This window comes from Salvia hispanica, chromosome 3, assembly GCF_023119035.1.
Source record: "Salvia hispanica cultivar TCC Black 2014 chromosome 3, UniMelb_Shisp_WGS_1.0, whole genome shotgun sequence".
Taxonomy (NCBI): domain Eukaryota; kingdom Viridiplantae; phylum Streptophyta; class Magnoliopsida; order Lamiales; family Lamiaceae; genus Salvia; species Salvia hispanica.
The window spans coordinates 43,176,584-43,237,531 of NC_062967.1; the positions used below are offsets into that span (position 1 = coordinate 43,176,584).

General features: G+C 35.5%; 4 protein-coding genes, 1 long non-coding RNA gene, 2 other non-coding genes and 1 pseudogene across 14 annotated transcripts; 2 read left to right on the top strand and 6 right to left on the bottom strand.

Annotated features, from left to right (window-relative positions):
• Nucleotides 1–223: 223 nt before the first annotated feature.
• On the bottom strand, nt 224–1,065 carry LOC125211046 (annotated as a pseudogene).
• A 6,926-nt stretch (nt 1,066–7,991) lies between these two features.
• Nucleotides 7,992–12,006, top strand: LOC125211337 (cation/H(+) antiporter 18-like). Of its 2 annotated transcripts, XM_048111071.1 has the most exons (3): nt 7,992–8,104; nt 8,841–9,075; nt 9,656–12,006. In XM_048111071.1, the coding sequence occupies exons 2-3, from the start codon at nt 8,881–8,883 to the stop codon at nt 11,852–11,854; spliced, it is 2,394 nt and encodes a 797-aa protein (XP_047967028.1). In that variant the 5' UTR covers nt 7,992–8,104; nt 8,841–8,880; the 3' UTR covers nt 11,855–12,006. The 2 variants fall into 2 exon arrangements, with proteins under 2 accessions (XP_047967028.1, XP_047967027.1); XM_048111070.1 differs by lacking the exon at nt 7,992–8,104 and having other exon boundaries at nt 8,766–9,075.
• Nucleotides 12,007–14,182: 2,176 nt separating this feature from the next.
• Nucleotides 14,183–14,255, bottom strand: TRNAV-UAC. The gene has a single exon. It is a non-coding gene; the product is annotated as a tRNA-Val (tRNA).
• Nucleotides 14,256–16,042: 1,787 nt separating this feature from the next.
• LOC125212843 (cation/H(+) antiporter 18-like) lies at nt 16,043–23,005 on the bottom strand. 2 transcript variants are annotated; one of them, XM_048113118.1, is made up of 3 exons: nt 22,891–23,005; nt 18,638–18,848; nt 16,043–18,418 (listed from the first exon to the last, which is right to left on the bottom strand). In XM_048113118.1, the coding sequence occupies exons 2-3, from the start codon at nt 18,827–18,829 to the stop codon at nt 16,196–16,198; spliced, it is 2,415 nt and encodes an 804-aa protein (XP_047969075.1). In that variant the 5' UTR covers nt 18,830–18,848; nt 22,891–23,005; the 3' UTR covers nt 16,043–16,195. The 2 variants fall into 2 exon arrangements, with proteins under 2 accessions (XP_047969075.1, XP_047969074.1); XM_048113117.1 differs by lacking the exon at nt 22,891–23,005 and having other exon boundaries at nt 18,638–18,855.
• A 12,547-nt stretch (nt 23,006–35,552) lies between these two features.
• Nucleotides 35,553–36,451, bottom strand: LOC125209063. Its single transcript, XR_007174294.1, has 2 exons — nt 36,346–36,451; nt 35,553–35,821 (listed from the first exon to the last, which is right to left on the bottom strand). It is a non-coding gene; the product is annotated as an uncharacterized LOC125209063 (long non-coding RNA).
• An 11,555-nt stretch (nt 36,452–48,006) lies between these two features.
• Nucleotides 48,007–52,993, top strand: LOC125213131 (C2 and GRAM domain-containing protein At5g50170). Of its 5 annotated transcripts, none has more exons than XM_048113501.1 (9): nt 48,014–48,443; nt 49,267–50,454; nt 50,545–50,727; nt 50,795–51,078; nt 51,151–51,267; nt 51,378–51,640; nt 51,723–51,912; nt 52,383–52,619; nt 52,693–52,993. In XM_048113501.1, the coding sequence occupies exons 1-9, from the start codon at nt 48,074–48,076 to the stop codon at nt 52,888–52,890; spliced, it is 3,030 nt and encodes a 1,009-aa protein (XP_047969458.1). In that variant the 5' UTR covers nt 48,014–48,073; the 3' UTR covers nt 52,891–52,993. The 5 variants fall into 5 exon arrangements, 3 of the variants coding, with proteins under 3 accessions (XP_047969459.1, XP_047969458.1, XP_047969457.1); XM_048113500.1 differs by having other exon boundaries at nt 48,015–48,443; nt 52,347–52,619; XR_007174861.1 differs by lacking the exon at nt 52,693–52,993 and having other exon boundaries at nt 48,007–48,443; nt 51,718–51,912; nt 52,347–52,484.
• A 415-nt stretch (nt 52,994–53,408) lies between these two features.
• Nucleotides 53,409–57,332, bottom strand: LOC125213133 (protein S-acyltransferase 11). 2 transcript variants are annotated; one of them, XM_048113503.1, is made up of 5 exons: nt 57,144–57,332; nt 56,322–56,541; nt 55,344–55,642; nt 54,413–54,910; nt 53,409–53,904 (listed from the first exon to the last, which is right to left on the bottom strand). In XM_048113503.1, exons 1-4 carry the CDS (start codon nt 57,198–57,200, stop codon nt 54,422–54,424), a joined length of 1,065 nt encoding a protein of 354 aa, XP_047969460.1. In that variant the 5' UTR covers nt 57,201–57,332; the 3' UTR covers nt 53,409–53,904; nt 54,413–54,421. The 2 variants fall into 2 exon arrangements, with proteins under 2 accessions (XP_047969460.1, XP_047969461.1); XM_048113504.1 differs by lacking the exon at nt 57,144–57,332 and having other exon boundaries at nt 56,322–56,547.
• A 1,398-nt stretch (nt 57,333–58,730) lies between these two features.
• On the bottom strand, nt 58,731–58,802 carry TRNAM-CAU. Its single transcript has one exon. It is a non-coding gene; the product is annotated as a tRNA-Met (tRNA).
• Between the last annotated feature and the right edge of the window lie 2,146 nt (nt 58,803–60,948).

Consider the following 60,948-nt stretch of genomic DNA (forward strand, 5'->3'; position numbering starts at 1 on the left):
ACATTTTACAGCATCTCATGGAACAATATATAATTAAGTAGCACACAATACTGTGACAACAACCATCATAGAAAATTAAAACAACAATAATCAAACAAGAAAATAAGTACACAGAGAAAATCCTTATTAATGGTTACAAAATTGACACTAGAAACCATAATTAGTTATCCTTGTAGGCCATATAAAGCTCGACTTATTAGGAGAAAAACATCTCAATAATCTACTAGCATTCATTCAAATTGATTTCAACTCGAAGCCTAAAGTAAACATCTCCTTCAATTGAATCCGTTGATAAAGTAGCGACGCCTCGAGCCATGAAAAAATTGCCGGTGCCTCCAATGACCGAAATGTCCCTAGTCTTGTTCATCAACGGGTCCGCCCCCGCGAAGTTCAACGTGCCCACGTAGTCAGTGGAGTTGAAGAGGAACGAGAAGCTGAGCCACGCGCCGTATGTGCTCTTTTGGTCGTACAAATACATGCCCTGGGCGCAGCACTGGGGGAGAGTGCAAGTTGTTGTCTAGGGTTATGGGGTCGTCGAACGCCACCAAATCGCCAAAGTTGTAGGGCGTCGCCACAGTGGTCTTGTTACCTCACTGTGGGGACCCGATGATCTGGACACTACAAAAAAGTCGCCAATTAGTGACGGAAAAATCTATCACTAATCAGTGAAATTTCTTCGCTAAACAGAGTAGTGACAGATCAATTTTGGGCAGATCCATCATTAATAAACTCGTCATCTCACTAAATTTACTATGATGGAAACTGTAGGCGACTACTTGGCATTAGTGACGGAGTAATCTGTCATTAATTAGTGACTGACACTTTTCAATCACTAATTTTGTCACAGGTTGTTGAGCTATTGGATTCCGTCACTAATTCCGTCAGTATCTTGCATTTTTTTGTGGTGGGAGGTGGCATTCTCGTAATTGTGCCCATTGTAGAGGGTGTCGTGGAAATAAAAGACGAGTTGTTGGCACAGGGGCCAGGGTGGGGTTTCCGGCTACCGCGAGCGGCGGTGACGAGGAGGCAAAAGAAAATGGTCATTAATTTTGATGTAGTGGCCATTATGGGCAAGGGCTCCTTAGAGATATGTTAACAAAATTAAAGACTATAGTCCTACTTGATGTTAGTAGTAGTAGAAGAGTATTAGTGTGAAGTAGATTATTAAGTGTGATAATGGGCGTTGGGAAAGGGAGTTGGGGGATGCAGGTGAACTTGTTTAAATTTTAATGATTAGATGAAGCCAATTTCGATAGAATCGGTCGTCGCTTCGCAATTCGAGAAAATAGTGTTAATTTTGTATTATAAATTTTTTTTTCTTAATAATATAGTCCAAACTCATTAATAGATCCAATATTCGATTATTGTTATTTCATTCTTAAAGTCCCACCATTGATTTATTTTTTTCATAGTTTTATCATAAAAATAATTTTTTTTACAATAGCGTAATAAATTATTATTTATTTCCATTTAAAAATGACATTTGATATTCTGATTTAGAATTTATCTAACCAAATAAAAAATATTAATCTAACAACAGTAACATCAAATTTAAGAGTTAATTATAGCTTTCTATGTTTAGCGATCCTAGTTTGGTTCTCGAATTCTTTACAATATTTGTGATTAGATGAAATTTTATTCAATAAACTAAAAATTCATAACCTTTTTTCTCTTTCTATTTCAGTATTTTTCTGAAAAAGTTTGTTAATATGTAGTACTCAATGTCACAAAAATGATGCACTTTCAACAAGAGCGCAAGATTCCACGTTTAAAGCAGGGGGAAAGAAGAAAAAACTAAATCGCATATTTTGCCAGGAATAATTCTTCACATATGGACTAGTGTAGGGTCAAAAGGAAAGAAAAACACAAAAACAATTGACTACATCAACTTGTTCAAAAACCCCACACGCATGTTAGTATGTTACGAGTGAATTCGTTCTTCCAATCAAGAATCAAAGTTAGCCATCTTTTAGGAATAAGTTCAAACTATACAAATCTCATAAAACCAAACTAATCTTTGTGTTTGAAAAAAATACTACTCTCTTTGTTCCATAGTAATAGAGGCATTCCATTTTGCACACTCGTTTTGAAAAAATAATTATAAATAGTTAAAATGGAGAAAAAGTAAAGTAAGAGAAAGAATGATGTAGAGAAGAGTCTTATCTATAATATTTTGTCTCTTACTTTACTTTTTCTCCACTTTAACTATTTATAATTATTTTTTCAAAACGAGTGCGCAAAATGAAATGCCTCTATTACTATGGAACGGAGGAAGTACAACATATAATCAGTGATGGACGCAGGATTCCAATATTGAGGGGTCCAAATTATTGTTAACAATTGTTGTAGTATAATTTTTTGTGTCAACGAATACCGAAAACAGTCCCGACCTAAACAATTGAAGAATATTGTTTTTAAAATTATACTACAACATAACTTTAAAATTAAATTTACAAATATTATATGACATATATGTATATTTATAAGGCTAACGAATTACTACTATTTTTAATCTTAAATTATAAATATCATTACTAGTCTGACAAAATAAAATATGAGAATCGAAAAAATAAAATAATATGAAAAATATCATATTTATGGGCATAACTTTATGATCTTATCATAACAATATTAACAAAAATGAAAAAATAAATAAAATTACACAAAATCACTAGTTAAAAAAACCATAGATTACTTTATTAACTTGCTAATGAATTAACTATAAAAATTAGAGAAATGAATTAACTGTCAAAATTAGAGAAATAAATTAAATATTATAAAATTGAATAATCTAACTATGATAAAATCTAGTAGGAGAAATTACAAATTATATACTCCCTATAAATAAATTACTACTACAAAACCAAGGTAATTAAACCTTGCATACACAATGTCTTGTCATGTTTTAAATTAATACCAAAAAATTTTAAGTTGACATGAATCATACAAAAAAGTTTCATTAGTATTTAATTTAATACAATCTATTAAAATTATTTAACGCCGTCCATTATATGTTAACTATATGGATAGGTGGGATAAATATATAAAAAAAAATAGCCACACTTATGTAGTTAGTGATATATTTTAATTTTCAAAATTCCATCATTCATGAGAACAACATCGAAACCCCTTGTGTAAAAATAAACAGTAAAAAGCTGTCATACATAAAATGCATAAGCAGTTAAAGCAACATGGCATATTTACAAATTAAACCAATAAGTCATAGCATTCAAAAATTTGATTAAAAGAAAGAACTAAAAATTTATTCCACTAAGTCATAGAATTCAAAATTTTGATTAAAAGAAGAACTAAAAATTTCCATCCATGAACTTTTAATCAACAAAATACTCCTTCCGTCACATAAAAATATAAAAATATGAACAATTAATATGACACGAAAATTAAGATAAAATTGATAAAGTAAAAGAGAGGATGAGAAGGATAGTTAAGTAGTGTTAGTAGATAATGAGACTCGTATTATTAGTAGTGTTTAATGATGGTATAATAATTAAGTTGTAAATAAGTTAATGTATAATTTTTGAAAAATGGAACATATATTTTATGGAACATATCAAATAAAAATTGTATATATTTTTATATTTTACTCTTGTTTAACCTAGACTAAAAGTAAGTTTACCTATACTACGCTACAAAGTTTAAATATTGAGTTGGAGTACTCAAACTAAACTACGACTTTAAAAATGATGTGGAATAATCAAACTTCCGAATCAAAATATATCAACTGAAAACGCATTCAGAATGTGTATTAGTTTTGTTTTTTTTTCCTCAGAATGTGATTTAGTTTAAAACAATAACTGTGTTTAAAATATTTTAATAGAATGTATTAAATTAAAATACTAATAAGACTTTTTGTATGATTCATGTCAACTTATAAAGCTTTTTGTGTCAATTTGTAACATTAATGAAATATTTTGAATGTAAGGGGTAAATTACCCACACAAAATCAATGAGAAATATACGGTAATCCATGAAGTATTGTAGTTAGGCAAAAATCAACAATATAAACCCAGCATCAGAAATCGCCCTCTATATCTCATGATTTGTCTTATAAATATAAAATATATGGTAAAAAGACAAATGGTTGGGGGTTTCAAGGGACCTCATGCCTCTTAGTACGTCCGCCCCTGCATAAAATGGTATTCCGGATTTTAAATTTATGTGCTTTAATTTATTGTAGATTAGAAATTTAGAACCTTAACTTTGAGGGAAATTTCAGCTTTAACTTTAACTATTATTTACTTTTTCTCTAACTTAAATTTTGAAGAATGTATAGTAGTATTACTTATATACTGCACCCATTTATTAAAAATAGAAACACTTTAATTCGTAGTCTGTTTCTTATAAATTCTTTTAATTCGTGTTTAAGTTGTGTCGGTCATGTCTACGTGTAGTAATAATTTTGATTGAGTGGTTTAGAATCTTATGATAGTGAAATTAGTTGATGTAGGGCGAATGTGAAAAAGTACGTTGACTATAATATTGTTCAATATTTAAGTGGAAATTCTAATTTTAAGAAAATGAAACAGACTCCAAATTATATTTTGTCAAAAATATTATCGAAATTCAAATTATTTTCAGATAATCAAAAAATATTTTTTCGTATTTTAAAATTAGGGTGAAAGATAATATCTCCTCAACGTACAATAAAATACAGGATAAAGTAATGTGAACTTATAAACTCACAATTAATACATTTAATTAAATTAATAATATACACAATTTAAACCTGGCTTCAAAACCCATAACGTCCAACATTATTAATTTCATTTTTTATTCATTTTCTTCTGAGTTTCTTGTGTTTGTTAACGTATAAACTTAATGAACATAATTTGGATAAATTTTTACCCTTTCATTTCCATTAAATATTCTATATTTCTTATTAAAACGGACCCCAATAAATGTCCCTTTCATTTTTACTATTTTTAATAAGGACTGGATTCAATATTCCACTAACTCATTCTGTTCACCCACTTTCTTTCATAAAGTCGTGACAAATTCTTAAAATCCGCACGATCAAGGGTCATGGCCTCATGGCGACCGGAGGAAGTATTATTTAAATAATTTTATATTTTAATTAAATAATTGCAAACTTTATGAAATAACAAAGAATATGAAAATTAAGAAATGAAAATTTTAAAGAAAGATTCAAGGATCGACCTCAGTTGTGGGAAGCAAAATTTTAATGGAAAACAAAGTTCGTTCAGGTTTCGGTTCGGTTTTTCGCCCAAATCGAACCGAACCCGAAAAATTGAATTTAGGCTAAAATTGAAACCGAACCGAACCGAACCGAAAAATTGAAAAAACAAAAACCTAACTTAAAAAACCGAACCAAACCGAAAAACCGAAATTTTAAAAAAAAAACCAAAAAACTGAAAAAAAAAATACTATATATATATATATATATATAAAATTTATTTTGTTTTATGTATACTAATAGAATATAAATATATATAATATAAAATTAATAGAATATATATAATACATATTAATTGAAAATATAATAAAAGAATATATATTATGTATATGATATAATATACTAAATTAATAGAATAAATATATATAATATTATATTTAAAATATAATTCAGTTTTTCGTTTTTCAGTTTTTTTTCCGCCCGAACCGAACCGAACTGAAAAATCGAAAAAATCAAACTGAATTTCAAAATTTCGGTTTGGTTTGGTTCGGTTCGGATATTCGATTTTCGGGTTTTTTTTCTCACCCCTATTCTTACCCATATTATGGGTGCTGTCGGAATAGTGACAATATGGAGTTTATTTTTATTGCTATAGGTCATGCCACAAATAAAATTCTAATGAAAATACATTTGATAACCGCGTAGATTACCTGAGGTAAAATTTATTCTCTCGTCGTTCTTCTCTTCTCAATTCTACTACTTCCTCCATTCAAAAAAAATTCTCTCGAACGTGGAGGACGACACGAATTTTAACTAAAAATTGGTAAAATAAGATAAAAGTATTAAAAATAGGTAAAGTTAGAGAGATATGCAGAAAAAGTAATTAAGTAAAGTATGAGAGATCGAGGTGAAAAAGTGAATAAAGTATGAGAGAGAAATTATTTATTTTTAAAAATGAAATTATTTTTAAAAATGAGATTATTTTTTGTGGACGGGGGAGTATAATTTTGTGAGATATAGAGTTTATTTCCCTTTGTCGGTATAAAACAAAATAGTATGTGGTAGGAGGACAATATTTTGATTTTTGATCCACCCTTCATTTATCTTTCCTTTTACGGAGTATATATTATTTCCCTGCATATCGATCTTTGAGAACTTAATTACTTCTAATCATAATTCATAAGAGCGTAATTTCTTTATTTAGTTTTAACAATTTATATCCGAATCTAAATCAAAGTTGCAATAGTGTTAATATGGTCAGAGATGATACACGATAAAGAGAGGATTCTCCTCCATATATGTCACTATATAACTTAACTACTCCCTCCATCTTAAGATATTAGACCACTTTCTTTTGGGCACAGGAATTTAGAAAATATTGTTTAATGGTGTAAGTGAAGTTGATAATAAAATAAATTTTTACTATAAATAAAAATGACTCAAGTGTGTTGGGACAACCCAAAATGGTATATGGGTGTAATATCTTAGGACGGAGGGAGTTATTGGCTTGTAAAGTTGTAAATTATATGAGTAGAAAATTCTAATAGCTTATTATTCGTTCAATTGTCAAATATAAAGATCTGATAACATATCAACACATGTTGATGGAAGGTAGGTTTTGAAGACAACCATTCAGAGACACAATAAGACTTTTCTTGCAATAATATGCACAGCTTGAACGTTTACTTTGAATTTCCAAAAATATTCGTTTGGAGTGAGAAGTCACGAATGTATAAATAGAAAATACATTAGATAAATATTCTAATACTATTTGTGAAAATACATTAGATAAATATTCTAATTCAAATGTCTCTTAATCTTTGTTTTAATTATATTATTCTTTTTTATTTCATTTGTATTTCTATTTCCATTTTTTTTTAATTTTTGCAATTTTTTTTAATTGTTGAGTATTAATTTAAAATATACATATTTTTTTGTTTAATTAAATTCAAATTTTAATGAACTTGATATTTTATTCAAATTTTAAATTTAATTTAATTAGATTTATAGTAAATAAATTGTATAGAAAGAAAAATAAATCAAAACTAAATGTGATGCCATAAATATAGATAAATAGTTTATGCAAAGATCATGGGTTATAGATATTGTTTCTTAAAAAAAATGCAATTAAAAAGTAATGTGATGCCATAAATATGATGAGAATGAATCGTTATTATGACCGAATATGTCTTATCCAACAAAGAACAATGATGAGATAAAATAGCTTGATACTACAAATATAGATAAGGGGACGTGATCAAATGAAAATTTTAAATATAATACAAACTCAAAACTATGATCTGAATTATTGAAAAATGTCAATAGATCACAAAAAAACATCAATATGAAAATGTTAACAGAATTTCAACGATAGTCAATGATTGATGTTGTGTTGATATTGTGTTGATATTGTGTAGACATTAAAATCTTGAAATATTACACTGTGTTGATATTGTATTGAAACTGTATTGAAATTGTGTTGAGCAGTTTTAAGTTTGTACAATATATAAGTTTGCATTTTATCCCTACCGATAATTATTCTGACCGAATGGACTTATCTAACAGAGAACAAAGAGAAATTTAATATATGGGCCCATGGTCCTATTGATAAAACTGGTTAAATGGTCTCTAGTTCACCTTTATCTATAAATTAGAAAAACAAGTTCCTTTTAGAATTGTTTGATAATCTTTAATTTTCTATTTATTTATCAGTATAGGAAAAGAACTCAATTCCTTTTAGATTTGTGAGTGACTGACGTATCAAGACTAATAAATACTTGACTGTTCAGTTTGTTGCAAGTATGGAACTCTCCCAAAATTCTCCATCTCTATCACCATATCCTTTTCTTAAAGCTTAATCTCTCTCTTCGACGATAGCCTGTTTGAAGATATCTCAAGGTGACACACAATCTTCTTCCAAAAACACTCGGGCGATCCAACAAAATTAAGGTTAGTTTTATGTATTTACAGATAAGTTAACCTTCTCTTCAACTAAGTCTGAACATATACACATTGCAAAAAAAATTGAATGCGAGTATGTGTAAAAATAATAACGTTTCGTGACATTAATGGTCAATAAATCGTTTTCTTTCGCAGGCACACTTTTTTAGAAAAATAGATAATGGTTTCGATCTGCAAGTAAACACCAAATTAGCAGATTTTAGATTTGCTAATATTTAAAATAATTCAGATTTAATTTATCTATTGGAATCCGGATCACTATCAGATTGATTCATATTAAATTTCGTATCTATGTTTTGTCGTAATTATATTCAATAGGTTCAAATATTTACATAGGATTTATTTTCTGATCATGAAGATTTACGATATAGTCAAAGAGATCCGAAATAATTAATCTACATTAATTCATTGACTTTAAAGACTAAATCCATTTTTTCTTCCATATTGAATAATTTTACTTATTTGCAACTCATTTAGCAGCAACTTGACGAAATATCCTTGCAATACACCTCTATTTGGACGTGTGTCATAAATTCATGTGTTGAAAAGAAAACTCTCTGAAACTTCTCATTTCAAACTGTGTGAACTGAAGTCAACTAAAAACAAGTTGAATTTTGGCATTTTGCAACTCTCAATTAGTTGCAGCCAATGTTCCTCAATTTTTTCTTTCTGTTTTAAGTATAAGTATATCTGAAGTGTGATGATTTCTTGAATTGTGATGCAGCAAAATTAAAGTGCTAAGAAAAAATTGTTTGTAAAAAAAAATGGCATCGAATGGAACAATAAAGTGTGCAGCGCCAATGAAGGCAACTTCTAATGGAGTCTTCCAAGGAGACGATCCTCTCGATTACGCGCTCCCTCTTCTTATAGTGCAGATATGCCTCGTCGTTGTGCTCACCCGAGTGCTCGCCTATTTCCTAAGGCCGTTGAGGCAACCGCGCGTCGTTGCTGAGATTATTGTGAGTGTTCTTGCTCTTTTCTTTTGTTGCAATCACAACCACCACCACATGATGATGATATTCCTAGTATATTCCCATTATGTGTGTGTGGGTTATAGCACTTTTTTTTGTTAACTTTTAAGGAAAACCTTCTTTAGTCCCTTTTCTCATATCTTTACTTCACAACCCTTGCTTTTTTATGTAGTGTGTAGTGCTTGGGATTTTTTTATTCCCACCATTGGTTTGGTTCCTTCTAAATAGAAGTAGTTAAAATTGAACTTTTTAGATGCCCCTTTTAGCCAAAACTGAAGTAGCTGAGATTCCAAGAATAATTTTATTCACATGCTCTGTAGTGCCTTTTCTCATGATGTCTATGTGAAACTCAGAGTTGAAGCTAGAATCACGGTGGACTCGAACCTGATACCTTTGGTCTCGGACATTAACCATATTATCACTAGAACAATTATGGATTGGAGCCTGATTTTTATGTGTTGAAGCATTTGTTACGTACTCTAATTGAAACTTGGAAAATATCAATTGCAAAAAAAACCAATTAAGTAACACTGGTATAACTAATTGAAATTAAATATGATTTTGGCAGGGAGGAATAATCTTAGGTCCATCAGTTTTAGGCCGGAATGAGAAGTATCTCCACACCATTTTCCCAGAAAGGAGCCTCACAGTGTTGGACACCGTCGCCAATCTCGGCCTCCTCTTCTTCCTCTTCCTCGTTGGCCTCGAAATTGACCCAGCATCTCTCCGTAGGACCGGGAAAGCAGCCCTCAGCATCGCCCTAGCCGGAATCACTCTCCCATTCGCTCTTGGCATCGGCACATCATTCGTGTTCAGAGCCACCATCTCCACGGGCGTAAGCCAGGCCCCGTTTCTCATATTCATGGGTGTCGCCCTCTCCATCACCGCCTTCCCGGTCTTGGCGCGCATATTGGCCGAGCTGAAGCTGCTAACCACCGATGTAGGCCGGATGGCCATGTCCGCTGCTGCTGTCAACGACGTTGCTGCTTGGGTTTTACTCGCTCTGGCCATCGCCTTGTCAGGCACGGGCCATTCCCCCCTAGTGGCCGTGTGGGTGTTCCTGTGCGGGTCTGGGTTTATAATCCTGTGCATATTCGTTGCGCCCCCGGTTTTTAAATGGATGTCACAACGCTGCCCCGAGGGGCAGCAAGTGGACGAGGTATACATTTGTGCTACATTAGTTGCTGTTTTGGCGGCCGGATTTGTGACCGATGCTATTGGGATCCACGCGCTTTTTGGGGCGTTCGTCCTCGGTGTTCTCGTCCCTAAGCATGGAGCCTTCACCGGTGCACTGGTCGAAAAGGTCGAGGATCTCGTCTCGGGTCTGTTTCTTCCCCTGTATTTCGTGTCGAGTGGTTTGAAGACGAATGTGGCAACCATTCAAGGGGCTAATTCATGGGGGCTCCTCATCTTAGTCATATTCACAGCTTGCTTGGGAAAAGTCATTGGCACTGTTGTGGTCTCTCTCTTATGTAAGATCCCTTTCAAGCAGGCTGTAACTCTTGGATTTTTGATGAACACCAAAGGTTTAGTGGAGCTAATTGTCTTAAACATTGGGAAAGACAGGGGAGTTTTGAATGATCAAACATTTGCAATTATGGTGTTAATGGCATTGTTCACAACTTTCGTCACGACGCCAATTGTCGTGACGATATACAAGCCGGCTCGGATGGCGACATCCGAGTACAAGCGGCGGGTGATACAGAAAAAGGAGACGGAGCAGAACTCTCAGCACCGTCTCCTGATCTGTTTCCACAGCACAAGGAACATAGCATCCTTGATCAACCTCATGGAGGTGTCGCGTGGCACGGGGAACAAACACGGCCTCCGTGTCTACGCGATGCACATGATGGAGCTTTCGGAGAGATCCTCCGCCATAGTGATGGTGCACAAGGGGAGGAGCAACGGGATGCCGTTTTGGAACCGGAACCGTAAATCCGACCCGAACCAAGTCGAAATCGCCTTTGAGGCGTTTGAGCAGCTGAGCCACGTCTCGGTCCATCCTGCGACCGCCATGTCGGCCATGTCGAGCATGCACGTCGACATATGCAACGGGGCCGCCAGGAAGAAGGCGGCGATGATCGTGCTCCCGTTCCACAAGCACCAGAGGCTGGACGGGCGGCTCGAGACGACCCGGTCCGATTTCAGGCAGGTGAACCGGAGGGTTCTCGAGCACGCCCCGTGCTCGGTCGCGATATTCGTTGACCGAGGACTGGGCGGGAAGGCCTACGTGGCCGCGAGCAACGTTGACTACACGGTCGCGACCTTTTTCTTCGGTGGACCCGATGATCGGGAGGCTCTGTCGTACGGGGCCCTCATGGCGGAGCACCCCGGGATAAGGTTCAACGTTGTACGCTTCGTCGTGGACCCCGGCCTGGCCGGAGATGCTATCCGGGTGGACTTGGGTGAGCGGGACGGCTCGGTGGAGGCTAAATCAGAGGATGAGGAGTTATTGAAGGAGAAAGTGAGGAAGAATGGATCGATTAGATTGGAAGAGGTGGTGGTGAGGAATGCGGCGGAGGCGGTGGAGGCAATGCGAGGGCATGATCGGTGCAATCTGTTTGTGGTGGGGAGAATGCCGGAGGGGCAACTGGCGGCGGCTCTTAAGAGCCACAACGACTGCCCTGAGCTTGGACCGGTTGGGAATTTGCTGATTTCGTCGGAATTCTCGACGGTTCCGTCGGTGCTGGTGGTGCAGCAGTATCGGGTGCAGCTGACTGGTGACTCGCTTCATTCGCTTAGGATAGCAGATGAGTCGTCGGATTAATTGATTTGCAATAATTATGCAAAGTTTGTTACCATATAAGATGGTATGTATGTTATTTGTTGACATTAGAATTTCTAGTTGAAGATTAGTAAATATATTTTTCAAATTAGATATCCAAGTGATGGAAAATACAGAAGCTGAAATTTTTAGCATTCGTTTATTCATGATGTATAATGCAGCGGTTGATCACAAAGAAACAGATAGAGCTTGGAAATTGGATTGTTTTTAGGGTACTTGATTCATCGGGTCCATATACCTGTATGAAATAATCTGGCATCTAAAATATTTTTCGGATTGAGTATCGGGTGGAGAATCAAGCCAAATTTTGGGTGATGGGTATTTAATTTTTTTTGGATCGGGTACTCACAAGTACCCTATTTAGAGTTGTCAACAGGGCTGGACTGCCCGGCTCAAGCCCGGCCCACCAGTGAAATGAAGTGGGCCTAGGCTGGGCTCATCAGTTGAGATGGGCACCAATTGGGTCATTTTGTAAACCCAGGCCCTAGACCATCCGAAGCCCAGCCCAGACTCAGGACCGGCCCAGACCCAGCCCGTACTAGGCTCGGATCCATCAGAGGCCCACCTTCTATAATTAGTTTTTTTAATGTGATTAGGTGATTAATCACTAATAATATTATAGTTCTCTATTTATGAATGTCATCTTGTGCACGAGAAATTTAAATTTTCTCTATATCATTCCAATATTTTGGATGTCTCCGAATGAACTCAAACCGTAATAGTTTAATATCAACATAAGTTTCCAACTAAATCATGAATGAAACATTCAATCTTGATTACATCTAAAAAAATTTTTATGATTTTTTTTATCCAAGATATAAAAAAGATGATTCCGAAATTTAAATTTAAGAATATTACGTATTCAAACCTTAATATATGATGATAATTATAGAATTCTTTAAATTTGTTAGTTAGTTCATATACTTATAGCTTTAAAAATACAAAATCAACCTATATGTCATCATCTACTAATAAAACTAACAATTGGTTATTCCTTTAGTTATACACTTACTGTTAAATAGAACAAAGAACATGAAAAAATTGTTGATACAAAGTCAATAAATGAACTTAAACACATTATTAAATTTAGATTTAGTTAATGAGATATAAAAATACAAGTTATATGTTTTATTTTGCATAAAATACATTTAGAATATCTTTAAAATACTTAAACAAAAAATTTAAACAAAGCTCAGCCCAGCCCGGGTCCACATGGCAAGTGAGTCTGGGCCGAGCCGGGCCTAGCAAAATTAGAAAAGGCCCGACCCAGCCCAGCCCGCCTCAGACATGGGTCTGGCCTGGGCTGGGCCGGCCCGGCCCACTTGTCATCTGACACCCCTAAAATCATTCACAATTACCATGAAATAATTTGAATTTTAATTAATCATTCATAAGGTTGTCAAATTAAGTTATACATTACGGCCAATTGTGTGTTTTCAGGTCGTATCTATGAGACTATGACACAAAACAACATAAAAATTATACTCTCTCATCATAACTCTAATGTCTAACCCCTATATTTTATCACTGAGTTTATGAGACCATGACTAATTAAGATATCCTATTCCAATAACTAAACAAACGCTAATAGAGTAATATCTAAATTAGTCATCCCATTAAGTCAATAATAACAATTACTACTAGACAAATCAAAAGTACCGTTGTAGCAGCACGCCTGGCAATTGGCATGGTATGTTGGGTAAATATAACACAAAAATTGGAAGTTGTCTCTGATAGCCTATCATTATATATCCCAATGATCAACTACTCCTTATTTAAAATGAAACACATTTGCAACCATGGACCACATTAATACTATTGGATAATTTATAACTGAAAAAGTTACACGCCATTTTATAATTATATTATATTCACTTCTTGCACAAGTCATACATCATTTTGAGGAAATGGGGGGTCAAAAAATGACACCAGCCTTAATCCAAGAGGTACAAAACATATATTCTACAGATATATATTAATCTCCAAAGTCATTGCTTGCATTAATTATAGTATTATGTTGGATTGCTAGATTCTCCACATTCAAAGGTGGCTATTGTCAACTAATTCATAGTAGATCTTAATTATTTATTGCTTTGCACCTTCTCTGCATTATTCGTTTTTTTTATATTAATCGAAACCGCTAGCTAGTTGTATTGGAAACATGAAATAAAAGGTCAGGAAGTGATTTTTTTATTTCTAACATGATATTATTGTTAAGTTGATATATGGGTATATCAATGACACAGTGTTAAGTTATTAAAAATTATTTTTGGTGTTGATTTTGTTTTGCATTGACAAAAACAAAACAAATGTTGCTACCCAGGATCGAACTGGGGACCTTTAGTGTGTAAGACTAACGTGATAACCACTACACCATAGCAACTAATGTGACAAAGCACTCTTCCATTAAAATTATCACAGTTATTGTATTAGCAATTTATAAATTTTGAGATACTATTTGTATTGGAAATGAAAATAGATCTAAATATTCCGTGAGAAATAAAAATATTTTGGTTCATTTTTAAAATTTCCTATACTTTAGAAACTGAAGTCCCTATCTATTTACGCAAGGAGAAATACGGAACCATCTTAATATTTAATCATTTGTTCGTTCTTAAAATACCGGAATTTTTTTTTATTAAAAATAGTACATCCTCCTTTCCTTGTTAATAGAAATATTTTATTTTTTACGAAGTTTAAGAATAGTGTTAAATGAAAGAGAAAATAAAGTAAGAGAGACGAAGAGATATTTTTTACCAAAAATAAAAATGACACAATAATTCTAAAATTTTCCAAAATAGAAAATACTCTATTAAAATGGAATTGGAAGGGGAGTATCGATCAATATGACAACATATCCATTCAAAAAGTAAATAGTACACAATTAATTAGGGAAAAAACACTTTTCAATAAGCTAATTATTGAAGCTTCATTAATGTTATTTTCAGAGAAAGGGAAAAAGAGCTAATTGCGTACACGTACTGAAGGTCGATAAACACATTGACCAATTAAATTACTAGTACACAGTAGTACTCCGTCTTTCCTCCATTGTTAGTCCACGGGTTTTAAGTATAAAGAAAAGTGAATTGGAATGGTTGGTGGGATTTGATCTCATTTTCATATACTAGCCGATTTGGCACTGGGTTTAATATATATAGTGGAAATTGGGTTGAAAAAATTAATAGAATGTGAGTCCTACAGTATTAATTTTATACTACCTCCGTCCACCAAAATTTGTCTCATTTTTCCATTTCCGTCCGTCCCCAAAAATTTGTCTCATTTCACTTTTACCATTTTTGGTAGTGGAATCATATTCCACTAACTCATTCCTACTCACATTTTATTATAAAACTAATATATAAAAGTAGGACTCACAATCCACTAACTTTTTCAACTCACTTTCTATTACATTTCTTTAAACCCGTGTCGGGTCAAAGTGGGACAAATTTTGGTGGACGGAGGTAGTAATATAATGTGAGTTAAATGAGTCAATTATAAAAAGTAGTAAAAAGTAAGAGTGTCAATTAATAAGTGACGGAAGAAAAAAGAAAATTGGTGTCAATTAATGGGGACGGAGGGAGAATTAATTGTATAATAAATTGTGAGTGGAATATCGAGTTAGTGGAATGTGATGTCTACTTATCATTTATAATAAATAGTGAAATTGGACAATATATGGGGAGGTAAGAAAATGGCAAAAGTGGACAAAAACTAGGGGAATGGAGGGAGTATATTTTATTTATGTTTGTGTCTAACTATTCCTTCCGTCCTTCTTTAACCGAGTCATATTTCTGTTTGAGTTGTCTCACTGTAGCTGAGTGATTTGTTTTTTTGGGCAAAAAAATAACACATTTCTTATCTTTTGTTTTACTTTATCTTACTTTATTCTCTCATTCTTTCTATTTTCCTGCTTTATTCAGTCTTTACTTAAATCACTTAACACAAATATTTTTCTTAATTTTCATGCCGAAACGAAATGTCTCTAGCACAAAGAGACGGAGTATGAGCATGTCCAATTTTGATTCAATCTCTAGTGTGTACTACTTCTGAGGTTGTTACGTTCATTCAAACACGATTTACTGCTTTGTATGTAATCTACGTATTTCATCATTTTTGTTACTCCGATAGAGGTACATTGATATCCTGAAACACTATTTTATCACAAAGAAGTTAATTTGTTTTCAACCCGAAAATATATACATGAAATACAAGATTACATTAATGAAAAGAACAAATCTTGCTACAAACTCCTAAACAAGATAGTTCGCTGCTTATTCACAACCTTTATCTCACACGATTGATCAACTCCTCACATCAAAGCTTTCATTCAGAATCATAGTCATCCATTCTCGACGCTGCCTCATCTTCTTGCAAAGACTTCAACGAATGCCCGCTCAACTGGCTCCGATACTGCTGCATCACCAGCACCGACGCCGTCGTCGACAGCTCCGCCGAAATCAGCAGATTCCCAATCGGCCCCAGCTCCGGACACTCACTCTTCTTCTTCATCGCCGCCGCCAGCTCCCCCTCCGAAATCCTCCCCACCAAAAACAAATTGCAACTCTTATGCGCCCGCATCACCTCCACCGCCTCCGCCGCATCCTTCACCACCGCCTCCTCATACTTAATCGACCCGTCCTTCCCCGCCCTTTCCTTAAAACCCGAGATGAACTCCTCGTCGCCCGACCTCGACTCGAACCTGTCAATATCATCGCTAATAATATCCACCTTCACAGAGCTTCCGCCGTGCGATTCTGCATAGAATCGCATGGCGTTCAACCTGACGCCGGGGTGCTCCGCCATGAGCGCCCCGTACGCCAGCGCCTCGCGGTCGTCGGGCCCGCCGAAGAAAAAGGCCGTTATCGCGTAGTCCACGTTGCTGGCGGGGACGTGGGCCGCCCCGCCCAGGCCGCGGTCCACAAGGATCGCGACCGAGCAAGGGGCCCACTCGAGGACGCGCCGGTTGACGTGGCGCATCTCCTCCCGAGTGGTCTCCAAGTGGCCATCGAGCCTCTGGTGCTTGTGGAAGGGCAGCACGACCACAGAGGCGCGCTTCGCCTCCGCGGCGCTGCAGATGTCCTCGTGCATCGTCGTCAACGGCGAGATGGCCGTGGTCGGCCGGATGGACACGTGGCTGAGCTGCTGGAAGGCCTCGAACGCGACGACGACCTGCGTCGAATCGGTCGCCTTCTCCTTGCTGAAGAAGGGGATCCCGTTGTTCCTAGCCTTGTGCACCATGAGAATCGCGGAAGATCTCTCGGAGAGCTCGGTTAGGTGCATTGCGTAGACGCGGAGGCCGCCTCGCCTCCCCGTCCCGCGCGAGACCTCCATCAGATTAATCAGCGTAGGAAGCGTCCGGGTGCTCTGGAAGCAAGCCATGATACGTAGTTGTGTATTGCACTCCTTTCTCTGGATGGTCCTGTGCTTGTACTCGGCCGTGGCCACCCGAGCCGGCTTGTATATCGCTATGACCACCGGCGTGGTGATGAACGTTGTGAACAAGGCCATCAGCACCATGATAGCGAAAGCTTGGTCGTTGAGGACTCCGCGATCCTTCCCAATGTTGAGCACGATAAGCTCCACAAGTCCCTTCGTGTTCATCAAGAAACCGAGCGTGAGGGCCTCCTTGAAAGAGACCTTACACAGCATCGAAGCCACCACCGTGCCAAAGATCTTCCCCGCGCACGCGGTGCAGATCACTAGCACGAGGAGGCCCCAAGACTGCGCGCCTTGGATAGTGGCTACGTTCGTCTTGAGCCCGCTCGAGACGAAGTAGAGCGGCAAGAAAATACCGGAAACAAGATCCTCAACCTTCTCCACCAGAGCCCCAGCGAGCGGGCCTTCTTTCGGTACGAGAACACCAACCACAAAGGCTCCGAACAAGGCATGGATTCCGATTGTGTCCGTCACCAGTGAAGCCGCCAGTACAACACCTAGAGTAGCGCAGACGTATATCTCGTCAACCGGCTCGCCCTCAGGGCATCGGCGCGCCACCCATTTGAAAACAGGTGGGGCCACCAGGATGCAGAGAAAGACGAAGGCGAAGCCGCATAAGAAGACCCATAGAGAGACGAGAGGGGAGCGGCCGGTGCCGGATAAGGCGATGGCAAGAGCGAGTAAAACCCAAGCGGCCACGTCGTTGACTGCAGCAGCGGACATGGCCATCCGGCCTACGTCCGTTGTTAGCAGCTTCAGCTCGGCCAATATGCGTGCCAAAACCGGGAAGGCGGTGATGGAGAGGGCGACGCCCATGAATACGAGAAAGGGGGCGGGCTTTGCATCGGAGGAGATGGTGGCTTTGAAGGCGAATGAGGTCCCGATTCCGAGAGCGAATGGAAGGGTGATTCCTGCCAGAGCGATGCTCATGGCTTTCTTCCCGGTGCGTTTGAGTGATTTTGGATCTAACTCGAGTCCCACCAGGAATAGGAAAAATAGGAGACCCAAATTGGCAATGGTGTCTAGAACTGTGAGGCTCTTGGCTGGGAATACAGCATGCAAATATTTCTCGTTGCGGCCTAAAGCTGATGGCCCTAGTAGAACTCCACCCTACGCACATCGTATCAAGTTAGTAACTGAAACGTGAGGCCTACTAATCATTTACCGTATGTTATATTAAAATTGAAGAGAAAAGTGTGCGTGTGTGTTGTCCTGGTAGAGTGATTAATTTCTGCGGCCAAAGGTCTCAGGTTTGAGTCCACCATGACACGGCCTTTAAATTTCTGTTCATTTATCAATTAAAAAAATATGAAGAGGAAGAAAACATACTATGATTTCAGCGATGACACGTGGCTGGCGGAGTGGGCGGAGAAGATAAGCAAGGGCTCGGGTGAGGAGCAAGACGAGGCATATCTGTATGATGAGCAGGGGAAGCGCGTAGTGAAGAGGATCGTCGCCTTGGAATACGCCGTTGGATGTCGCTTTCATAGGCGTTATACATTTGGTGGCGTTAGGAGCCATTCTATACACTTACTTGCACCTACACCAAGTCATCACCAACACACTATATCAAAGAGTGTTATATATAACGCTTAATGGTATGAGCTTACAAGAAATTAAGGGGATAAAGAAAAGTGTTAGCAAAGAATGAATAATTGTCATATGGTTTATTTTGACTCGAATTAGTACGTACCTCCACTAGTTCTAGCCTTAATTTACAAGAAATTTCCAAGGAAAAGTGTGACACGACATGATCGATTATACTATATCTAATTATTCTTACCATTGATTGCCTTCTTATCATTTTCTATTCAAGGTCCAGGAAAAATTGTACACATATTTGGAATGTTAGTGGGGAAAGAGTGAAAAAAACGAGTTAAGTTTTACTCAAGAAACAATACTGAATTACTAGTATTGGATTGAATAACTGAATTCATTGGATTGATTTGTTTGATACATTGTACATGAGTATATATAGGACTCTAGACATAAATGTTTCTAGGAACTATACTACACAATAAATGTTATTCTATTTTCCAACACTTCTAGGAACTCAATGCCCCCCTTTCGCTTCTTTTTTCCATGTAAAAAGGGCCCAACAAATGTGAAGTCCCCCAAAAGTGGATCTTCATCTGGGTTTCCCCCGGCCTCGTAATACCCTGGATATCCGGAATGTTCCCCCCTCAAAATTTTATTCCATGATAAAAAGGTACCTTTGAACCGAACAACTGGGGTTCCGCTTCAAGATGGTAAATTTTTGTGGCGGTGCATGAATTGACTTATCCCTTTTCCGCATATTTTGTGCCCGGGGTCCTGTGTGAAAGAAAAACCCAAACAAACCCTTTTGATCCCTTTTCCACCCAAGTTGAGCTTTTTTTTGATTTGAAGTCCATGATTAACAAAAATCGGGTGTCTGGGTTTGCAATCCATCATCCCGCCCCCAAAGATCCAACTTTTTTTTTTTGATTTAAAAAGTTTCCCCTTCCCTTTGATCTCAAGCCCCCGGGTTTTAAAAAAGTACTTACCCCGGATCTTTCATTTTTTCAAATTCCGTGGCCAAATTTTTTCTTGGGCTTCATTTTTTTCGCCCTTCTCCAGAAAATCATGTCATCAACATAGATTATGAGACATAAAATTTTTCCCCCCCCTTTTTCTTCATAAAGATTTGTGTGATCCTTTCTTTTTGATAATCATATTTTTCCCTTTTGCTTCTAAATTTTCCCAAACCATCCCTTCTGGGAAAGGCTTTTTTAAAAAATGGGTTTTCCCAAAGGCTTTTTTCCCCTCTTTAGTCTTTTTTCGAAACCCGGGGGAACCTCCATGTAAACTTCTTTTTAAAATTCACCATTAAGAAAGTTTAATTACATAAAACGGGTGAAGACCAATCTTTGCTTTCGAATAGGGGTAATCCCTGAAAGTTATTTTTTGGGGAGAATGTCTGAGTAATCCACTCCATATGTTGAAACCCTTTTAACCCACAAAAATGAGCCTTTTTCTGAGGGAACGCCCGGGGCCCCGTTTGATAAAAAAAACCCATCCCAACCCCGTTCTCGTTTCCCCTTTTGGGGAAGTTGACATTTTTTCCATTTTTTATTCCTCCCCGGGGTTTTTAGTCACCATCATTGGTCCCTCCAATGCTTGTTTTTTAATGTTTTCTTTAAATTAGGATTTCCTCTTCTCCATGGGGGGGCGTTTGGGGCCCTAAAGTTTTTTTAAAATTTTGCTCTTGCCACCCCTTCCCCGGATATTTTGACCTTCCGTTTCCGTTTTTTGGGGGTGAGTACCGTTTGGGGGAATTCCCAGTACTTCAAAGGGTCGAATGTCTTGCCCATCTATAATCTCTTTTCTTTTTTCCCGAGCAACATTGTCGCGATATTAACGAGTTCTCAAAATGGTTCCCTAATTTCCGGAAACCGGGATCTGGGGGGCCCCCAAGTTCCATAGGTTGGGGGGCTGGAGTTTTGGCCCAGGGATGTGGGCCTCCGGTGGACCTTTCATTTGAGGAGGATTTTCGGGTGGGAACCAACTTATCGAGTCAATTTATTTTTTTCCCGTCTCCCCGGCTCGGAATTTGGGTGGCGTAAAAGTCGGCCAAGAAAGTAATTTCTTTTGGGTGAAACTTCGGGTTTTTTTTTGGATTATAGCACCTATAGCCTTTCGATGAGCCCCCTCCCCTGAAAACACACTTATCCCCCAGGGGGGAGAATTTGTTACGCTCATGTTTGGGGAAAATGGGCAAAAACCGAAAAAGAAGATGCGAGGGTTGAAAAGGGAAGGGGGGAAAAAGGGATTTTAGACATGGTGGGGTAATTTTTTGGGGAGGATTTTTAAGGTTTGAGAATTTTGGTGGGGAAGGGCGATTGAGAGGGGAACAAGATGTGGGTACGGCCGGGCAAAAAATTTTGGGGCTTTGGAATCAAAGGGTAAGGGGTCCAAGGTTTAGTTGCATTTTTTTCTCGGGCCTTTTTTGTTTTTTTCGGGAGTGTAGGACAAAAATGTTTGATGGATAAGACCTTTTTTTAAAACAAAAAACTTTCATTTTTAAATGTTGGGCATACTCTCCCCCAAATTTTCGGACCAAGGGCCTTGATTTTTGGGTTTTAAAAGGGTAAAAATGGATAGAAATCGGGGAATTTTTAAAAAACATTTGATTTATTTTTTAAAAAAAATATACCCAAGACATGGGGTAATCATCAAAAAAGGGGCGAAAAATCAAATCCCTTTCCCCCAATCGGCGAAGGGCCCCAAACAAACGAGGATTAAGGAAAAAACATAATCAACTCTAGTATTTCAAATTTTAAAAAAATTGTTTGGGGTTTTTTCCAAAAAGCATTCCCACATTAAAAGCAAAGTTTTAAGAATTCGGAAAAAAAAAAATTTTAAAAAACTCAAAGGGAAAGGGTGTCCAACCGCCTATGCCATAACCACATTTCCCTTGTGGGTTTTGAGCCAACATCCCTCTCCCCGGTTTTAGCTACCTGGGCACTTTTTATAAAACCCCCGGTATTCGGTACCCTTAAAAAACATCCCGGCCCAATATCCCCAGAAAACAACATGATACCATATTGGATTGAATAACTGAATTCATTGGATTGATTTGTTTGATACATTGTACATGAGTATATATAGGACTCTAGACATAAATGTTTCTAGGAACTATACTACACAATAAATGTTATTCTATTTTCCAACACTTCTAGGAACTCATGTATCCTCTTTCCAATGCTCTTGGGACTCATGTTCTCTCTTTTCAACAACTAGTAGTGGTTACTTATAAATGATTTTGAAAATTAACCAGTGATTCATAAGCATGTGGATAATACGAGTTTTCGTATTACCATTTTCTAGTTGTCAGTCCTATGTCATATCTTATGTGATTAATAAATGTGATCTGAACCCAATATTAATGGTCACATATTACAATATTGGTTATCAATCGACAATTCAGAATGGATATTTTTAATGACGATGTTAATATTTTATATTTTTCTCATGAAATGTTTCCTCTAGTAATAAGCTCGCGAAGGATTTACCTAATCATATCAAGTAATCTATTCGCATACACTAATTAGTTATGCAAAGATCGAACTACCCAATTACTTTACTCGTACAGGCAATTGGCCAACCTAATTTCTGAAAATCAAAATTTTCTATATTCTTGAAATATAGTAATTCAACGGTATATATCACGTTCCCGACATCTTTTTAAATTAAATAATGACCCAAAAGAATTACGTGTATAAATTTAATTAGAAACGTCCAAATTCTATGTTTTTGAAATACTAATATTTTTTCTTATCCAAAGTGTCACAATTCCGCACTAAGGAATCCCGGAATATATAAAATACTATCTGATAATTAAGAAGTGTATCTTTAATTAAAATAAATAGAGTTGAATGAAAAATAAAATATACTGCAATCATGGGAGAATATTCTCCACGCAGAACATGGGAATTTCCATAAAAGGCTGTCACCTAAATATCACATGAAACTCCAAAAATTCCATAACTGGCTCCTCTCACACACACACACATACACATTTCTATAAGTATATATATAGATATTGAGAGAGAATTAGAAACCTTAACAATGGAAATGTAGGGGAAAGACTGCACAAGACTTGCCCCTTGATTTGCTGAAGGAAAAAGGGTAGTGTTCCAATGATAGCGGAAGAATGATATATTATGCTTAGAGATAGAGATAGAGAGAGATGAGTAGAATTGCTTATCAATTAAACTGCTACTTATAGAGAGGGAGAGAAGTGGTCTTGCTAATCATGCACTAAAAAATTAACATGACTTTTGCAATTGTTTAAAAGGCTGTGTTTGGATAAACCTCCCCTTTTAAATTGAACCCTCTTTTTAGTCAACTTCGATATTAGTACCAAATTTAGTAAACACATTCTATTGTGTTAAATGGTTTTTTTTGGTAAATACATTATCCTTGCATTATGGCGGTTATAATATAATAATAAAATATTTTTAAAATTACACATAGCGATGTTACTCCCTTTGAAAAATATAACATTATATCATGACTAGTGGAAATTGTCTCATTTATATCACAATTCAAACATATATCAGTAAACCATGAATATAAATATATAGTAAGAACATAGATAATGGACTAATCTCCAACAAACCTTAACGCGACACATATACAAATCATATAAACATAGAGGACATAAATGAAGGCGGTGAAAAACTTAAACCTCTATCAAGTCAACTTTTTTTTGTTTAGTCTTCAAATTTATTTCATAATTTTTCATAAAAGTATTACTCCATATAAAAGATAAGAGCAACATTAATCATCTAAATTACCTAAAAAAATATTTTCGACTAAAATTTAGAACATAGTCTGTAATAATTTTTTATGCGTCAACTTTGCATATAAATAACAATAATTACATGCACCACACATAAATAATCGATATGCTTAACAAGTTGAGCTTATGAAATTGTTCAATTCAAGCTATTATACGTAATGCCTCGTCGGACTGGATCACATAATTGCCTCGGAGTCTCGATGGAATATATAACTCCATAATTGAAGGTCATAAATTGAAATTATAAATATATTAGGTGAAATTGAACGAGTTTGTCAATGCACCTTTACGTATAGCTAGGGGTATTCATAATTTGATTAGGCGGAAAATTGGGTTTGATTTACTATTTGATAAAATATAATTTGGTTTATCTCTGATTTTAAAAAAAGGTAAATCAAACCAAATCCTAAACTATCATCTGTTTGTGGTTTTAGGAACGGGTTGCTAAGTATCATCTGTTGTGGTTGCTAAGTATCTTAAATTGCTAATGGCTAATTATATTGTCAATAGTCTATGTTATATTCTCTTCGTCCACTCAAATAAACCATTTTTATTTTTGGAAATGTCTCACTCTAAAGATACATTTCTAAATATAGAAACATCAATTGCTTTCTTTTTTCCCTCTCTCTTAGTTTATTCTCTCCACTTAACTCACAAAACAACACTACATAAAATCCGTGTTGTTATAAAATGCTCCACTTAGAATGAGACGGAGGGAGTAGATGTCAACTTGTTCGAAGTACATTTAACATTGTTTGTTTTGATTATTATATTTAGTTTGTTTTTCTACATTATAAAATGTTATTGAGATTTTAAATTTCACAAAATTAATAAAAATCAAAGCTTGATTTGTTCGTTTCCTTTATAACTTTAAGTAATGAATAAAATAACAATTCGATCTTTGATTTTATGAATTTTGTCAAATTTAAAATCTCAATAAAATTTTTGAATGTGCAAGAATCAAAATAAGTAAAACTCAAAACGAATAATATTAAATGTGCTTTGAACGAGTGCGGTGCTTATCATTTCCCTGTTATAACCATATTTAATAGGTCATTCGGTTATTGGTTAACTGATAACCGAACTGATTATTGGCGAAAATTTACAAATTACAAATAACTTAAATATACCAATATTTTTGTTAATTTACAAGTATTATCTTTTTTCTTTCACCTAGATTGATAAGGGTGTTTTTGCTTATCGGACGTCCGATGGCCTTTAAGCTCAGCGGCCATTTGGCTCGACGATCAGTGGATCTTCGTGCTCGAGCCGCAGGAGATTTTCTCGGCAAACTTCGCGTGAAGTGATTAGGGATTGTAACGATAAAACACGATAAAAGAGTAGGAAACTTATAATTCATTCATTGATTAATGTCTAATGATTAGCAATATTTCACACATATTTATAATGCGTGGGATACAATAATATCCTAGTGAAATAGATTCAATCAAATCTAATACTTCATCAAACCCATTATAAGCTATGTATATTCCCTTTTAGGTCATCCTATATATCTCACTTTTATTTCATCCCCTTTCAATTTTTTTTTTCTGTACTTTTTTCTCTTTATTTAACCGCTAAACATCACCGTTAAAAACCTGTTCCCACAATAAATATCTCATATGTCATGAGACAAAGAGAGGAAAAGATATGATAAAATAGAATATCCTATGGATATTCTTTGAGAGAATAGGTGGATAATGGTCGTATCATAAATAGAAGGTTTAGTACAGGTAGAAAAAGTGTAATTAATTAATCCTTTCACAGCAATACGATTTGACCGGGAATCCAGCTGAATCACCTGCAACTTGGGTAGATTCAGTTAGCCATGGTAGCACGTCTATGCAGTATACATCACAATAACTAATTTTTATAATTGTTGATTAGTAAGTTTAATAGTACAAGTCAATGATGTGATGATGCACGATCTGTCGTAAACAGGGATATTCAGTTCATTAGATTTTGGGTCAGTCCTACTTAATTAATTACTCCCTTCGTCCCGGCTAAAATTACACATTCCTTAGCCGACACCGAATTTTATGAGTTATTGATTAAAGTGTTTAATTGGAGAGAGAAGAGGTGGTATAAGCATTAAAATAGAGAGAGAAAGAAAGATAAATATTTTAATAGGAGGGGAAAAAATGGTTGAGTGTATTAATTGGAGAGAGAAAGTTTCCAAAAAAGAAAATGTGTGATCATAGTTGGGACAAATTAAAAAGGAAAACGTGACATCTTAAGCGGGACGGATGGAGTATATTATAAAATTTTTGTAAAAAAGTTTCAAATACTCTTCTAATACGTCTTTATAGAGTTTTTCTATTTCAAAATAATTAGTTTAAGTTAAACAACCGTATTTCAGATTAACTGCCAAAGTATATTTTCTTATCAACCACTATTTTCAAATAATAAATAACCAAACAACAATTTTCGCTTTCCAATCATAGAGCTCTAAATATCAATCATTCGCCGCATTAAAATCATTATCCATAAGAAAAAATTAATACACTTCATACATGTAGGAAATAATAAAAATTGAAAACTTAAAAAGAAAAAAAAAAAAAACACCCCCTAATGTCTTTCTTCCATCTCAAATTATTGTGGCCTTTCCCATTTTTTAAATATTACAAATATTGATGTAGCTACCAAGAAGTGTTAGCTATGAGTTCATATTTTTAAATCAAGAGATTGATCATTCCATCAATTAAGTCATCCAAAAATATAATACTACTATGTTTCTAAAATACCAGTTAAGATCGAACTAATTTTCCCGTAGATAATTAAGTACTCGAAGCTATATCACTTCTCCATATTCACTTTTTAAACTAATGAAACATGTTTTAAATATTCACGTATGTATAGAATTTAAAGTTGTCAATAACCGAGAATTTCCTTAATAATAATGTTGCAATCTTAATAATGGCGTTTTAAGAGAAATGTATTTATTTCATTTGGTCAAAATTCTGATATGGTATTTTATATGATTATATTTGAGGAATACCTTTAGTTCATAATTGATGGGTGCATACAGATAGAAGATGCAGTTGACATGAAATTATTAACATTTTCGAAACGAAATGGTGCTGCTATTCGTTTTCAACCCGAGAGAAATTGGGGTTGGGCCGACGCATAATTTGAGAGCCCAACTAAGTAAGCTTTCACACAAAATATTGTTATGGAGTATTAAAATATCTACTAGTACTGAAAATTCTCCATTTTTTCATTTTTTATAAATAAATATTATATAACAACACGCCAGTTATATTATATTGGGCTCCAAAACAAAGGATGAGCCCCACACATCAATATGAACAAGTGAAAATGATGGACCCGGTGTCAGAATGAATAAGTGAAAACAAGGAATCAACTCTAGTGTTATTTGAGTTATTTGAACAAGGAAACTGCTCTGATGTCATTGATTGATTGTATTTCTTGCTTATGATTCTAATGTAAATCATCCATTAAATAGGTATTACAATCAACTATACAAGGAATAACTAGAGTATCTAATAAATCAAATAAAATTGGAGTTGAATCTGCTATGATACCATCCATTGTATTTCTTGCTTATGATTCTTCTGTAAATCACCCATTAAATAGGTGTTACAATCAACTATAGAAGGAATAATATTAATCCATTTTTATCAGTATCAAATCTACTATAAGAGTATTATTGTGATTGATTCTTAAAATATTTTCCTTTTCTAACAATATTATTTATTATTTACTTCCATAAATGTAAGATTTGTGACTTGTTGGACAAATTCACTTATGTGGAAATCTAATTTTGGTGTGCTCTTTTCTTTATCCTCAAAAGAATCGGAACTATTACCACAAATTGATTTTGTTTTGAATTACAATATCGAATATTTAATTATTTTTGCATGCATTAAATCTATCAATAATAGGAAGTGCGAATGTTATCAAATATGTATGCCATTGCTAAGAAATTCTTGGCTAAGACTCCTCTAATTATTTTAATTAACTGTTAATTTTTTTTATAATGTGAACACGAATTTCTTGCTACTCTATTTATTTTTATTTGAGGCGTATTGATAAGAATTAAAAAGAGAAAAGATCTTTCTAAATAATTTACCACTAAATTACAAATATCCCACATCTCCTATTTCCATATAGTGTTCTTGTAACACCCAACTTTTGAACCCTAATTTCGAACCAAAACCCTGTGGAATATATTTCTTTTAAATGTCGTTACATTAGGTAAATAAATGAAACTTGTCGTAAAATATTCTTGCTTTGATGATTGCCTTAATTGAAGTTATAATTGTGTTGTTGTGTGAATCCAAGCTTGTTGCGAGTCGAGACGTCGGGAATAAAGTTTAATACTTTTGTTCTCGAACGAATAAAATAATTGTTGCTTAAGTGCTTGGAATAACATTAAGGCACTACATAAAAGGTTGTACGTGCTTGAATTGTGATATTAAAATCACAATTTTAATTCGTTAATCTCTGTTCTTAAGGACTATTAATATGACTCAGTTCCGTGTTGAGGACGAATTTAAATAATACGACGAAAATAGTCCAAAATAAATAAATGCAACTGAAGTCTTCTTCTTTTTTTTACTTACTTACAATCTTTGGACCTAGGAAATTAAAATAAAATAGGCTTTGGGCCATAAATAAGTAAGTGTAAATCTTATACACTAGTGAGTCCAATTGATCAACCCTTTTTTTTCTTGAGCACCAAGATTCCACCCATTCGTGAATCGATTTACAATTAAACCTAATCGTTCTTTCCATAACCGTTTCAAAATTTTCCATCTACATTGCTCTCTCTCATACACGGTTTTATAAATACTAAACCCTAATTTAATCTGCTATATATAACAACACTACTCTTTCGCAATTCACAATCATAGAGAAATTGAAGAGAGTAAAGATAGAGACCGCAGAAGAGGAGAAGCAGTTCCGACTCAATCTCTTTCTCGTCAATTGTCAACTTCCACCAAAGATAATTTAGGTAATCATTATCACACCTTCTTTCTCTCCTTTCTCGTTGCAGCACAACAATTCAAGGACTCTCCGTTCCTCAGGATTTTCAAGAAGAACGAGCCTACTTCTTCCCAATCCCAGGTTCAGTGAAATTGTACGTTACTTTACCCATCAATTGTAAATACCTTAAATTATAAATATTAATGTAATACACTGTGAAAACATAGTTTACAAAACCCCAAAGAGAGATAAAATAAATCATGGCTTTATCATAATTTTAGTAGTTTTAGTTTTACAGAACATCACTAAAGTACGAAACAATGCCGAATCATATCAGTGAAGTAATTAATTACTATGCACTAAATGTGGTAGTTAATTTTATGATTTACTAATACTATTGTATTGCACTTTTTTATATTTGACTAAATTTTTGTTAAATTGTAACTACAATTTATAGATTTAAATGATATTACAATTTAACAAAAGTTTAGTCAATTATAAAAATTACAAATGGAATATTAGTAAATCACAAAATTGACTATCACTACATAATAATTATTACCTCACTGATGTAACGATTCGGTATAACCTCGTACCTAGTGATGTAAACACGTTATGGAATTAGCCTTCAATAATAACTGTGACACTAAAATAGAGCCATGAATTTTCATTTTGTGTCTTTTACTAGCTAGAGTGTTTTGTAAACTAATAATTTTTACTGTAAATGTTTTCACAGTTTATTACTCCAGCAACACTTTCCATTTTGGTCTTTTCTTTAAAAATAACCGTTTTCAAACTTTCTATTTTTAGAAATCTTTATAACCTTTTATATCAATTAAATTTACCACCTATGCCATTTACACCTCCCTAATAAAATAGATCCCATAATCCATTAAGATTAATTAAATGCAATTATGGAATTAGCCTTCAATAATAACCGTGACACTAAAATATAGCCATGAATTTTCATTTTGTGTCTTTTACTAGCTAGAGTGTTTTGTAAACTAATACTCCCTCTTTCTCACTAGAAATAAATGTTTTCCTTTTGGGTTGTCCCATTAAAAATGAAACGTTTCTTAAAATAGAAATAATTTTATCTCTGCTTTTCCCTCACAAAACAACACTACATAAAATCTTGTGCCGAAAAGCAAACGTTTCATATTTATTGGGACGGAGGGAGTAATTTTTAATATAAATGTTTTCACAGTTCGTTACTCCCTACGTTTTTTTTAAAATAGCAATATTTTCCATTTTAGTATGTTCCTTAAAAATAGCAACTTTCAAACTTTCTATTTTTGGAAATCTTTACGCCCTTATACATCAACTTATTTACCACCTATGTCATTTACACCTCCCTAATAAAGTGGGTCCCATAATCCACTAAGATTAATTCCATTACTTTTTTCTCTCCCATTCTCCTACCGATTTTTTTCTCCCTCTCTCTTACTTTACCAAGTTTTCTCACCCTCTCTCCTACATTACCAATATTTTTCTTCCTTTCTCTTACTTTACCAATTTTGTCTCACCCTCTCTCTTACTTTACCAAATTATGCATTAAAACCCGTGCCGTTTCAAATGTACCTATTTTTTAAAAACGGAGGGAGTACATGGGTATTTATAATTGAAAAGGTTTATATACCCTTCGTTTCCCATTAATTGTCCACTTTGGTTCCTTCACGGGTTTAAAAATAAAAAATATAAAGGAGAGTGGATTAAAAAAGTTAGTGAAATATGAGTCATATTTTATTTATTGATTTTATAATAAATTTTGAATGAAATAAGTTAGTGGAATGTTGACTCTACTTATTATTTACGGTAAAAATGAAAATGAACAATTAATAGGGAACGGAAAATAGCAAAAGTGGATAATTAATGGAGGACAGAGGGTGTTCAATATATGTGTAATTGAACGTATAGATTTCATATACTCCAATATTCCAGCTCATTTTATTGTATAATATGTTGTTTAGTTTATCTAATACTCCCCCCGTCCCATAATAGATGGCACACTTGGAATGGCACGAGATTTTAGCAGATGTTGTTTTGTGTGTTAGAAAATAGAGAGGGAATTTTTTCAAAAAAAGAAAAGAAATGTAACATCTTTTGTGGAAAAAACTAAAGAGAAAAGTGTACATCTGTTATAGAACGGAGGGAGTATTATTTATTATCAGAAAATGTTAGATTTGATTTGATATTAGTGATTGTTATTATGTATCTTTACTTAATCTAGAATCTAAGAGCATCCTCATCCGTGCTCTTAGCTAAGAGCACGGAGGTGGGCCCGGACCCACTTTTACTCCTTGTCCTTAGCTAACAGCACACTGATGCCCATTAAGACATCCATGTTCTTAGCTAAGGACAAGCTCAAGGGTCCCACCATTCTATTATTCAATTTAAATACTCCAATTATTAAAAACATTTCTACATTATAAAAATACATTAAAAAATAAAAATTACATAATTAAAATCCTAAAAAATAAAAATTACATAATTAAAATACTAAAAAATAAAAATACATAATTAAAATCCTAGAAAATAAAAAAATACATAATTAAAATCCTACAAATTAAAAATTACACACGTGGAAGACTACTCCTCTAACCCCAATTGCCTCTTGAGACCCCGGATCATTTGCTCATGTGTTGCAAGTTGCTCCGGAGTCATCTTAGACGTATAGTTCAAATAGAGTTTAGGTGGGCCCCGGAAGGGCGGAGCCCCTGGCTTGCGAACGGGTTGGGGGGGGGACCCCGAAAATTTGATTTCAACAAATCCACCCGGTAACCCAAACGTGGTTCCAACCCCCCGGCTGTGAGGGGGATCGAGCAATGGGTAGTGTGGGGGGAATTTTAGATGAGAGAGTAGAGGAAAAAAGATGAAGAAAGAGATGATGAATGATAAATGTGATTTTTTTTTAAGGGGGGGTATTTATAGATGAAAATGTGAATTTTGGGGAAAAAATTAAAAAAAAAATTTAAAAAGTGAGAAGAAAAAGGATATATTTTTTTTTTGGGAAAATATATTTTTTTATTTAAAAACATTTTTTTTAATTAATTTTTTTTAAAAAAAAAATTTAAAAAAGCCAACGGCTTTTGGGTTGGGGAATGAGCGTCCACGGGGTGTCTTTTTTTTGACGGGCCTGAAGGGGAAGAGTAGGGGAAGGTGAGAAATTGTGGGTTTTCTCGGTTTTATATACTAATTGCAGCCTTGTTATCACAAAACAACTGACTTTTTCCTTGTGGCAATCCAATCTCCTTCATCAATCTTCTTAGCCATAAAATTTCCATCAATCCACTCTTGATACCTCTGAACTCTGCTTCGGCACTGGATAGTGCAACTACTTTCTGTTTTTTACTCCTCCAAGTAACTAGATTATCTTCAACAAAGGTGAAGTAACCTCCTGTTGATTTCCGATCAACTGGATTGCTTGCCCAGTCTGCATCTGTGTATCCATAGATCCCTCGATGCTTATTTCTTTTGAACAATACTCCATGTCCAACTGTTCCTTTTAGATATCCCACGATTCTTAGCGCAGCTTCATAGTGATCCTTCTGTGGTTGGTGCATGAACTGGCTCACAATGCCTACTGCATAAGCAATATCAGGTCTGGTGTGAGACAGATATATTAGTTTTCCTACCAAGCGCTGATATTTGCTCTGACTTGCTGGTTCTGCTCCTTCCACGATCTGCAGTCCGTGGTTCACTAGAATTGGTGTGTCGGCTGGTTTGCAATCTAGTAACCCCGTCTCAGCAAGAATATCCAGTATGTACTTCTTATGCCTTAGAAAAATACCTCCTTCTGACCTTAATACTTCTATCCCCAAGAAATACTTAAGGTTTCCCAAGTTCTTCATCTCGAATTCTTGTGATAGGCCCTCCTTGAGCCTTTCAATTTCTACAGTATCATCACCAGTAATGATCATATCATCTACATAGATGATCAGACAGGTTATTCGACCATCTCTTTTCTTTAAAAACAAGGTATGATCTGAGTTGCTCTGTTTGAATCCGTACTTTGCCATAGCCTCAGTAAACCTCCCAAACCAAACTCTAGGTGACTGCTTGAGTCCATACAGGGTCTTTCGTAGTCGGCATCCTTCTCCTTTACTGTAACCATCGGAAAAACCGGGGGGAGCCTCCATGTATACCTCTCTTTTCAATTCTCCGTGCAGGAATGCATTTGTAACATCAAACTGATGTAAGGGCCAGTCTCTGTTCGCAGCTACTGAAAGTAGAACTCGGATAGTATTCATTTTCGCCACTGGGGAGAATGTCTCGTCATAGTCTATTCCGTAGGTCTGCGTATATCCCTTTGCAACTAATCGTGCTTTATATCTTTCAATAGAGCCATCAGGTCGACGTTTAATTGTAAATACCCACTTGCATCCGACTGCCTTCTTTCCATCAGGTATTATGCACTTTTCCCAGGTGCCATTTCTTTCCAGTGCTCCCATCTCTTTCTGCATTGCTTCTCTCCAATGCTTGTGCCTCCAGGCCTCCTCCACAGTACACGGGATTTCTTCTTCTTCATACAGCGCTGCTTCAAACGCATGAGCCATTTCTGAGAGGTGATTCTTGGCCAGAAAGGCTTTTGAGTATTTTGCCTTTGTGTGAATGTCAGGACTGTATCTTTTCGGTGGAACTCCCCTGTTTAATCTTGAGGGTAATTTGTACCCCCCAACTCCTTCACTAATCTGCTCCTCGAGCAAATCACAAATCTCAGGTTCATCTGGACTCTCTTCCCCTGAGTCTATACCTGTCTCTTGATTCCCTTCAGTAACACTGTTAGTACAATTAAGGGAGCTTCTGGATCAGAAAGTTGTGGCGATGCTCAAAGCCGAGAAATACGGGTCAGCCAACACGCGCCATAGAGTCACAGAGATCCGCAACAAACTGAAGTACATGACGCTTAGGATCTCCTTTATTCCAAAGGAAGGCAACAAGGTGGCAATTTGGTTAGCTGAGCAAGGAAGCAAGGAAAGTCACAGGTTTGATTTTAACCACAACACGGCGTCGGCAAGGACTAAAGCAATGGTTCGGATGGATCAAATGGGAATGCCGAATTTTCAATTCGGATGATGGAAATGATTGTCTAGTCTTGGTTTGTTTGACTGACCCCGTTTGTTTGCATAGGTAGAGAGTAGATTAGTGTCCGTCCCATGTGTGTGGATTGGACATTGACTTACTCTTTGAATGGTTGTACATGTCACTTTTGGGCATGACTTTTGTAAGGAGACCATTGATGATTTGGAGGGATGAGGGACCCACGAACCCTCCACCGCACAGGTGTTAAAAAAAAAAAAAAAAAAAAGGGAGCTTCTTTCAGGTGTAGTAGAGTCTACAGAAGGACTTACAGTGGATATCAGTGAGGGAGTATTCTGGACAGTGGCATTGGGCGTTGGGGGCTGTATATGTGAGATTTGCTCGGCAGTTTTGTCAGCCTCCTCTGCTTCCTCTGCCAGGTTTGCTGGTGCATGATAAACTGGAATTGGTGGACAGCTTAGTGGGTCGACCTTACTACCACTCTCCCCTTGACCACTAAGATGGCTAAAGTAGTAGTCTGTTTCGAGGAAATCGCAGTTCATTGTGGTGAACAGACGATTAGATTTAGGATCAAGGGTCCTATTCTAATGCTTTTAGCACCCTAATCCAAAATCAAGACTAAATCTCCACCCTTGGATTTTAAAATGAGTGGATGAGATTAAAGCTCACAAAATCTCAATAAATAGTAGACAAAATATCAACAAAAGGGTAATATCGTCATTATGTTATCATATGATAATTTTCGTGAGTGTTTTTTTATATCAACATTGTGTATTACAAATATCAACAATATGACATTGGAATATCAACACATTTTTATTGAGATTGGACATGCATAATATTGAGATTTTGCCTACAATATATTGAGATTTTTTGTTGTGTTTGTTGAAAATAGCTACTTATCAACATGTACGAAAATTGAAATTTATTTATCAAATTTCATCACCCGAACATCGTCGGAACATATGCAATTGAGATCTCGTTGGAATCCTTATTAAATTATCTTTAATTTGATATATTTTTTGCGAAAAAATAATTTAAATTGAGAGAGTTACGTAAATTTAAAGATTTGAGATGATTTTGAGGAGAGAGAAAGTAGTTAGTTATAATTACTACATATAGGATTTGACATTAATACCCTTTTAATTTAATTAATAATTATTTAAATTTAAAATATATTACACTTGGCATCATATTAACCACAAGATCTTCTAATCTAATGGTTGAAAATTGGTCTCAATTTGGGATTGGTAATTAGTTAGCAATTGATTACATCCCTTAGGATCAAAACATCTATATCCTTTTTGGTTTACTCCATATCCCACAAAGACACATTTGACTGCACATGGGGATAATTTGGTTCTTTCGTGTTTTGGAATGTGGACAAAAACTGAACAGCCAAACACCCGAGGTCGAAGGGTTAAAGGTGATGGGATTTGCGCTAGTGTCGAGAGGATCTCTAGCGGGGTTTTCAAGTTTAGTGAGCTCGAAGGTAGTCTGTTTGATAGGTAGACTGAGGAGGCCACTGCTTCAGGCCAAAATTTTCTTGGGGTGTTGGATTCGATAAGCATAGCACGAGCCATTTCTAAAAGGGTTCTGTTTTTCCTCTCTGGCACTCCGTTTTGTTCTGGGGTATATGGGCAGGTAGTTTGGTGTACAAGGCCTTTATCGTGACAGAACTGTTTCATATCAGAGTTCACAAATTCTCCTCCATTATCTGATCGAAGAGTTTTTATGGTTTTTTGAAATTGGGTTTGGACTAGGTTGTAAAAATGGGTGAAATGCTGGAAGGTTTCACTTTTTTGTTTCATAAAGTATACCCACGTCATACGAGTACAATCATCCACAAAAAGAAGAAAATATTTAAAACCTTGCCCCCCTAAAACCGGTGAAGGACCCCAAACATCAGAATGGACAAGAGAAAACAAAGAATCAACTCTGGTATTATTTGATTTGTAGGTTTGTCTGTGGCTTTTGGCCAAAACACAGGTTTCACAATACAAATCCTTACTGAATTTAGGAAAAAGCAATTTTAAATAACCCGATGAAGAATGTCCTAGACGGCGGTGCCACAACCAAGCCTCCCTGCCAGCCGTCCCGTGAGCCATCATAGCATTTCCGTGTTGCTCTATCTCATCCACATAATACAGCCCATTCCGCTCAGTGCCACGTCCAATAATTTTCCCTGTCCTGATATCCTGCAAAAGGCAGAAATTGGGTTGCATTAGGAGAGTGCAATTCAACTCTTTAGTCACATGACTAATAGATAGCAATTTATGTGACATAGAGGGGACATATAAGCAATTAGACAATGTCAAACTGGGTGAGATTTTAACAGTTCCCGCTCCCTCTACTATCGTCAACTCTCCGTTTGCATTTTGAATGTGACTTTTTGGTGCCCTGTGCATACTAGATATATCAGATTTATCAAAAGTTATAGTATCTGTAGCTCCACAATCAAAAATCCATTTGTGATTCTTGGCATCAGAGGATATGGACAAAGCATATGATTCGGGCAAATTATCGGACAAATTTTCGAGTGGCTGAAATTTATTCTGGCAAAGTAATGGGGCAAATTTGGGATTTTTAAAAACGAGAGGCTGAGTTTCGAATTTTATGGATCTTTGGGGTTGATTCATGGGATATTTAATAGGTTGGGGTGCATTTCCTAATTTTTCAAAAAAGGTAGGGCTTGAGGGTAAACCCCCAAACCCTAACTTACCCCCATCCGCCTCCACTCCATTTCCGCCGTTTGCGAAGGAAACTGTACCAAGGGTTATCTCCTCCGGCCCTTGCTGGCTGCCGCCTCGGATTGTTGTGGCCTCGGTGTTGCTCCCGGCGGTGGCAGCCGGCTCTCCCCCTCTGTTCGCGATGGCAGCTACTCCTCTTCCCCCTCGAAACGGCGCTTGATTCTGTTTAGATTTGCGATCCTCCCACCATTCCGGGTAACCATGGAGTTCGAAACATGTTTCCCGAGTATGCTTTTTCTTTCCACAGTGATTACATGTGAGCTTCAGTTTCTCCTCCTCCGTTTTCTTGCTCCAGTTACCGCCGGTATTTCCGCCGCTTCGTTGAGGGGGATTTCGGTGAGCGGCTTGATTCGGCCATGGCTGCCTTGCAATGAGTCCAGCCGCGACTCCCTGTGTAGCCCCGGTATCCCCTGATTTCAGAACGCTCGCTCTGGTGTCCTCCCTCCGAAGGATTCCGTATGCTACTTCTACGGATGCTCTTAGCTAACAGCAATGCCGTGCCGCTGGCATGGACGGACGAGCATCATCGGCGGACGGACGGCACCGTGCTCAGCGGCACGGACAGATGAGCACCGCAGCCTGCTGCGGATGCTCTAATATCGGTTTGCTCGTTAACAATCTAATCATCAACTATATATTAATTTATTTCCAAATTATCTCTCATATTTTAACTAATTAAATTTAGATACGCGAGCAATATTGTTAAAGTAGAAAGAACACTGTATGGAAATAGGAGATGTGGGATATTAGTAATTTAGTGGTAAATTATTTAAAAAGATTTTTTACATTTTTTAATTCTTGTCAATTCGCCTCAAATACAGACAAAGAGAGCAGCATGAAGTTCGTGTTCACATTATAAAAAAATTTAACAGTTAATTTAAATTAATTAGAGGAGTCTTGAGCCGCAACTTTCATAGCAATGGCATACGTATTTGATCACATTCGCACTTCCTATTATTGATAGATTTAATGCTTGCAAAAATAATTAAATATTCAATATTGTAAATTTCAAAACAAAATCAATGTGGTAATTATGTGAAGGTTTCGACTCAAGGATAAAGGACAGTGCACACCAAATTAGATTTCTACATAAGTAAAATTTGTCCAACAACACAAATCTTACATTTTATGGAAATAAATAATAATGTTATTAAAAAAGGAAAATATTCTAATAATCAATCACAATAATACTCTTAGAATAGATTTGATACTGATAGAAATAAATTGATACTCTCTCTATCCCAAAAAAGTAAATACATTTGGGACGACTCGAGAATTAATGCATAATTGGTAAAGTAAGGAACATGAGGAAGATGATAATTAAATATAAAATAGTGTTAGTTGATAGTAGAACCTATATCCTTATTATAAATGTTAACTGGTGGGCTCTAGTGGTATAAGTTGTAAATAAGACACTTGATAATTTCTCTCATTTGAGTTAATAATTTTGCTTGATTCATATTTTCAACAAGTGTGCTTAGTTGATGGTTTTGGTGAGTGAGGACTTAGGGGATGCTTAGGTAGAATGGATAAATAGAATTTCCATTATAGAATGACTATCTACCTGAGTTGAGGAAGGAATGACTATGCCTAATATAGTAGGAACGATGATTAAAGAGTCATACCAAACAAATAAATGGAACCAAGAACCTTCTCAGTTTTTTTATATCCATGTTATGAGCTTTTTATGAGGAGAGTTTGTTTGATCATATAATTTTGTAAATGATTTTGGTGATTTTGAAATAATAATTCACATATAATTTGTACAGGTGCGGACCGTGTAAGGTAATTGCACCCAGATATCAGGAGCTGTCTGAAAAATACAACGATGTTGTGTTCTTCAAGCTCGACTGCAACGATGAAAACAAGGCGAGTTACGATTTATATACATGGTATGACCATTATTAATAATCCCCTTAATCCATTAATTTAGGATGTCACGTGGCATTACTCGGGGCCATCCAATTCCAGATTTTAGTTCTGCCTTAATATATACTCGTATTTGAATACACCTCTATGGAGTTTGATCTGATGTGTATATATTTCCTTGCAGGTTTGCAGCCACTTGCAAAGGAGCTAGGTATCAAGGTGGTTCCTACATTCAAGATTTTGAAGGATAGCAAGATTGTCAAAGAAGTACAGGAGCCAAAATTGACAATCTAATTCATGCCATAGATTGTGTAAGATCCACTTAGATTACTGTTATTGCTATTAGATTGTAATATAATATTAATAGATCAAAGACAGCTGCAACTCATATTAATCCATAATTATGGTGGTATAATATATATTTCATCTCCACTTAACTCACGAAACAAAATCTCTTACAGTTCCGTACTATCCCACAAGTGTGATATTTTTTATGGGATGGAGGGAATAGAGAAATGACCGTATCATAAATACAAGATTTAGTACAGGTAGAAAAAGTGTAAATAATTTATCCTTAATATCAATACGATTATATATACTACTTTCGTGAAGCTTACTGGCGGAGCCGGCATAGAAATAGGGGTACCATTGTACCCCAAATATTTGTTTACTTAATATAGTATTGAGATTAATATTGCAAAAAGCATGCATGGTCCAGTGGTTGGTGAGGTATGTTCTCCAAGTGGAGGGTTGAGTTCGAATCCTCCTTTGTTTACATTTAAATGTACTCCCTCCGTTCTACAGTAATGGACTCGTTTCTTTTCAGTACACGATTTAAGAAAATTATGTTAAGTGAGTTAAGTAAAACTAGAATAAAGTAGGAAATGAAAAATCGTTTCTTTTCAGTACACGATTTAAGAAAATTATGTTAAGTGAGTTAAGTAAAACTAGAATAAAGTAAGATAGAGAACTGTACACGATTTAAGAAAATTATGTTAAGTGAGTTAAGTAAAACTAGAATAAAGTAGGAAATGAAAAAGATAGAGAACTGAGGAGAAAATAAGTAAGAGAGATTAAAGTAAGTGAGAAGAAATGTGTTGACTTTTACTAAAAGAGGAAATGACTCCAACGTACCAAAATGACACAATGACTCCATCACTATAAAACGGAGGGAGTATTATTTTTAATATGTTATATGTTTATTTATTATAAAATTCGTACCACCAATGTAAAAAGTCTGGATCCGCCACCAGTGAAGCTATATATGGTCTGACCAGGAATCCAACTGAATCACCTTGCAACTTGGCTAGATTCAGTTAGCCAAGTTGTAAGAATTTAGTTCAATCCTACTTAATTAATCAGGTTAATGGCTATATATGTTTTCGCAGTTCATTACATATATTTATAATTGAATATGTATGTACAATTTATGGATAATGGAAAGTATAGATTTCATATACTCCTATATTCCAGCTCATATTATTGTATAATTATGTTGTTTAATTTATCTATATTATTTATTTTCATAAAATGTTAGATTTGATTTGATATTAGTGATCATTATTGCATATCTTTACTTAAGCTAGAACCTAAATTCGGTGTGCTCGTTCACAACCTAATCATCATTTACACAGTATTGATTTATTTTGAATTATATCGATATTTTAACTAAATTTAGATACGTGAGCATTAATATTGAAGGAACACTATATGGAAATGCAAGATGTGGGATATTAGTAACCTAGTGGTATAATTTCGGAATATATGTCTTAATTCGTTGACCTTTCGAAATTTGGGATTAAATTTGCTGATCTTTCAGAATGTGGGATCGAGGCGTGCAGATTTTTCGAAATAAGGATTTATTGAATTTTTCTCTTATTTTCCTTATTATTTATCTCACAAAATATATGAATGGACCCGTCTTCTCCTTCTTCCCATTCTTCGTCTCCTTCCCGTTAATTCAATCACCTTAACTGTTTCCTTCAAAAAAATTTTGCATAATAGAGTGACTCTACACTTGGCGTTTTCTACCTATATTATACTTCTCTCTTCTCATGGATGCTTCCACAGCCCTATGCTCCTCACTTTTTCTATTCACTTTTATAGATTTGGTTTCACTCTTCTTTCTTTTAATCTCTCGAGCATTTGCTAGGGTGGGTTTTTCTTTTCTTTTTTATTATTGTTTTTTTTTTCAAAATCTCCCCATTTTTTAATGGTGATTATCTATTTTTAATTTTTTATAAAAACAATGTATGTTAGTGAGTTATCTAAGTGGGATATGGTTCGGTTTATTTTTCATAAATATTTAAGATGATGGAGATTTATGAATTATTTGTGATATTAGGTAATTTACAGAATTCGAGTTTACAGGAAGGAGATGAGTTAACGGGATGGAGATGAAGAAAGGAAAAGAGAGAGGGAGAGGAGAATGGTCCATTCATATATTTTGTGAGAAAAATGATAAGGAAAAGAAGAGAAAAAACCAATAAACCCTTATTCCGAGAAATCCGCATGCCTCGATCCCATATTGTGAAAGGTCAACGAATTTAATCTCAAATTTCGAAAGATCGGCGAATTGAGACCTATATTTCGAAATTTCTATCTTTCATCTTTTTAGTTCTTGTCATCAAATAAAAATAAAGCAGCAAGAACTTTTTAATTCTTGTCATCAAATAAAAATAAAGCAGCAAGAAGTTCGTGTTCAGATTGTAAAAAATTTAGCAAGTTAATTAAAATAATTAGAGGAGTCTTAAGCCACCGATGTCTTAGCAATGACATACATAGGAAGTGCGCTAAAATGCTAACTTTTCTTAAATTGCTAACTCATCAATGCAGTGTATTAAAAATGTCAACACGATCACATTAAAATGTCAACTCATATTTGTGTTAATATTTTAATAAACTTTGTTGATATTTAAATATTAATGTCAATATAATGTATTAAAATATCAACTTAAGTTTATATTCACGTTTCAGTATCATTGTGTTGACATTTTTAATATATTGCATTGATTAGTTAACAAGTTAGTTAAGTTAGTTTTTTAAGAAAAGTTAGCGATGGATTCCCTGCCATACATATTTGATAACATTCGTACTTCCTATTATTGATAGATTTAATGCTTGCAAAAATAATTAAATATTCGATATTGCACTTCAAAACAAAATCAATATGTGGTAATAATGTGAAGGTTCCGACTCTTTTGAGGGTAAAGAAAAGACCACACCAAATTAGAATTCTACATAAGTAAATTTGACCAACAACACAAATCTTACATTTTATGAAACTAAATAATACTGTTAAAAAAGAAAAATATCCTAATAATCAATCACAATAATATCTTAGAACAGATTTGATAATGATAGAAAGAGATTGATATATTGCTTGTATAGTTGATTGTAACACCTATTTAATACTACGTCCTCCGTCCCTGAAAATTTGTCACTTATTTCCATTTTCGTTCGTCCCTAAAACTTTGTCCCCTTTCATTTTTACCATTTTTAGTAGTGGACCTCATATTCTACTAACTCATTCCACTCATATTTTATTATAAAACTAACATATAAAAGTAGGACCCACATGCCACTAATTTTTTCAACCCACTTTCTATTACATTCTTAAAACTCATGCCGGGTCAAATGGTAACAAATTATGAGGGACGGAGGAGTGGGTGATTTACAGAATAATCATAAGCAAGTAAATACAATTATCAATAGTTGTACAGATTGGCTATAAGCACTTGGGTTCAAATATTATTTGGAAATATGGGGTTTGGTTTGGAAAACACAGTTAAATAAAAAAGCAAATAAATAAAGAAAGCAATTTAAAACAGAGAAAGAATTGATCATTTCATCTCCTAAAAAAGTAAAATGATCCTATAATGAATAATGATGATATCGATTTCCGATTTTGATTTTATAATCAATCAAAGGTATACAATTCTCATGTATGTTAATACGAATATATTTTCACCTTCTAGGTAACCAATCTTTTCAATTACGATCAATGTCTTCCGAAGTTCTTCTTGAAAGAATCTATTTCTGTATAAAAATAAAAGATCTTATTAATACCTTTGTTACGAATTTTAAGGCGAGCCTAGGGTGGCTGAGGAACCCTGCAAGCATTATATCTTTTCATTTACGATCAATGTCTTCCGAAGTTCTTCTTGAAAGAATCTATTTCTGTATAAAAATAAAAGATCTTATGAATACCTTTGTTACGAATTTTAAGGCGAGCCTAGGGTGGCTGAGGAACCCTGCAAGCATTATATTAGGTGTCAAAGAAAATTAATTTTGGCTTCGAAAGGGACATTCATTTTCATGAGTAAATGGAAATTTTACCTTGTCACTTTTTGGCAATGCCATTTTTCGGTGTGGAGTTTATTAAATCCATTGAATTCCAAAATATGGTAAAGTAGCTCATGGGTAGGGAACGAGTCCATTAATGGGTGTCGCAGTGGCTCTATTTGTAGTATTTCTATCTACTATTTTGGAGATTTATAGTTCTTCTATTTAATTGAATGGAATTCCAATGAATGAAATCTATAAGAATTACAAAGGCTAATCTTCGATGGAAGAAAAGGCAGGAGCAGATACTCATGTATAGGAGCGTAAGGTGGTGTCAGGATGAAGGTTTTTAGCACATGCAATCTTCTCAAAGGGGGTGTCTCTTAGGCTGCATATGTCGGTAATACATCTAAGAAATTATTCCATCCAACGGACTCTTCTTTGGATCCAGGAATAGCGACATGTACTAAATGTCATGTCCAAGCAAAGGAACTGACACAAAATATATCTCATTTCCCCCTTGAATGGATTTTTTTTTTTTTTTCCATTTCCAAAGGACTTTTGTTGTGTTGTTTTGAATAGGGCATCAACCCTTGGAACATACTACAACACCAGGTGGCGAAGAGCCGATATCGACGTGCCAAACCTTCCAATTGATGTGAGCTCCTAAAATTCTACGAATTCATTGAGAGTTAAAATAGATTCGTAGACCTGGTCTGTTGATGCGTTTTAGATTTATCAGAATGTGTTTGATTTAACGTAATCTAGTATCATGATTAGGGCTGAGGGAAAATTACCGAAAAAATGATATATCGCTCGTATCGTATTGAAAAATATCGAAAAATTATCGAATTTTCGGTATATCGTAATTTTCGTTACGATACGGTATCGTATCGTAAGTTTTCGATACGATAACGATATGAATTTCCTTATATCGCTATATATCGTTTTATATCGATATATATCGAAACATATTGAAATTCAATACATATTGAAGTTTAAAATTATAAATATATACAAATCCATTTAATTCATTCATATATTTAAAAAATATATATATATGAAACCCTAATAAGAACACTATTTATTTTATTGTGTTGAAGTCTTATTAATTTTTGTGTTATTTTTCAGTTTTGAAATTATATTTTTCGATATACAGGTATTCGATACGATAACGATATTTCGATATATCGTAACGATCTTACGATATATCGAAATATCGATACGATAACGATATTGATATTATTCATATCGAAAGTTCGATGTATCGAAATTCTTTCCTATCGATATTTTCGATACGAAACACGATACAACGTTTTCGATACGATATATCGTATCGACCCACCCCTAATCATGATAACATCTTTTCGAGTTTTTATAGATCATTGATAGTAACTATTTTGACTACTAACAAAGCAGAGACTCCTGAATATCTTCTTTTAAAAGAGCTTCAGCTTCTTTTGAAAGAGTTTCCGCTTCTTTTGAAAGAGCTTTTGCTTCTTCGATTCTGAACAACTATACTTATTGAACCTAATAAGATGGAAATTACTCTCTCCGTCCCGGCTAAGCTGACACAATTCTTAATCGACACGGGATTTTAGGAGTTGTTGGTTAATTTGTTTAATTGGAAGGAGAAAAGATGTGTGGAAATAGAAAGAGAATAGAATATTTAATTGATGAGAGAAAAAGTGGTTGAGTGTATTAAATGGAAAGAAAAAGTTTATAAAAATAAAAATGTGTCATCTTATTTGGGACAGCGTAAAAAAAGAAAGCGTGTCATCTTAAGTGAGACGGAGGGAGTACAACCCAAGAAGTAATAATTACTTGTTCATGTACTTGGAAACCCCCTATATACCAATAGAAATGTAGGCCACTTCCACATCGAATATATCATATAACCCTTCACATTTTATCCATGAAATGGCTTGGATTAGTATTAGTCTGGATATAGAAAAATCATTCTATTAGATCGAATGTACTTAGTTCATCAAGTTGATGATAAAATCCATGGACATTCCAGTAGACATTATGCGTTTGTTACACAACAATCCCTTAGGGGAATGGCAAAACAGTGGAGACAATGGAGTTTCAGTGATTGGAATCACTACCGTAGATTATTCAACACACAATTATAACATTTAAATAATGATTCCAGGGTTACTAGGGCGAGCCACCTAATTACTATGGTTAACCGAATATTGTGGATTAAAAGCATTAAGGTTGTCAATCTTACATATTAACTCTTAAAAGTACAATTAGACCCTCGTAGTGTTATCAATCTGAATCTAACTTATGGATGATGTGTCACCCAACTTGACGCATTACATGACAAATTGAGCGAAGTAAATAAAAGTCTTGGGTATCAAAATTAGAATCAAATAAATATGAAGAGTTACTTTACCATCCCCAAACTTCTACAAATTTAGTTACTCGTGATGGAACAAAATCCATAACAAAATAAGAAAGCATTAAACAATCTATGATAAAATCTGAAGGTGAAATTCTTCTCTTCTATTCTCTTGCTCCAATCTCCAATGCAGAATACTCTTTTTGGAAAAGAATTCTCTGACTCTCCTAAATGATGAGGCATGAGGAGTATTTATAAAGTTGTGGGTGTTTTTCTCAGTATGGTAGTATTTCTAGCTCTGAAAGGTAAGTCTCGGACCGCTAACACCATCTCAGTGGATCGCTGACTTTGTTCTGGATTCTCTCGGACACTTCTCGACAGCCGCTGACTTGTGCTCGGTGGTCGATGTTCGTAGCTCTGTTGCAGGCACAAATTCGATGCTTCGACCGTCGATGAAGAGCTTGGTGGCCACAAAGTTGAACTCAGCAGACCGCTCATCTGGTCTGTTTTCTCCAACCGCTCATTTGGTCCGTTTTCTCCCGACATCATTTCTGCCCTTTTCTATGTCTATTTTGCACATTTCTCTCAAACACATAAAGATACCAAAATGTATAAAATATGCAATAAAGGACAATATTTGCATGATTGACATTCAAAACCGACCAAATAAAAGCCCTAAAAACATGGAAAATCTGTGCTTTAACTTATACTATTACATTTCTTGTTAAAATAACAAAGAAAGAGAATAAAGGAGAGGGGTTGTATTGAGAATGGATTCTCTCATAAATATAGGATCATTTTGTCCGCTTTATAGTAGAAAATGTATTAGGTGATCCTCAATGCGCATCGGTGGGCCGGAATTGACATCGGACTTCCACACGTGACAAGACAAGGGATAAGTGATCCAACATCAATGTGGGCTAAATAAACATTAGACTTCCACTTGTAAGATAGAGTGGATAGGAGATAATGAGATGCATCATCTACTAGGGTCACTCTAATACTATATTAGAAATGAGCCGTTCATTACCGACTCCTAAAACTAATGCCATTTTAAGGGGGAATGAAAAATAACTTAAGAGAAGTACATCATACTACTTAATCAAAAGGGAAAAACAAATCTCGGCTCAGGTACCATTTGCACATAGAAAAAATGATGATCTTCGATATCTAAAAGAAAAGCACAGATAACTCCATGTAATTTTTTTGTGTTTGTTAGTAAATGTATAAAGCTCCAATATTTGATGCACTAATCAATAACCATTAGTTTCGAGCTTTTGACCATTTGCATAAGCAGGCCCTCGAGGCAACAAGTAAGACGACCAGTCACGAGGTATTTACCATTCCCGGCCACATCATAACCCAAACTCACACGCAGTTCTTGAGAGCCAGTTGGACATTTACATACTATCTAATAAATCTTGGTTGAGACAGCAAACATAAGAAATGAATCAGGAACCGGTTCAATCAATCTCTCCAACCTACAGAAAATATAGCAGAAACTACATAAGCCGGAGAATTAGGGAACTAGCTTTCTTACAAGAATTGTGGGCAAGGCAAGCGTTGATATAGATATAGAGAAGAAAGAAAAAAAAATCTACATATATAAAGCATTGCTGATTTTTCAGCCATATAAAATTTATAACCATAGAGCTGATCCTGGGTCTTAGAGGGTCGTTGGAATGAAGAACATGGATGCTTACTTCAAAACCTTGAATGTATCTATTATAAACTGAGTATCCCACATAGTCTAGCTTAGTCTCTTGTACAATAATGAAATACACCTACTGAAATTAGATGACTCAGGTAAGTCTTTCCAACATATGTGAAACTAAGCTGCTGCCACAACAGCACACTCAAACCAGTTCCCACTGAAAAACTAGCAATAAATCATTAACAAAAATAATGTTGTTGGCTTGTTACCATATGAGATGAGACCTAATTGATACCAATCCAATCATAAACATCTATGAGATGAGACCTGATTGATACTAGTAGATATTACACTTTTCTTTTTAGTTTGTCCCACAAAAGATGTCACATTTCTTCTTTTGAAAAAAGTTCTCTCTCACGTCAATTATAAAATTATATTTTCTCTCACCACTTAACACATAAAATATCATCTCCTAAAATCTCGTGTCAAGTATGACATCTACTATGGGACGGAGGGAGTACTAATTACTTCTTTATACCAACTTTTATACCAACTGACAAGTCATCTTTAATATAGCTAATATGATATGTCAATACAATTTCAAAATGCATTTAAAAATGGAAAAGTATTGATGTTTCAAATAACATAATGCGCATACTCATCTGTAAATGCTTCTAAGAATTCTAAGTTTTCAAAAGTAAACATCTATGGAAACAGATACAGAGTAACAGAGCTAGGAATTACAGCTAAGTATTCTATTCCAATGGAACAAGGTGAAGTAAATAAATAGGTTACAATAAATCCCTTTTTCCATAAAACAAAAGTTCTCCATTTTTCCAATAATCGAATGCATAATTGGCACAATACCAAAACTAAAATACTCTTGTCTGCCAAAATCTTCTTCAATTATCATAAAAATAGGGCATGTAGCATCTGAACAAGCACTAAAACAAGGCAGGAATCCTCATTATTACATGAGCAAAATTTCTAGTCAACGAAAATCAATCAAATAATTCTACGCTAAATCTAGCATCAAATAAAGTATAAATGGAAGCCAATCCAGTTTCTAGAATACACTTCCTCCGCCCTATTAAATATGTAAAATTTGGAAATCGTTACAGATTTTATATAGTGTTGTTTTGTGAGTCAATGAAAAAAAGAATAAAGTAAGAGATATGAAAAAATAAAAATAAAAATATTTTTATTTTAAAAAATATTTTATTTTTTATAAGAATAACTAATCGTTTCATTTTGAAGGGAACTAATAAAGCATAATTCAACAAAAGCGAAATTTCATATTCCGCCTAAATCCAACAGAATATATTAGCTAAACCCAAACCGCCAAACAAAAAAGCTATTTCGGGAATACAAAATTAATATTCCCATCTCTTTTCAGCGTGTCACTCTCTGCACACATCCACGTGGTTTCTTGGCTTTGAGCATTTTCCATAAGTCCGCCGCTTTCAAAATTTCATTTTCAAAATCGGCGGCATTAGGCATTAATTAAGAGCTCTTTTCCTTCAACAACAAATTAATTGGCACTGAAATGAGGATCTATGTGAACCTGTTACAAGGCAGAGGTGTCGCAGTGAAGAACTCCTACGTGAAGTTGCAAGTCGGGAAACAGAAATCGAAGACCGCCGTTTTCAGGAACACTGAAAATCCGGTTTGGAATGAGGAATTCGTTTTCAGAGTGCACGATTTGAATGAGGAGCTGCTTGTTTCCGTCTACAAATGCGACGATCACCATCACGGTCACGGTCACCCCTTTTTTCATCTCTCCGCTGCTGGAGAGCTGACGGGTCGGGTCAGGATTCCGGTTTGGCGGGTTGCGGAGGAGCCGGATCAGACCTTGCCACCGACTTGGTTTACGCTCGAGAGGCCTAAGAATGGGAAATCACTTCACAATGATTCTGGTTAGTTTTTTTTTCTCATTGAACGAGTCCTTTTAGCAATGATTGATTTGAAGTTGCTGCCTTTGTTTATTTTGTTATTCTCTCCATCCTCCGTTACTTATCCACTTTGGTTCTAGCACGGGTTTTAAGAAATGTAAAAAAAACTGAGTTGAAAAAGTTAGTAGAATATGAATCTCACTTTTGTATATTAAGTTTCTAATAAAATGGAGTGAAATGAGTTACTGGAATGTGGGACCTACATACCGTTTGTGGTAAAAAGTAAAAATGGATAATTATTGGGGGACGAACGAAAATGACAAAAGTGGACAATTAATAGGGGACTGGGGTTTTTTTGGAATGTGAACAGATACTCCCTCATTCCACCAAAAATCATCCCATTTGTGAACAGCACGGATTTTTAATGAGAAATTGATAAAGTAAGAGAAAATGCAAGAAAAAAGTAGGTAAAGTAAGAGTGTAGGGAAGAAAAAGTAGGTAAAGTAAGAGAAATACGATGAATAATAAAATATGAGAGATGGGAAAAAGTAGGTGATCTAATGAAAGATAAACTTTTCACTTTTAGAAATGAGATTTATTTTTTGTGGACATCCAAAAAATGGCAAAATGAGAATATTTTTCGTGTTTCAGAGGGAGTATTTCTTTTGCAAACATTTAGTTAGTGGTAGAGAAATCAGCTTAGCATTGCCTTATTAACTTGTTATTGCTTTCTTGATTCATTTCGTCATGTTTATACACTATTTACTGACAAGTTTTGCGAGTGAGAGTTATGGTAATTTCACAAAGTGGGAAAGGTTATCATGGCTGCCTTTTATCAATAATGTAGGTAAAATTCTTCTGGTGCTATCCCTGCACGGTAGGCATCAGGAGACATCGATGTCTCCTGACTGTCATAATCACTTACAATGGGAAAGTAGGATTCAAAATGGTCACGCATCACCCCCTGCATCCAGAAAGTCGAACGAAGGGAAACATTTGATGAAGGCGCTTGCTGGTCGCTTGGAGAAACTCTTCCATAACAAGGATGAGGCACCACGAGACGAGACTTCCTCTGAACTGTCTACGCAGTCTGATAATGAAGACCATGTCACGGAGACTTCTTCTGAGGATTCCACTTTCGAGGAAGTGATCGAACAACTTGTGCAATCAGGAAACGAGAATGGAGAAATGCCAGAGGATCTGCGAGGGGGCATCCTTCTCGATCATACTTACAGAGTGTCGCCAAAGGATCTTAACTTGGTTCTCTTCGGTCCGAATTCTGAATTCCGCAGAAGTTTGGCAGAGTTACAAGGAACAACAGATATGCAAGAGGAATTGTGGAAGTGGAGGTTGGAAGGAGAGAAGTCGCATTTGAGAAGAGTCGTTACGTACACGAAACCAGCATCCAAGCTAGTTAAGGCTGTGAAAGCCACAGAAGAGCAAACCTATGTCAAAGCCAATTGTAATGAATTCGCTGTGCGAGTTAAAGTGAGCACTCCAGATGTTCCATATGGTAACACTTTCAATGTTGAACTACTATATAAGATAATGCCTGGTGTCACGTCCTCATCCTCTTCAGAAGGGGAATCTGCTCGTCTCGTTATTTCTTGGGCTGTAACTTTCAGTCAAACTACAATGATGAAGGGGATGATTGAAAGCGGAGCAAGACAAGGTTTGAAGGAAAGTTTCGAGCAGATCTCTACATTACTCTCTCAGAGGTTCGAAGTGGTAAAAGATGTAGATACATTAGACAAAGATCGTGTTTTGGCAACTATGGAGACTGAGAACCAAGGGGATTTAGATTTGGGAATTCATTACTTTTGGAATTTCACGGTGGTGTCAACCGTTTTCTTGTTGTTACACGTCGTTGTTCACATTTTCCTCTGCAAACCGAGCATGATACAAGGACTGGAGTTTGAAGGGCTCGATTTACCTGATAGTTTTGGAGAACTTATTACCAGTGGCATATTGATCATTCAATTGGAGCGAGTTTATAACATGGTTTCGCATTTTGTTGAAGCTAAACTTCGCAAAGGTGATGCTACTGAAATTTAGTTGTTCAACTATTTTTTTTCTCATACTATATATTTTTTGGGCACATTTAGATAAATTGGCAATATTGCAGGAAGTGATCATAGAGTCAAAGCTCAGGGAGATGGATGGGTTCTAACAGTAGCATTAATCGAGGGGTCAAATTTAGCTTCTACAAATCCAACCGAGGTTCCAGACCCTTACGTTGTGTTCACTTGTAATGGCAAAACACGAACTAGCTCGGTGAAGCTTCAAACTCTTGATCCTCAATGGAATGGTATATCTATCTGCTTGTTGGTCTAATTTTTATCACGACGTTTCCTCATTTGGATTGTGGTCACCAGAGATACTTGAGTTTGACGCCATAGAAGAACCCCCGTCCGTGTTGGATGTTGAAGTTTTCAACTTTGAAGGCCCATTCGACCAATCCTACTCACTCGGTCACGCTGAGATCAATTTCTTGAAGCACACAGCTGCGGAGCTTGCAGATATTTGGGTGCCTCTGGATGGAAAACTCGCTCAGGCTGCTCAGTCGAAGCTGCACTTGAGGATCTTCTTGGACAATAATAATGGAGTCGAAACACTTAGAGATTATTTAGCAAGTTTGGAGAAGGAGGTTGGGAAAAAGGTATAGCAACCATGCTGTTCTTTGCTGAATTATATCAGTTGTTGTAAGTAATTTATGTGTATGTTGATGCAGTTGAGCCTGCGTTCGCCACACAGGAATTCAACTTTTCAAAAGATCTTTACACTGCCTTCGGATGAGTTTCTCATCAGTGATTTCTCTTGCTCGTTGAAGAGAAAGTTGCCATTGCAGGTAAAAACTAGCCCGTTTTAGTCAAGTAGAGTGCAAGAAACTTGGTTCAGTTTGTTTTCGTTATCGTATAGCTCGATAGAGTTGGTTTGAAAAGCGACCTAATCCTACAGGGCCGACTGTTCCTCTCTGCCAGAATCGTTGGATTCTATGCGAACTTGTTTGGGCACAAAACAAGATTCTTCTTCCTCTGGGAGGACATCGAAGATATTCAAGTCCTACCTCCGTCTCTTGCAACAGTCGGAAGCCCAACAATCGTTATAATTTTGCACAAGGGTCGAGGTCTTGATTCTAGACACGGAGCCAAGATTTTGGATGAGCAAGGGAGGCTGCACTTTTACTTCCATTCATTCCCTTCTTTTAATGTTGCAAGCAGGTATCCCGTATCCCTTTTATCTCTGATTTCTATGCTTTAAGGACAAAAATATGACGGAAATTTTCGTATGCTGCAAGAATAGGACCATTATGGCCTTGTGGAGAACAAGAACACTCGAGCCCGATCAGAAGGCAAGAATTGCCGAGGAGCAACTGCAAGATGATGGGGATGGCGATGATGTGAAGTCTCTCCTGCTTGAAGACACACCATCCTATTTGGTGGCTGAGGATGTGAAGATGACCAAGGTTTACACTGTAGAACTGCCTTTGAACGTAAGCACATAACCTGTTTCTTTGAGGTTTAGCCTTCTTGAATTGAAATTATTGGCCTTAACTAAGAAAAAGCAAAATAGGTTTATGGGTTAGGTTGGTTCTCAACTATTACATGCTAGTATTCTCTCCGTCCTCCAATAATTGTCCACTTTGATTTCAGCATGAGTTTCAAGAAATGTAAAGAAAAGTGGGTCGAAAAAATTAGCAGAATATGGGTCCCACTTTTATATAGTATTAGTTTTATAATAAAATGTGAGTAGAATGGGTTAGTAGAATGTGTGGCCTACTTATCATTCATGGTAAAAGTGGAAGTGGACAATTAGTGGGGACGGACGAAAATGACAAAAGTGGAAAATTAATATGAGACGAAGGAAGTATTAAAAATAGATAGTTTAACAAAATTGTTTAAAAAATTGATTTTTATTAATTTACAGCCCAAATCACTAATGGAAATGTTTGATGGAGGTGAGTTGGAACACAAAGTCATGAGCATGTCCGGGTGCCTCAACTATGTCACGACCGCGTGGGAGCAAGCAACAACCGGCGTTCAAGAAAGACGCGTCAACTACAAGCTGAGCCGCCGTATCTCAAACTTTGGCGGGGAGGTGACGAGCACGCAGCAGAAATCACCCTTGCCAGACGACAACGGATGGGTGGTGAACGAGATCATGACCCTCCACGACGTCCCCCTGAGCAATCACTTTAGAGTAAGCAGCATCGTTCAACTAATGTGTGTCGACTCGTCCATTAATGACTCATCTTTCATCCTCACTTGTGCAGGTCCAATTTCGACACCATATCGAGAGATCTTCGTTCATGTATAATGCTTGCAAGTGCGATGTATATATTGGGATAGTGTGGCTAAGAAACACTATATTTGAGTCAAGAATTACTAGGAATATTATTGATAAATTCACTAATCGTTCAGAGGAAATATTGCAGTTGGTGGAGAGAGAGGCTTTGCTGACTAGTACATAGCAGTAAGTTCATATGGTGTATCCAAAGCTTGTATAGTCATAATTAGGTCGTAGTTTCGTTGAATGTAACCTTGTTATTCGAAGTAGTATTCTCAAATTCCTCACTTTATATGAACAAAATACATAATGATAGTAAAATATTATACTAACATTCGCCTTTTATAAACATAAATTTTTGAAATGATGCAAATTTTTGAAAAATTTTCATAAATAACTGTACTCTATTTTTTATGGACGGCCAAAAATAATAAATGTGTTTTATTTTTTGTGGACAGATGGAGTATGGTAAATGACATGAAAAAATAGAGCAAAATTATTTTGGTCGTCCATAAAAAATAGAGGACAATCATTTATGGAAAGTTTTCAGCAAATAATAACCATACACATCATTCTACTAACACTACTTATCACTTAATTTTTATCCTTCTCTCTTACTTTTTTCTCTCTCTCTTAGTTTATCAATTCTGTATTAAAACCCGTGTCATAGATCAATTGTTCTATTTTTGTGAACGGAGGGAGTAAGAGATAACTCCTCATAATTTAGTTGTGTTAGTAAATGTACAATGGTCTTTCCCACTCAGATAAAAATATGCAGTGCTCCAATATGCACAAGACTTCTACACCAGAACACTTCGCCTCAAATCTACTTCACCATTTTCCAGTGACCTCTTTGGCATCTTATCACAAAAGTAAAATAAAAATGGAGGTTGGCTGATAATAAGAGGGAAAAAAAGGACCCTTCCAACGCCAATTAAGCTTGTATCTGCAGTGAATATATTTGATGCACTACTCAGTCACCTGTAGTTTCGAGCCTTGGACCATTTGCATAAGCAGACACTTGAGGCAACAGGTAAGACAACCAGGCACAGGATTTTTACCATTCCTAGCCATATCATTGCCCAAACTCACACGCAGTTCTTGAGCACCAGTTGGACATTTACATATCTAACAAGTCTTGGTGCGACAGCAAACATAAGAAATGAATCAGGGAACAGGTTCATTCAATCTCTCCAACCTATAGAAAGTATACCAGAAACTACATAAGCCGAATAATTAGGGAACTAGCATTCTTAAAAGAATATTGTGGGCAAGTATTGAGTATGGATATAGAAAAAGAAATGCACTGCTAATTATTAAGGGAAACCATTATGATGTTCGCAGTAAGACTGACCAACAAATTGATAACCACACATGAGTTCACCATTCTCTCATGTATGTATTCTGCTGTTGTACATGCAAATGGCTATCGCATAATAAAGACACCTTAAACCTTTCCAATTAATATTAATCCTATTTCCTAAGAAAGTCAATCTTTAACATATCCATCGAGCAGTATGTAATGACCTATAGTAGATTAAGAAGGAAAATCAGGCTTATAAATGTAGCTGATCCTGGATCTTAGATGGTCTTTGGAATAAAGTACATAGATGTTCACCTCAAAACCTTGAATGTATTTATTAGTCAGAGTAAAGGCATCAGGCATCTCATTTGAAAAGAACATTGATGCTAAGGAAAATGCCTACCTCTCGACCTCACTTCTCATGAGCTTTCCTCGACTTCCAATAACTTGGCAAATAAGCTGTTGTCTTGGACGGAAAACCAAAAAATCTTATGAGATTTTGGCAATCTCTTTCCATCACTTCTTCATTGTCAACCGCAGTTAGATGACTCAAGTAAGTCTTTCCAACATATATGAAACTAAGCTGCTGCCACAACAGCACACTCAAACCAGTTCCCACTGAGAAACTAGCAATAAATAGATACACAAGAACAACTCCTCTTGCAGATAGAAACACCGCTGATCTCAAGAAAGCCAGAATATTGCCCTTTAAGACTCCAAAATAAAACTCAGGGCTAGCAAACCCACTCAATCTGCTTAGAGATCTATTATGCTCCACAGGCGGCCAGATCTGAAGTGCAGAATAAAAAGTCATAATAACAACATAAATTGTACTTATGACTGTTGATAAAAGAAAGAGAATAAAAGACCGATGATTTGCGGAACCAACACAATTGCCAATCTGCATAAAGTCAAGAAAATTTTGGTTATACATGTGAATCACTTTTTTTTTAGGAAAAAAGACGATGTATACCGTGAAGCCCATCACCAACATAACAGGCCATGATGTAAAAACATGCTATACTATAAAAGTATCTAAAAGAACAGATTGTCCCAATAGCAAGTCTGTTCCGTGGCATACCAAAATATATAAGTTTGTTACATTCTCTGTCTTCGGTCATCCAAACTTAAAAAAATTGACATGACATTAAGAGCAGAACTAAAAACAGTTCACGCTTCTCATGTTATCTCTTGCAACTCAAGCCATAAATCATTTCAACAAAAATAATGTTGTTGGCTAGTTGCCACATGAGAGATCTAATTATACCAATCCAATTATAAATGCATTCATGCATAAAGCGTTTAACATAAGTAAAAAATATTTCAAGACTTACAAAAGGGCAATGATGATCCATGCCCAATACACACGTCCCACATGAACGACAATGGTGCACTAGAGGTGATTTTGGCTTTGAACAATAATGGCAGAATGTGTAGTTCCGAAGTCCACCTTGTCCCACTGCTGGATAGCTACCCCAGATTATAATCGGTGGAACACCAGCAGGTTGAAATGCCGAAAGGCAAAATGAAGATAAAGTACATATCGACAATATCACTGTAATTGCAAGGTGGAAAACACCATGGAAGTAACTAATGGAGAAGATGACAGGGTATACAGCCCAAACGCCAGCACCTGTATCACCAATATAATTATATACAAGATACACAGTCCAAGAAATAAAAATGTAAAAGCAGTTCTCAGAAACGATCAATTGATCAGAAAAAATACCAACTCAGGATTGACCTCATTACTTCTTTATATTGATAAGTCAGCTTAAATATAATGAATTTTAGCGAATATGTCAATACAATTCCAAAATGCATCGAAAAATGGAAAATAATGATGTTTCAAATAACATAATGCACATACTCTCCTACAGTTTCGCATGTGCAACTACTGTAAATGCTTCTAAGAATTATAGTTTTCACTTTTCAAAAGTAAACATCAATATTTGATGAGGACCAATGTGCCAGAATATCAACATGTACAGAGACAAAACTAGAACAGGTAGAAAACAGATACAGAGTAACGGAGATATCTTCAACATTTTCTATCAGACCAGAGCTAGGAATTACAGTCATGTATTCTATTTGCAAGGGAACAAGTTGACGTAAATGCATAGGATGCCAATGTCCGTGATGGTGAAAAGTGATTTAGTATCTATAAATTTAGCTAGTATCGATGTGCTTAGGTAAAACAAAATTTAAGAGCATATATCACAATGAAATTGCAGTTAGTCCGGGGGGGGGGGCGGGGGGGGGGGGGGGGGGGTAGAAGGATATAAAGACATTAGAGATATGTACATGCTTACAAATAAAGAACAGCATAAATGAAATGACGACAGTAACAAAACAACGGTCGCGCCAACGTCTCAATCGGATGCTATCATTTTTCACCACATGTTCCTTAGTTATAGCTCCACACCAGCCACATTTAAAAACTGATGCATAAGCAGCAACGCTAACACGAAGCCCACAACCCCAACAATTCGTTTCACGGTCCTCGCTAGCACATGCCAATTGATCTTCCTCCTGCATTTCAGCATAGGATAAGCAACCAGCGTGAATGGGGTTGCATATGAGGTGTTTGAGGGCGTGGACTGGTGTGTGACTTGAGGAAGTGATATTATAAGGTTAAAATAATACCCTAGAAAATCCAGAAATCCAAAGCAGACACTAACTGATACACTCGAATGAAAAATCCCTCTTTCCATAAAACAAAAATTCTCCATTTTTCCAATAACTGAATGCATAAAATCTAACCAGCACAAAAGCAAACACTTCAAAATTATTCCCCTTTCTTCTCTACGTAAGTCAAAATTGAATTAACAGGTAGCAGCTAACCAGCACAAAAGCAATACACTTCAAAATTTAGAAGGACGTTGCCATGAACTAGTCTGAATCAAAATCCAAATCAAAATTTCAGTCAACGCATAAACATGCCGCAAATCGATCAAATAATTCTACGTTAAACGACTCCGTATTGATTGAAACACAACACAAGAAGTCAAGAATAACTCTGACTAAGAAATTAGGGTTTTAATTGGTAAATGAGACATATCAGCATCCAAATACATAAACGACATTAGAGATTGTTAGATTTATCCGAAGGTTTCAATTACTGCGAGCATTACCGTCTGAGTGATATCATAGTCGGAGGTGCTGCGGCCAGCGGAGGTTGCAAAATCCATGGCAGAAGGAACCGAGGAATCCCCAAAATTGAAGTGAGCAAAAAAAAAGGGGATATAGAAGAAACTGGGGATTATTTGGAGAAACAAAAAAAAACTTGGCTTGTCGTCCGCGCCAAAAGGCAGAATCCTATTCCGTTCATACTCTTTTACTGATTACTGTGATTCCATTATTTTCTCTTATATTTCGCACAAAAAGTCTTATGCTATGTATTTTAATTATTGTGTGAAATGAATTGAATTAAACTACGTTATTTTTTATTCTTATAGTTAATCCTCGTAAAAAAAATTATAGGAATGAATAATTTTGGATAAGGGGAATAGTATAAGTTTGAAAAAGAGATTGTTTCGCCAATGATAATAATTGAGGTCAAAGATTTCAGATTCACTAAATTTAAATTGATTTTCCAATAAAAAAAAAAAATTACTCTAAAAAAGATTTCTTTGCAACGCCCCCTCTTATTTATTTTAATGTAGAGTTCAAGACAGACACTCACCATGTTACAGTTTATTCCGGTAATTTGGTTGGATGTTTCTTAACATAATTCCTGTGTTAAATCTCATTATAATTAATATTCTTCAAAACCCACCTCAAAGATATTGAATGATCTATACATTATACATGGGTGATCAATAGTTTCCTCAAAATCTGACCTTTTAACATCTTTTTATTGAAAATAAGGTGACATGGCTGGCATGTTTACTTTGTGCTGTTGTTTTCATAGATCACCACTTTTTGATTAACACATATGTTTTGTTCTTGGCCTAATATAACAAATTATTCGGTTTATGTAAATCGTTTATTATAAGTTTAAGAACTGATTATAGGTTCTCCCACGTTAGTTAGCTTATAATAATTGTGAAGGGCATTCAGACATCTCAAAGTTGAGATCAATCTTAGTAAACAATGGATTTTATTGAGTTTGCCTGATATAATGTTTTTGCATAGTGCAATCGACATTGCCTTCATTTCTCTAATCTTGTGATGATGATATCACAATCTGCCCTCATAGGTATGTATCACCTCTGAAGCAAAGAGCGTTACACATAACAAGGCGACACCTTAACATTTGAGTTCGAGGCAGTCCATTTCTTGACTTTATTGGAGTTTGTTGAGTTGTGTAAAAAACTGAATATCAAGTGGTTGTCTGTGTGGATAGGTTGATCGTATTCATCTTAGCTCTAGAGACGCCGTTGCTGTGTTTGGTCACGAGAGAAAGAGAACTTTTGTGATCAGAAAGGAAGGGCTGCTAGATGTAGGTAGTAAGGCATCACAAGTTTGGAACAAAAGCCTAATAATGTTTGTGATGGCAGTGGTCTGGAACAAGAGAGAAGTATAGAGAAGAATTGCTCTCAAGCCCGGTGAGGAGTGGACAGGACCCGGTCGAGCTGTCTCTTGTTGCCTTGCTCTGTTGCATCAACTGGTGGCCTTATTTCTGTGTCCCCTCAAACAACAATGCTCAATTAAATTATGAGATAGACACAAAATCCAAGTGAAATAAAAAGAGAATCAGATATGGAAGCTACTCGTAATATCAGAGCCAGGTTTCGATCCTGGGACCTGTGGGTTATGGGCCCACCACGCTTCCGCTGCGCCACTCTGATTTGTTATTTGATTTCAGTTTAGATAATATATGAATCGTGATCAAATTACAAAGTAAATTGTATGAATGATAGTTTTGCCTTGCGCATTTGTATCAATTGTAAAGTAAACCACACATGGATTTTATGTACAATTCATATTTTATCTCGCTCCACACTACACAATAATTTAACTCCGAAGAAACAATGCATACCAATATACCATTAAGATTCTTGAAAATCAATTATCACTTTGTTAGAATTTGGCATTGATTAGAACTAACAAAGAATTTGGCATTGATTAGAACTAGATTATGATTTTCATAATCGATCCTTGTATTTTTATCGTTATTCGAGTACCTTTTCAATAGAACGTGATCTAAATAAGTGGAAATAATCGACGATAATATCTAAAATTATTAACAATTTAATAATAATATCTTGAACTATAACAATAAAATTACGAATTATCGGAAAACTAAATTAAGTTAAATATTTGTATAATTAATTCGAATCCACATCGAAATCATGTTATGATGTGACATAAAAGTTCTATATCACTTCTTTCTTATTGCAACATATAATACAATAACTAACAAAACTAATTTTTAACTAAATTTTTAAATTTAAAAATTTAAAAATATTTGTACATATATAATTTATGTACATTTATTTTTTCCCTTATTGAAATGGGTTGGGCTAGGTTGGGCTTAACTGAGTTTTTATAAATCTGAGCCCAAATGCAAGTCCATTTAGTAAGAGGAATGTTTTGAACAAGATAGAAGTAAATTGCATGCATTTTTTGAAATTTGTTATATATTCATCCGTTCCAACATAAGCTATTTGTATTTCTTTTTAGGAAGCTCCATCTAAACTGAATCATTTTCTTTTATTTGGCAAAACAATAACACATTTACTAAATCCTACTTTATTCCTTCTTTAAACATTATTTTCTTAAATCTCGTGCAAAAGAATATCTTGCTTTATGATGGAATGAAATTAGTATTATAATAGAGTAGGGTATGTAGTGCTAATAAAATGTGTGTATCTTAGAATTATATGTATGTATAATAATACAATTGTCAATCGGACCATTTTACTCTTCAATGCCCTATTTGTATATACATAATGAATTCGAAATATATAGATCTTCATCATTCATTTTTTATCTAACAGACCACATTTAATTACCTTAGTTTGATATTAAATTAAGATTTTTTTAATCTACTACTATATATGAATGAGGGAGGGATAAAGATTGTGTCCGCGTGCTTGAATTAAATTTTCCATTAGTTTGAAGTTGTATGTTTGTTTGGACATAATGATAAGAGAATGTAATTATATGCAAATTTCACTGCAGTCTTTTCTTAGCTTAATGCCATAAGTTTCACTATTATAGGCGGCATAAAAACACTTCCCACAATATGACAATTTTGACGTTCCATCCTAAGCTACAACTTAGTGGTCAAATTATTTATTTTTTAACTTTATTATTATGGTTTAAATACTTCATATAACTACTATATTCCCCTTTTATATGTATACACTGACCACGCCATATTATATCTCATGATCTAGGTGGATCAATGTTTGAGAATCATTCTTATACTTCTAATAAATATTCTTTTGGTTATAGTTTGTCCTAATGTGAACACAATGGTCCAGACTTCGTTTGACCAACCATAACACAGACAATCATTCTTAAATATATGAGCAATCAATAAATATAGTTGTGTTTCAAAATTAAGAAGAATTGTAGTCAAGGCTCATGAGTTTTTTTTTCAATATACTTAAACATAAATAATCTCAAATTACTATTTTGGAAAGTCAATTACTAAGTAATAACTTCGGAATAAAAAACTAAAATATGCACGCTGTCCAGCCTCGTCCCAAAAATAAAAATTACGGAAAATTAATAGTTTATAAGATGCCATTTGATTTAAAATTATATGGGTGACAAAAATTAACTTTAGGCACAAATAAGGACAATAAAAGCAAAGAATTGTCTAAACATAAACTGATGAAACATAGTCCAAAATGAGGAGAGTGCAAATCGGCGAATAATTGCTTTATGCACGAAAATATCACATGTAAGACAAACCTCATTCTAATTATAGGACAATATTGATTATGATAGCTTAACAACTAATCATTATTTGACACCTAATAA

What these genes read in the sequence shown, in the direction of transcription:
- LOC125211337 (XM_048111071.1), top strand. Translation starts at nt 8,881, where the DNA reads ATGGCATCGAATGGAACAATAAAGTGTGCAGCGCCAATGAAGGCAACT. An exon ending in GCGTCGTTGCTGAGATTATT is followed by an intron (nt 9,076 to 9,655) that starts GTGAGTGTTCTT and finishes TGATTTTGGCAG; the next exon opens with GGAGGAATAATCTTAGGTCC.
- LOC125212843 (XM_048113118.1), bottom strand. Translation starts at nt 18,829, where the DNA reads ATGGCTCCTAACGCCACCAAATGTATAACGCCTATGAAAGCGACATCC. An exon ending in GTGTCATCGCTGAAATCATA is followed by an intron (nt 18,419 to 18,637) that starts GTATGTTTTCTT and finishes CGATGTGCGTAG; the next exon opens with GGTGGAGTTCTACTAGGGCC.
- LOC125213131 (XM_048113500.1), top strand. Translation starts at nt 48,074, where the DNA reads ATGAGGATCTATGTGAACCTGTTACAAGGCAGAGGTGTCGCAGTGAAG. An exon ending in ATCACTTCACAATGATTCTG is followed by an intron (nt 48,444 to 49,266) that starts GTTAGTTTTTTT and finishes TCAATAATGTAG; the next exon opens with GTAAAATTCTTCTGGTGCTA. An exon ending in AGAAGGAGGTTGGGAAAAAG is followed by an intron (nt 51,079 to 51,150) that starts GTATAGCAACCA and finishes ATGTTGATGCAG; the next exon opens with TTGAGCCTGCGTTCGCCACA.
- LOC125213133 (XM_048113503.1), bottom strand. Translation starts at nt 57,200, where the DNA reads ATGGATTTTGCAACCTCCGCTGGCCGCAGCACCTCCGACTATGATATC. An exon ending in ACTATGATATCACTCAGACG is followed by an intron (nt 56,542 to 57,143) that starts GTAATGCTCGCA and finishes GCTGAAATGCAG; the next exon opens with GAGGAAGATCAATTGGCATG. An exon ending in ATTTATGCTGTTCTTTATTT is followed by an intron (nt 55,643 to 56,321) that starts GTAAGCATGTAC and finishes TTGGTGATACAG; the next exon opens with GTGCTGGCGTTTGGGCTGTA.